This window comes from Vipera ursinii (assembly GCF_947247035.1).
Source record: "Vipera ursinii genome assembly, chromosome: W".
Classification (NCBI taxonomy): domain Eukaryota; kingdom Metazoa; phylum Chordata; class Lepidosauria; order Squamata; family Viperidae; genus Vipera; species Vipera ursinii.
The window spans coordinates 11,460,763-11,532,851 of NC_139522.1; positions in this window are offsets into that span (position 1 = coordinate 11,460,763).

Here is a 72,089-nt window from a genome sequence, read left to right on the forward strand (position 1 = left end):
TTTCTGGTTCGGATATGTCCCTGTGGAGTTGGCCCAGAGCATATCTCGCATATGTTAGGAACAATCCTATATACCATGAAAAGTGGAAATTGGAGATAGAGCTCAAATTCGAAAAAGAAAGACATATTCACATTCCCCGGTTCAGGGAAGCCCAAAAAACATGGGTTTCCTGGATCTGATGTGTCCCTGTGGAGTTGGCCCAGGGCATATCTCACATTTCTTAGGAAAAATCGCGTATACCATCAGTAGTGCAAATTGCAGATAGAGCTGAAATTCGAAAAAGAAAGACATATTCATATTCCCCTGGGTCAGGGAAACCCAAAAAACATGAGTTTTCAGCATCTGATCTGTCCCTGTGGAGTTGCCCCAGAGCATATCTCGCAATTGTTAGGAAAAATTCCTTATACAATGAAAAGTGCAAATTGCAGATTGAACTCAAATTTGAAGAACAAACACATATTTATGTTCCCCCAGGTCTGGGAAGCCCTCCAAAAAGAGTTTTCTGGATCTGGTCTTTCCCTGTGGAGTTGGCCCAGGGCATATCTCGCATTTCTTAGGAAAAATCCCTTATACCATGAAAAGTGCAAATTGCAAATAGAGCTAAAATTCGAAAAAAAAGACATATTCATGTTCCCCCGGGTTAGGGAAACCCAAAAATACATGAGTTTCCTGGATCTGGTCTCTCCCTTTGGAGTTGGCCCAGGGCATATCTCACATTTCTTAGGAAAAATCCCTTGTACCATCAATAGTGCAAATTGCAGATAGAGGTCAAATTTGAAAAACAAAGACATATTCATGTGCACCCTGGTCAGGGAAACAAAAAAAAAACATGGGTTTCTGGGATCTGATCTGTCCCTGTGGAGTTGGCACAGGGCATAACTCACATTTGTTAGGAAAAATCCATGAAAAGTGGAAATTGGAGATAGAGCTCAAATTCGAAAAAGAAAGACATATTCACGTTCCCCTGTTCAGGGAAGCCCAAAAAAATATGAGTTTTCTGGTTCGGATATGTCCCTGTGGAGTTGGCCCAGAGCATATCTCGCATATGTTAGGAACAATCCTATATACCATGAAAAGTGGAAATTGGAGATAGAGCTCAAATTCGAAAAAGAAAGACATATTCACATTCCCCGGTTCAGGGAAGCCCAAAAAACATGGGTTTCCTGGATCTGATGTGTCCCTGTGGAGTTGGCCCAGGGCATATCTCACATTTCTTAGGAAAAATCGCGTATACCATCAGTAGTGCAAATTGCAGATAGAGCTGAAATTCGAAAAAGAAAGACATATTCATATTCCCCTGGGTCAGGGAAACCCAAAAAACATGAGTTTTCAGCATCTGATCTGTCCCTGTGGAGTTGCCCCAGAGCATATCTCGCAATTGTTAGGAAAAATTCCTTATACAATGAAAAGTGCAAATTGCAGATTGAACTCAAATTTGAAGAACAAACACATATTTATGTTCCCCCAGGTCTGGGAAGCCCTCCAAAAAGAGTTTTCTGGATCTGGTCTTTCCCTGTGGAGTTGGCCCAGGGCATATCTCGCATTTCTTAGGAAAAATCCCTTATACCATGAAAAGTGCAAATTGCAAATAGAGCTAAAATTCGAAAAAAAAGACATATTCATGTTCCCCCGGGTTAGGGAAACCCAAAAATACATGAGTTTCCTGGATCTGGTCTCTCCCTTTGGAGTTGGCCCAGGGCATATCTCACATTTCTTAGGAAAAATCCCTTGTACCATCAATAGTGCAAATTGCAGATAGAGGTCAAATTTGAAAAACAAAGACATATTCATGTGCACCCTGGTCAGGGAAACAAAAAAAAAACATGGGTTTCTGGGATCTGATCTGTCCCTGTGGAGTTGGCACAGGGCATAACTCACATTTGTTAGGAAAAATCCATGAAAAGTGGAAATTGGAGATAGAGCTCAAATTCGAAAAAGAAAGACATATTCACGTTCCCCGGTTCAGGGAAGCCCAAAAAAACATGAGTTTTCTGGTTCGGATATGTCCCTTTGGAGTTGGCCCAGAGCATATCTCGCATTTGTTAGGAAAAATCCCTTGTACCAACAATATTGAAAATTGCAGATAGAGGTCAAATTTGAAAAACAAAGACATATTCATGTGCCCCCTGGTCAGGGAAACGAAAAAAAAATGTGAGTTTCTGGGATCTGATCTGTCCCACAGGGTGTAACTCACATTTCTTAGGAAAAATCCATGAAAAGTGGAAATTGCAGATAGAGCTCAAATTCGAAAAACAAGCACATATTCATGTTCCCCTGGGTCAAGGAAGCCAGAAAAACTTGAGTTTTTGGGATCTGATCTTTCCCTTTGGAGTGGGCCCAGGGCATAACTCGCATTTCTTAGGAAAAATCACTTATACCATCAATAGTGCAAATTGCAGATAGAGCTCAAATTCGAAAAAGAAAGACATATTCACGTTCCCCGGTTCAGGGAAGCCCAAAAAACAAAAACCAAAAAAACCATGAGTTTCTGGGATCTGATCTTTCCCTGTGGAGTTGGCACAGGGCATAACTCACATTTGTTAGGAAAAATCCATGAAAAGTGGAAATTGGAGATAGAGCTCAAATTCGAAAAAGAAAGACATATTCACATTCCCCGGTTCAGGGAAGCCCAAAAAACATGAGTTTCCTGGATCTGATCTGTCCCTGTGGAGTTGGCCCAGGGCATATCTCACATTTCTTAGGAAAAATCACTTATACCATCAATAGTGCAAATTGCATATAGTGGTCAAATTCGAAAAACAAAGACATATTCATGTTCCCCCGGGTCTCGGAAACCCAAAAAAACATGAGTTTTTGGGACCTGATCTTTCCCTTTGGAGTTGGCCCAGGGCATAACTTGCATATGTTAGGAAAAATCCCATATACCATGAAAAGTGCAAATTACAGATAGAGCTCAAATTTGAAGAACCAACACATATTTATGTTCCCGCAGGTCACGGAAACCCTCCAAAATAGAGTTTTCTGGATCTGGTCTGTCCCTTTGGAGTTGGCCCAACTCATATCTCGCATTTGTTAGGAAAAATCCATTATACCTTGAAAAGTGCACATAGGAGATAGAGCTCAAATTAAAAAAAAAGACATATTCATATTCCACTGGGTAAGGGAAACCCAAAAAAATGAGTTTCCTGGATCTGATCTGTCTTTTTGGAGTTGGCCCAGGGCATATCTCGCATTTGTTAGGAAAAATCACTTATTCCATCAATAGTGCAAATTGCTGATAGAGCTCAAATTCGAAAAAGAAAGACATATTCATATTCCCCTGGGTCAGGGAAACCCAAAAAACCCAGCATCTGATCTGTCCCTGTGGAGTTGGCCAAGAACATATGTCGCATTTGTTAGGAAAAATTCCTTATACAATCAAAAGTGCAAATTGCAGATTGAACTCAAATTCGAAAAACAAAGACATATTCATGTTCCCCCCGGTTAGGAAAACCCAAAAATACATGAGTTCTCTGGATCTTATCTGTCCCTGTGCAGTTGGCCCAGGACATATCTCGCATTTGTTTGGAAAACTCCATTATACCATGAAAAGTGAACATAGTTAGTTAGTTCAAATTCGAAATTCGAAAAACAAACACATATTCATATTCCCCTACGTCAGGGAAGCCCAAAAAACATGAATATTTAGGATCTGATCTGTCCCTTTCGACTTTGCCCAGGGTATAACTCGCATTTGTTAGGAAAAATCCATTATACCATAAAAATAGGAGACAGAGTTGAAATTCGAAAAACAAAGACAAATTCATGTTCCCCCGGGTCAGGGAAACCCAAAAAAACATGAGTTTCCTGGATCTTATCTGTCCCTGTGGAGTTGGCCAAGGGCATATCTCACATTTCTTAGGAAAAATCACTTATACCATCAATAGTGCAAATTGCAGATAGAGCTCAAATTCGAAAAAGAAAGACATATTCATATTCCCCTGGGTCAGGGAAGCCCAAACAAACATGAATATTTAGGATCTGATCTGTCCCTTTGGAGTTGGCCCAGGGTATAACTCGCATTTGTTAGGAAAAATCCCATATACCAGGAAAAGTGCACATAAGAGATAGAGCTCAAATTCAAAAAACAAAGACATATTCATATTCCCCCGGTTCAGGGAAGCCCAAAAAAACATGAATTCTCCAGATCTGATCTGTTCCTGTGGAGTTAGCTGAGGGCATGTCTCGCATTTGTTAGGAAAAAACATGAGTTTTCGGGACCTGATCTGTACCAAATAGAGCTCAAACTTGAAGAACAAACACATATTCAAAAAACAGAGATATATTCATGTTCCGTCGGGTCAGGGAAACCCAAAAACACATGAGTTTTCTGGATCTTATCTGTCCCTGTGCAGTTGGCCCATGGCATATCTCGCATTTGTTAGGAAAAATCCCATATACTATGAAAAGTGCAAATTGCAGATAGAGCTCAAATTTGAAGAACAAAGACATATTTATGTTCCACCAGTTCAGGGAAGCCCCCCCAAAAATGACTTTTTCGGATCTGATCTCTCCCTGTCGAGTTGGCCCAGGGCATAACTCGCATTTGTTAGGAAAAATCCCTTATACCATCAATCGTGCAAATTGCAGATAGAGCTCAAATTCGAAAAAGAAAGACATATTCATATTCCCCTGGGTCAGGGAAACCCAAAAATACATGAGTTTCCTGGATCTGGTCTCTCCCTTTGGAGTTGGCCCAGGGCATATCTCACATTTCTTAGGAAAAATCCCTTGTACCATCAATAGTGCAAATTGCAGATAGAGGTCAAATTTGAAAAACAAAGACATATTCATGTGCACCCTGGTCAGGGAAACAAAAAAAAAACATGGGTTTCTGGGATCTGATCTGTCCCTGTGGAGTTGGCCAAGGGCATATCTCACATTTCTTAGGAAAAATCACTTATACCATCAATAGTGCAAATTGCAGATAGAGCTCAAATTCAAAAAAGAAAGACATATTCATGCTCCCCTAGGTCGAGGAAAAAAAAAACACATTAGTTTCCTTGATCTGATCTGTTCCTCTGGAGTTGGCCCAGGGCATATCTCACATTTCTTAGGAAAAATCCCTTATACCATCAATATTGCAAATTGCAGATAGAGGTCAAATTCGTAAAAGAAAGACATATTCACGTTCCCCGGTTCAGGGAAGCCCAAAAAACATGAGTTTTATGGTTCGGATATGTCCCTGTGGAGTTGGCCCAGAGCATAACTTGCATATGTTAGGAAAAATCCCATATACCATGAAAAGTGCAAATTACAGATAGAGCTCAAATTTGAAGAAGAAACACATATATATGTTCCCGCAGGTCACGGAACCCCTCCAAAATAGAGTTTTCTGGATCTGGTCTCTCCCTTTGGGGTTGGCCCAACTCATATCTCGCATTTGTTAGGAAAAATCCATTATACCTTGAAAAGTGCACATAGGAGATAGAGCTCAAATTCGAAAAACAAACACATATTCATATTCCCCTACGTCAGGGAAGCCCAAAAAACATGAATATTTAGGATCTGATGTGTCCCTTTCGACTTGGCCCAGGGTATAACTCGCATTTGTTAGGAAAAATCCATTATACCATCAATATTGAAAATTGCAGATAGAGGTCAAATTCGAAAAACAAAGACATATTCATGTTCGGGACATGATCTTTCCCTGTGCAGTTGGCGCATGGCATATCTTTGTTAGGAAAAATCCCATATTTGATGAAAAGTGAAAATTGGAGATAGAGCTCAAATTTAAAAAAAAAGACATATTCCTATTCCCCTGGGTCAGGGAAGCCCAAAAAACATGAGTTTCCTGGATCTTATCTGTCCCTGTGGAGTTGGCCAAGGGCATATCTCACATTTCTTAGGAAAAATCACTTATACCATCAATAGTGCAAATTGCAGATAGAGCTCAAATTCGAAAAAGAAAGACATATTCATATTCCCCTGGGTCAGGGAAACCCAAAAAACATGAGTTTTCGGCATCTGATCTATCCCTGTGGAGTTGGCCTAGAGCATATCTCGCATTTGTTAGGAAAAATCCCTTGTACCAACAATATTGAAAATTGCAGATAGAGGTCAAATTTGAAAAACAAAGACATATTCATGTGCCCCCTGGTCAGGGAAACGAAAAAAAATGTGAGTTTCTGGGATCTGATCTGTCCCACAGGGTGTAACTCACATTTGTTAGGAAAAATCCATGAAAAGTGGAAATTGCAGATAGAGCTCAAATTCGAAAAACAAGCACATATTCATGTTCCCCTGGGTCAAGGAAGCCAGAAAAACTTGAGTTTTTGGGATCTGATCTTTCCCTTTGGAGTGGGCCCAGGGCATAACTCGCATTTCTTAGGAAAAATCACTTATACCATCAATAGTGCAAATTGCAGATAGAGCTCAAATTCGAAAAAGAAAGACATATTCATGTTCCCCGGTTCAGGGAAGCCCAAAAAACAAAAACCAAAAAAACCATGAGTTTCTGGGATCTGATCTTTCCCTGTGGAGTTGGCACAGGGCATAACTCACATTTCTTAGGAAAAATCCATGAAAAGTGGAAATTGGAGATAGAGCTCAAATTCAAAAAAGAAAGACATATTCACATTCCCCGGTTCAGGGAAGCCCAAAAAACATGAGTTTCCTGGATCTGATCTGTCCCTGTGGAGTTGGCCCAGGGCATATCTCACATTTCTTAGGAAAAATCACGTATACCATCAATAGTGCAAATTGCAGATAGAGTTCAAATTCGAAAAAGAAAGACATATTTATATTCTCCTGGGTCAGGGAAACCCAAAAAACATGAGTTTTCAGCATCTGATCTGTCCCTGTGGAGTTGGCCTAGAGCATATCTCGCATTTGTTAGGAAAAATCCCTTGTACCAACAATATTGAAAATTGCAGATAGAGGTCAAATTCGAAAAACAAAGGCATATTCATGTTCCCCCGGGTCTCGGAAACCCAGAAAAACATGCGTTTTTGGGACCTGATCTTTCCCTTTGGAGTTGGCCCAGGGCATAACTTGCATATGTTAGGAAAAATCCCATATACCATGAAAAGTGCAAATTACAGATAGAGCTCAAATTTGAAGAAGAAACACATATTTATGTTCCCGCAGGTCACGGAAACCCTCCAAAATAGAGTTTTCTGGATCTGGTCTGTCCCTTTGGAGTTGGCCCAACTCATATCTCGCATTTGTTAGGAAAAATCCATTATACCTTGAAAAGTGCACATAGGAGATAGAGCTCAAATTTGAAAAACAAACACATATTCATATTCCCCTGGGTCAGGGAAGCCCAAAAAACATGAATATTTAGGATCTGATCTGTCCCTTTGGAGATGGCCCGGGGTATAACTTTATTTTGTTAGGAAAAATTCCCTTATATGATGTAAAGTGAATATTGGAGATAGAGTTCAAATTAAAAAAAAAGACATATTCATATTCCACTGGGTAAGGGAAACCCAAAAAAAATGAGTTTCCTGGATCTGATCTGTCTTTTTGGAGTTGGCCCAGGGCATATCTCACATTTCTTAGGAAAAATCACGTATACCATCAATAGTGCAAATTGCTGATAGAGCTCAAATTCGAAAAAGAAAGACATATTCATATTCCCCTGGGTCAGGGAAACCCAAAAAACCCAGCATCTGATCTGTCCCTGTGGAGTTGTCCAAGAACATATGTCGCATTTGTTAGGAAAAATTCCTAATACAATCAAAAGTGCAAATTGCAGATTGAACTCAAATTCGAAAAACAAAGACATATTCATGTTCCCCCCGGTTAGGGAAACCCAAAAATACATGAGTTTTCTGGATCTTATCTGTCCCTGTGCAGTTGGCCCAGGACATATCTCGCATTTGTTTGGAAAACTCCATTATACCATGAAAAGTGAACATAGTTAGTTAGTTCAAATTCGAAATTCGAAAAACAAACACATATTCATATTCCCCTACGTCAGGGAAGCCCAAAAAACATGAATATTTAGGATCTGATCTGTCCCTTTCGACTTTGCCCAGGGTATAACTCGCATTTGTTAGGAAAAAGCCATTATACCATAAAAATAGGAGACAGAGTTGAAATTCGAAAAACAAAGACAAATTCATGTTCCCCCGGGTCAGGGAAACCCAAAAAAACATGAGTTTCCTGGATCTTATCTGTCCCTGTGGAGTTGGCCAAGGGCATATCTCACATTTCTTAGGAAAAATCACTTATACCATCAATAGTGCAAATTGCAGATAGAGCTCAAATTCGAAAAAGAAAGACATATTCATATTCCCCTGGGTCAGGGAAGCCCAAACAAACATGAATATTTAGGATCTGATCTGTCCCTTTGGAGTTGGCCCAGGGTATAACTCGCATTTGTTAGGAAAAATCCCATATACCAGGAAAAGTGCACATAAGAGATAGAGCTCAAATTCAAAAAACAAAGACATATTCATATTCCCCCGTTTCAGGGAAGCCCAAAAAAACATGAATTCTCCAGATCTGATCTGTCCCTGTGGAGTTAGCTGAGGGCATGTCTCGCATTTGTTAGGAAAAAACATGAGTTTTCGGGACCTGATCTGTACCAAATAGAGCTCAAACTTGAAGAACAAACACATATTCAAAAAACAGAGATATATTCATGTTCCGTCGGGTCAGGGAAACCCAAAAACACATGAGTTTTCTGGATCTTATCTGTCCCTGTGCAGTTGGCCCATGGCATATCTCGCATTTGTTAGGAAAAATCCCATATACTATGAAAAGTGCAAATTGCAGATAGAGCTCAAATTTGAAGAACAAAGACATATTTATGTTCCACCAGTTCAGGGAAGCCCCCCCAAAAATGACTTTTTCGGATCTGATCTCTCCCTGTCGAGTTGGCCCAGGGCATATCTCACATTTCTTAGGAAAAATCCCTTGTACCATCAATAGTGCAAATTGCAGATAGAGGTCAAATTTGAAAAACAAAGACATATTCATGTGCCCCCTGGTCAGGGAAACAAAAAAAACATGGGTTTCTGGGATCTGATCTGTCCCTGTGGAGTTGGCACAGGGCATAACTCATATTTGTTAGGAAAAATCCATGAAAAGTGGAAATTGGAGATAGAGCTCAAATTCGAAAAAGAAAGACATATTCACGTTCCCCTGTTCAGGGAAGCCCAAAAAAATATGAGTTTTCTGGTTCGGATATGTCCCTGTGGAGTTGGCCCAGAGCATATCTCGCATATGTTAGGAACAATCCTATATACCATGAAAAGTGGAAATTGGAGATAGAGCTCAAATTCGAAAAAGAAAGACATATTCACATTCCCCGGTTCAGGGAAGCCCAAAAAACATGGGTTTCCTGGATCTGATGTGTCCCTGTGGAGTTGGCCCAGAGCATATCTCGCATTTGTTAGGAAAAATCCCTTGTACCAACAATATTGAAAATTGCAGATAGAGGTCAAATTTGAAAAACAAAGACATATTCATGTGCCCCCTGGTCAGGGAAACGAAAAAAAAATGTGAGTTTCTGGGATCTGATCTGTCCCACAGGGTGTAACTCACATTTCTTAGGAAAAATCCATGAAAAGTGGAAATTGCAGATAGAGCTCAAATTCGAAAAACAAGCACATATTCATGTTCCCCTGGGTCAAGGAAGCCAGAAAAACTTGAGTTTTTGGGATCTGATCTTTCCCTTTGGAGTGGGCCCAGGGCATAACTCGCATTTCTTATTTGTTAGGAAAAATCCATGAAAAGTGCAAATTGCAGATAGAGCTCAAATTCGAAAAAGAAAGACATATTCACGTTCCCCGGTTCAGGGAAGCCCAAAAAACAAAAACCAAAAAAACCATGAGTTTCTGGGATCTGATCTTTCCCTGTGGAGTTGGCACAGGGCATAACTCACATTTGTTAGGAAAAATCCATGAAAAGTGGAAATTGGAGATAGAGCTCAAATTCGAAAAAGAAAGACATATTCACATTCCCCGGTTCAGGGAAGCCCAGAAAACATGAGTTTCCTGGATCTGATCTGTCCCTGTGGAGTTGGCCCAGGGCATATCTCACATTTCTTAGGAAAAATCACTTATACCATCAATAGTGCAAATTGCAGATAGTGGTCAAATTCGAAAAACAAAGGCATATTCATGTTCCCCCGGGTCTCGGAAACCCAAAAAAACATGAGTTTTTGGGACCTGATCTTTCCCTTTGGAGTTGGCCCAGGGCATATCTCGCATTTGTTAGGAAAAATTCCTTATACAATGAAAAGTGCAAATTGCAGATTGAACTCAAATTTGAAGAACAAACACATATTTATGTTCCCCCAGGTCTGGGAAGCCCTCCAAAAAGAGTTTTCTGGATCTGGTCTTTCCCTGTGGAGTTGGCCCAGGGCATATCTCGCATTTGTTAGGAAAAATCCCTTATACCATGAAAAGTGCAAATTGCAAATAGAGCTAAAATTCGAAAAACAAAGACATATCCATGTTCCCCCAGGTTAGGGAAACCCAAAAATACATGAGTTTCCTGGATCTGGTCTCTCCCTGTGGAGTTGGCCCAGGGCATATCTCACATTTCTTAGGAAAAATCCCTTGTACCATCAATAGTGCAAATTGCAGATAGAGGTCAAATTTGAAAAACAAAGACATATTCATGTGCCCCCTGGTCAGGGAAACAAAAAAAACATGGGTTTCTGGGATCTGATCTGTCCCTGTGGAGTTGGCACAGGGCATAACTCATATTTGTTAGGAAAAATCCATGAAAAGTGGAAATTGGAGATAGAGCTCAAATTCGAAAAAGAAAGACATATTCACGTTCCCCTGTTCAGGGAAGCCCAAAAAAATATGAGTTTTCTGGTTCGGATATGTCCCTGTGGAGTTGGCCCAGAGCATATCTCGCATATGTTAGGAACAATCCTATATACCATGAAAAGTGGAAATTGGAGATAGAGCTCAAATTCGAAAAAGAAAGACATATTCACATTCCCCGGTTCAGGGAAGCCCAAAAAACATGGGTTTCCTGGATCTGATGTGTCCCTGTGGAGTTGGCCCAGAGCATATCTCGCATTTGTTAGGAAAAATCCCTTGTACCAACAATATTGAAAATTGCAGATAGAGGTCAAATTTGAAAAACAAAGACATATTCATGTGCCCCCTGGTCAGGGAAACGAAAAAAAAATGTGAGTTTCTGGGATCTGATCTGTCCCACAGGGTGTAACTCACATTTCTTAGGAAAAATCCATGAAAAGTGGAAATTGCAGATAGAGCTCAAATTCGAAAAACAAGCACATATTCATGTTCCCCTGGGTCAAGGAAGCCAGAAAAACTTGAGTTTTTGGGATCTGATCTTTCCCTTTGGAGTGGGCCCAGGGCATAACTCGCATTTCTTATTTGTTAGGAAAAATCCATGAAAAGTGCAAATTGCAGATAGAGCTCAAATTCGAAAAAGAAAGACATATTCACGTTCCCCGGTTCAGGGAAGCCCAAAAAACAAAAACCAAAAAAACCATGAGTTTCTGGGATCTGATCTTTCCCTGTGGAGTTGGCACAGGGCATAACTCACATTTGTTAGGAAAAATCCATGAAAAGTGGAAATTGGAGATAGAGCTCAAATTCGAAAAAGAAAGACATATTCACATTCCCCGGTTCAGGGAAGCCCAGAAAACATGAGTTTCCTGGATCTGATCTGTCCCTGTGGAGTTGGCCCAGGGCATATCTCACATTTCTTAGGAAAAATCACTTATACCATCAATAGTGCAAATTGCAGATAGTGGTCAAATTCGAAAAACAAAGGCATATTCATGTTCCCCCGGGTCTCGGAAACCCAAAAAAACATGAGTTTTTGGGACCTGATCTTTCCCTTTGGAGTTGGCCCAGGGCATATCTCGCATTTGTTAGGAAAAATTCCTTATACAATGAAAAGTGCAAATTGCAGATTGAACTCAAATTTGAAGAACAAACACATATTTATGTTCCCCCAGGTCTGGGAAGCCCTCCAAAAAGAGTTTTCTGGATCTGGTCTTTCCCTGTGGAGTTGGCCCAGGGCATATCTCGCATTTGTTAGGAAAAATCCCTTATACCATGAAAAGTGCAAATTGCAAATAGAGCTAAAATTCGAAAAACAAAGACATATCCATGTTCCCCCAGGTTAGGGAAACCCAAAAATACATGAGTTTCCTGGATCTGGTCTCTCCCTGTGGAGTTGGCCCAGGGCATATCTCACATTTCTTAGGAAAAATCCCTTGTACCATCAATAGTGCAAATTGCAGATAGAGGTCAAATTTGAAAAACAAAGACATATTCATGTGCCCCCTGGTCAGGGAAACAAAAAAAACATGGGTTTCTGGGATCTGATCTGTCCCTGTGGAGTTGGCACAGGGCATAACTCACATTTGTTAGGAAAAATCCATGAAAAGTGGAAATTGGAGATAGAGCTCAAATTCGAAAAAGAAAGACATATTCACGTTCCCCTGTTCAGGGAAGCCCAAAAAAATATGAGTTTTCTGGTTCGGATATGTCCCTGTGGAGTTGGCCCAGAGCATATCTCGCATATGTTAGGAACAATCCTATATACCATGAAAAGTGGAAATTGGAGATAGAGCTCAAATTCGAAAAAGAAAGACATATTCACATTCCCCGGTTCAGGGAAGCCCAAAAAACATGGGTTTCCTGGATCTGATGTGTCCCTGTGGAGTTGGCCCAGGGCATATCTCACATTTCTTAGGAAAAATCGCGTATACCATCAATAGTGCAAATTGCAGATAGAGCTGAAATTCGAAAAAGAAAGACATATTCATATTCCCCTGGGTCAGGGAAACCCAAAAAACATGAGTTTTCAGCATCTGATCTGTCCCTGTGGAGTTGCCCCAGAGCATATCTCGCAATTGTTAGGAAAAATTCCTTATACAATGAAAAGTGCAAATTGCAGATTGAACTCAAATTTGAAGAACAAACACATATTTATGTTCCCCCAGGTCTGGGAAGCCCTCCAAAAAGAGTTTTCTGGATCTGGTCTTTCCCTGTGGAGTTGGCCCAGGGCATATCTCGCATTTCTTAGGAAAAATCCCTTATACCATGAAAAGTGCAAATTGCAAATAGAGCTAAAATTTGAAAAAAAAGACATATTCATGTTCCCCCGGGTTAGGGAAACCCAAAAATACATGAGTTTCCTGGATCTGGTCTCTCCCTTTGGAGTTGGCCCAGGGCATATCTCACATTTCTTAGGAAAAATCCCTTGTACCATCAATAGTGCAAATTGCAGATAGAGGTCAAATTTGAAAAACAAAGACATATTCATGTGCACCCTGGTCAGGGAAACAAAAAAAAACATGGGTTTCTGGGATCTGATCTGTCCCTGTGGAGTTGGCACAGGGCATAACTCACATTTGTTAGGAAAAATCCATGAAAAGTGGAAATTGGAGATAGAGCTCAAATTCGAAAAAGAAAGACATATTCACGTTCCCCGGTTCAGGGAAGCCCAAAAAAACATGAGTTTTCTGGTTCGGATATGTCCCTTTGGAGTTGGCCCAGAGCATATCTCGCATTTGTTAGGAAAAATCCCTTGTACCAACAATATTGAAAATTGCAGATAGAGGTCAAATTTGAAAAACAAAGACATATTCATGTGCCCCCTGGTCAGGGAAACGAAAAAAAAATGTGAGTTTCTGGGATCTGATCTGTCCCACAGGGTGTAACTCACATTTCTTAGGAAAAATCCATGAAAAGTGGAAATTGCAGATAGAGCTCAAATTCGAAAAACAAGCACATATTCATGTTCCCCTGGGTCAAGGAAGCCAGAAAAACTTGAGTTTTTGGGATCTGATCTTTCCCTTTGGAGTGGGCCCAGGGCATAACTCACATTTCTTAGGAAAAATCCCTTATACCATCAATAGTGCAAATTGCAGATAGAGCTCAAATTCGAAAAAGAAAGACATATTCACGTTCCCCGGTTCAGGGAAGCCCAAAAAACAAAAACCAAAAAAACCATGAGTTTCTGGGATCTGATCTTTCCCTGTGGAGTTGGCACAGGGCATAACTCACATTTGTTAGGAAAAATCCATGAAAAGTGGAAATTGGAGATAGAGCTCAAATTCGAAAAAGAAAGACATATTCACATTCCCCGGTTCAGGGAAGCCCAAAAAACATGAGTTTCCTGGATCTGATCTGTCCCTGTGGAGTTGGCCCAGGGCATATCTCACATTTCTTAGGAAAAATCCCTTATACCATCAATAGTGCAAATTGCATATAGTGGTCAAATTCGAAAAACAAAGACATATTCATGTTCCCCCGGGTCTCGGAAACCCAAAAAAACATGAGTTTTTGGGACCTGATCTTTCCCTTTGGAGTTGGCCCAGGGCATAACTTGCATTTGTTAGGAAAAATCCCATATACCATGAAAAGTGCAAATTACAGATAGAGCTCAAATTTGAAGAACCAACACATATTTATGTTCCCGCAGGTCACGGAAACCCTCCAAAATAGAGTTTTCTGGATCTGGTCTGTCCCTTTGGAGTTGGCCCAACTCATATCTCGCATTTGTTAGGAAAAATCCATTATACCTTGAAAAGTGCACATAGGAGATAGAGCTCAAATTTGAAAAACAAACACATATTCATATTCCCCTGGGTCAGGGAAGCCCAAAAAACATGAATATTTAGGATCTGATCTGTCCCTTTGGAGATGGCCCGGGGTATAACTTTATTTTGTTAGGAAAAATTCCCTTATATGATGTAAAGTGAAAATTGGAGATAGAGCTCAAATTAAAAAAAAAGACATATTCATATTCCACTGGGTAAGGGAAACCCAAAAAAATGAGTTTCCTGGATCTGATCTGTCTTTTTGGAGTTGGCCCAGGGCATATCTCGCATTTGTTAGGAAAAATCACTTATTCCATCAATAGTGCAAATTGCTGATAGAGCTCAAATTCGAAAAAGAAAGACATATTCATATTCCCCTGGGTCAGGGAAACCCAAAAAACCCAGCATCTGATCTGTCCCTGTGGAGTTGGCCAAGAACATATGTCGCATTTGTTAGGAAAAATTCCTTATACAATCAAAAGTGCAAATTGCAGATTGAACTCAAATTCGAAAAACAAAGACATATTCATGTTCCCCCCGGTTAGGAAAACCCAAAAATACATGAGTTCTCTGGATCTTATCTGTCCCTGTGCAGTTGGCCCAGGACATATCTCGCATTTGTTTGGAAAACTCCATTATACCATGAAAAGTGAACATAGTTAGTTAGTTCAAATTCGAAATTCGAAAAACAAACACATATTCATATTCCCCTACGTCAGGGAAGCCCAAAAAACATGAATATTTAGGATCTGATCTGTCCCTTTCGACTTTGCCCAGGGTATTACTCGCATTTGTTAGGAAAAATCCATTATACCATAAAAATAGGAGACAGAGTTGAAATTCGAAAAACAAAGACAAATTCATGTTCCCCCGGGTCAGGGAAACCCAAAAAAACATGAGTTTCCTGGATCTTATCTGTCCCTGTGGAGTTGGCCAAGGGCATATCTCACATTTCTTAGGAAAAATCACTTATACCATCAATAGTGCAAATTGCAGATAGAGCTCAAATTCGAAAAAGAAAGACATATTCATATTCCCCTGGGTCAGGGAAGCCCAAACAAACATGAATATTTAGGATCTGATCTGTCCCTTTGGAGTTGGCCCAGGGTATAACTCGCATTTGTTAGGAAAAATCCCATATACCAGGAAAAGTGCACATAAGAGATAGAGCTCAAATTCAAAAAACAAAGACATATTCATATTCCCCCGGTTCAGGGAAGCCCAAAAAAACATGAATTCTCCAGATCTGATCTGTCCCTGTGGAGTTAGCTGAGGGCATGTCTCGCATTTGTTAGGAAAAAACATGAGTTTTCGGGACCTGATCTGTACCAAATAGAGCTCAAACTTGAAGAACAAACACATATTCAAAAAACAGAGATATATTCATGTTCCGTCGGGTCAGGGAAACCCAAAAACACATGAGTTTTCTGGATCTTATCTGTCCCTGTGCAGTTGGCCCATGGCATATCTCGCATTTGTTAGGAAAAATCCCATATACTATGAAAAGTGCAAATTGCAGATAGAGCTCAAATTTGAAGAACAAAGACATATTTATGTTCCACCAGTTCAGGGAAGCCCCCCCAAAAATGACTTTTTCGGATCTGATCTCTCCCTGTCGAGTTGGCCCAGGGCATAACTCGCATTTGTTAGGAAAAATCCCTTATACCATCAATCGTGCAAATTGCAGATAGAGCTCAAATTCGAAAAAGAAAGACATATTCATATTCCCCTGGGTCAGGGAAACCCAAAAATACATGAGTTTCCTGGATCTGGTCTCTCCCTTTGGAGTTGGCCCAGGGCATATCTCACATTTCTAAGGAAAAATCCCTTGTACCATCAATAGTGCAAATTGCAGATAGAGGTCAAATTTGAAAAACAAAGACATATTCATGTGCACCCTGGTCAGGGAAACAAAAAAAAAACATGGGTTTCTGGGATCTGATCTGTCCCTGTGGAGTTGGCCAAGGGCATATCTCACATTTCTTAGGAAAAATCACTTATACCATCAATAGTGCAAATTGCAGATAGAGCTCAAATTCGAAAAAGAAAGACATATTCATATTCCCCTGGGTCAGGGAAGCCCAAACAAACATGAATATTTAGGATCTGATCTGTCCCTTTGGAGTTGGCCCAGGGTATAACTCGCATTTGTTAGGAAAAATCCCATATACCAGGAAAAGTGCACATAAGAGATAGAGCTCAAATTCAAAAAACAAAGACATATTCATATTCCCCCGGTTCAGGGAAGCCCAAAAAACATGAATTCTCCAGATCTGATCTGTCCCTGTGGAGTTAGCTGAGGGCATGTCTCGCATTTGTTAGGAAAAAACATGAGTTTTCGGGACCTGATCTGTACCAAATAGAGCTCAAACTTGAAGAACAAACACATATTCAAAAAACAGAGATATATTCATGTTCCGTCGGGTCAGGGAAACCCAAAAACACATGAGTTTTCTGGATCTTATCTGTCCCTGTGCATGGCATATCTCGCATTTGTTAGGAAAAATCCCATATACTATGAAAAGTGCAAATTGCAGATAGAGCTCAAATTTGAAGAACAAAGACATATTTATGTTCCACCAGTTCAGGGAAGCCCCCCCAAAAATGACTTTTTCGGATCTGATCTCTCCCTGTCGAGTTGGCCCAGGGCATAACTCGCATTTGTTAGGAAAAATCCCTTATACCATCAATCGTGCAAATTGCAGATAGAGCTCAAATTCGAAAAAGAAAGACATATTCATATTCCCCTGGGTCAGGGAAACCCAAAAAACATGAGTTTTCAGCATCTGATCTGTCCCTGTGGAGTTGGCCCAGAGCATATCTCGCATTTGTTAGGAAAAATTCCTTATACAATGAAAAGTGCAAATTGCAGATTGAACTCAAATTTGAAGAACAAACACATATTTATGTTCCCCCAGGTCTGGGAAGCCCTCCAAAAAGAGTTTTCTGGATCTGGTCTGTCCCTGTGGAGTTGGCCCAGGGCATATCTCGCATTTGTTAGGAAAAATCCCTTATACCATGAAAAGTGCAAATTGCAAATAGAGCTAAAATTCGAAAAACAAAGACATATTCATGTTCCCCCGGGTTAGGGAAACCCAAAAATACATGAGTTTCCTGGATCTGGTCTCTCCCTTTGGAGTTGGCCCAACTCATATCTCGCATTTGTTAGGAAAAATCCATTATAGCTTGAAAAGTGCACATAGGAGATAGAGCTCAAATTCGAAAAACAAACACATATTCATATTCCCCTGGGTCAGGGAAGCCCAAAAAACATGAATATTTAGGATCTGATCTGTCCCTTTGGAGATGGCCCGGGGTATAACTTTATTTTGTTAGGAAAAATTCCCTTATATGATGTAAAGTGAAAATTGGAGATAGAGCTCAAATTCAAAAAAAAAACATATTCATATTCCCCTGGGTAAGGGAAACAACAAAAAAATGAGTTTCCGGGATCTGACCTGTCTTTTTGGAGTTGGCCCAGGGCATATCTCGCATTTGTTAGGAAAAATCACTTATTCCATCAATAGTGCAAATTGCTGATAGAGCTCAAATTCGAAAAAGAAAGACATATTCATATTCCCCTGAGTCAGGGAAACCCAAAAAACCCAGCATCTGATCTGTCCCTGTGGAGTTGGCCCAGAGCATATCTTGCATTTGTTAGGAAAAATTCCTTATACAATCAAAAGTGCAAATTGCACATTGAACTCAAATTTGAAGAACAAACACATATTTATGTTCCCCCGGGTCTGTGAAGCCCTCCAAAAAGAGTTTTCTGGATCTGGTCTGTCCCTGTGGAAAAATCCCATATACCATGAAAAGTGCAAATTACAGATAGAGCTCAAATTTGAAGAAGAAACACATATTTATGTTCCCCCAGGTCAGGGAAACCCTCCAAAAAAAGAGTTTTCTGGATCTGGTCTCTCCCTTTGGAGTTGGCCCAACTGATACCTCGCATTTGTTAGGAAAAATCCATTATACCATAAAAATAGGAGACAGAGAACAAATTCAAAAAACAATGACAAATTCATGTTCCCCCGGGTTAGGGAAACCCCAAAAAACATGAGTTATTGGGATCTGATCTGTCCCTGTGGAGTTGGCCCTCGGCATATCTTGCATTTGTTTGGAAAAATCCCATGTACCATGAAAAGTGCAAATTCCCCCGGGTCAGGGAAGCCCAAAGAACAGGGATCTGATCTGTCCCTGTGGAGTTGGCCAAGGGCATATCTCACATTTCTTAGGAAAAATCACGTATACCATCAATAGTGCAAATTGCAGATAGAGCTCAAATTCGAAAAAGAAAGACATATTCACATTCCCCCGGGTTAGGGAAACCCAAAAATACATGAGTTTCCTGGATCTGGTCTCTCCCTTTGGAGTTGGCCCAGGGCATATCTCACATTTCTTAGGAAAAATCCCTTATACCATCAATATTGCAAATTGCAGATAGAGGTCAAATTCGTAAAAGAAAGACATATTCACGTTCCCCCTGGTCAGGGAAACCAAAAAAACATGAGTTTCTGGGATCTGATCTGTCCCTGTGGAGTTGGCACAGGGCATAACTCACATTTGTTAGGAAAAATCCATGAAAAGTGGAAATTGGAGATAGAGCTCAAATTCGAAAAAGAAAGACATATTCACGTTCCCCGGTTCAGGGAAGCCCAAAAAAACATGAGTTTTCTGGTTCGGATATGTCCCTGTGGAGTTGGCCCAGAGCATATCTCGCATATCTTAGGAAAAATCCTATATACCATGAAAAGTGGAAATTGGAGATAGAGCTCAAATTCGAAAAACAGAGACATATTCATGTTCCCCCGGGTCACGGAAACCCAAAAAAACATGAGTTTTTGGGACCTGATCTTTCCCTGTGCAGTTGGCGCATGGCATATCTTGCATTTGTTAGGAAAAATCCCATATACCATGAAAAGTGAAAATTGAAAATAGAGCTCAAATTCGAAAAACAAGCACATATTCATGTTCCAATAGGTCAGGGAAGCCCAAAAAAGTTGAGTTTTTGGAATCTGATCTGTCTTTTTGGACTTGGCCCCGGGCATATCTCGCATTTGTTAGGAAAAATCGCTTATTCCATCAATAGTGCAAATTGCTGATAGAGCTCAAATTCAAAAAAGAAAGACATATTCATGCTCCCCTAGGTCGAGGAAAAAAAAAACACATTAGTTTCCTTGATCTGATCTGTTCCTCTGGAGTTGGCCCAGGGCATATCTCACATTTCTTAGGAAAAATCCCTTATACCATCAATATTGCAAATTGCAGATAGAGGTCAAATTCGTAAAAGAAAGACATATTCACGTTCCCCGGTTCAGGGAAGCCCAAAAAACATGAGTTTTATGGTTCGGATATGTCCCTGTGGAGTTGGCCCAGAGCATAACTTGCATATGTTAGGAAAAATCCCATATACCATGAAAAGTGCAAATTACAGATAGAGCTCAAATTTGAAGAAGAAACACATATATATGTTCCCGCAGGTCACGGAACCCCTCCAAAACAGAGTTTTCTGGATCTGGTCTCTCCCTTTGGGGTTGGCCCAACTCATATCTCGCATTTGTTAGGAAAAATCCATTATACCTTGAAAAGTGCACATAGGAGATAGAGCTCAAATTCGAAAAACAAACACATATTCATATTCCCCTACGTCAGGGAAGCCCAAAAAACATGAATATTTAGGATCTGATGTGTCCCTTTCGACTTGGCCCAGGGTATAACTCGCATTTGTTAGGAAAAATCCATTATACCATCAATATTGAAAATTGCAGATAGAGGTCAAATTCGAAAAACAAAGACATATTCATGTTCGGGACATGATCTTTCCCTGTGCAGTTGGCGCATGGCATATCTTTGTTAGGAAAAATCCCATATTTGATGAAAAGTGAAAATTGGAGATAGAGCTCAAATTTAAAAAAAAAGACATATTCCTATTCCCCTGGGTCAGGGAAGCCCAAAAAACATGAGTTTCCTGGATCTTATCTGTCCCTGTGGAGTTGGCCAAGGGCATATCTCACATTTCTTAGGAAAAATCACTTATACCATCAATAGTGCAAATTGCACATAGAGCTCAAATTCGAAAAAGAAAGACATATTCATATTCCCCTGGGTCAGGGAAACCCAAAAAACATGAGTTTTCGGCATCTGATCTGTCCCTGTGGAGTTGGCCTAGAGCATATCTCGCATTTGTTAGGAAAAATCCCTTGTACCAACAATATTGAAAATTGCAGATAGAGGTCAAATTTGAAAAACAAAGACATATTCATGTGCCCCCTGGTCAGGGAAACGAAAAAAAATGTGAGTTTCTGGGATCTGATCTGTCCCACAGGGTGCAACTCACATTTGTTAGGAAAAATCCATGAAAAGTGGAAATTGCAGATAGAGCTCAAATTCGAAAAACGAGCACATATTCATGTTCCCCTGGGTCAAGGAAGCCAGAAAAACTTGAGTTTTTGGGATCTGATCTTTCCCTTTGGAGTGGGCCCAGGGCATAACTCGCATTTCTTAGGAAAAATCACTTATACCATCAATAGTGCAAATTGCATATAGAGCTCAAATTCGAAAAAGAAAGATATATTCATGTTCCCCGGTTCAGGGAAGCCCAAAAAACAAAAACCAAAAAAAACCATGAGTTTCTGGGATCTGATCTTTCCCTGTGGAGTTGGCACAGGGCATAACTCACATTTCTTAGGAAAAATCCATGAAAAGTGGAAATTGGAGATAGAGCTCAAATTCAAAAAAGAAAGACATATTCACATTCCCCGGTTCAGGGAAGCCCAAAAAACATGAGTTTCCTGGATCTGATCTGTCCCTGTGGAGTTGGCCCAGGGCATATCTCACATTTCTTAGGAAAAATCACGTATACCATCAATAGTGCAAATTGCAGATAGAGCTCAAATTCGAAAAAGAAAGACATATTCATATTCCCCTGGGTCAGGGAAACCCAAAAAACATGAGTTTTCAGCATCTGATCTGTCCCTGTGGAGTTGGCCCAGAGCATATCTCGCATTTGTTAGGAAAAATTCCTTATACAATGAAAAGTGCAAATTGCAGATTGAACTCAAATTTGAAGAACAAACACATATTTATGTTCCCCCAGGTCTGGGAAGCCCTCCAAAAAGAGTTTTCTGGATCTGGTCTGTCCCTGTGGAGTTGGCCCAGGGCATATCTCGCATTTGTTAGGAAAAATCCCTTATACCATGAAAAGTGCAAATTGCAAATAGAGCTAAAATTCGAAAAACAAAGACATATTCATGTTCCCCCGGGTTAGGGAAAGCCAAAAATACATGAGTTTCCTGGATCTGGTCTCTCCCTTTGGAGTTGGCCCAACTCATATCTCGCATTTGTTAGGAAAAATCCATTATAGCTTGAAAAGTGCACATAGGAGATAGAGCTCAAATTCGAAAAACAAACACATATTCATATTCCCCTGGGTCAGGGAAGCCCAAAAAACATGAATATTTAGGATCTGATCTGTCCCTTTGGAGATGGCCCGGGGTATAACTTTATTTTGTTAGGAAAAATTCCCTTATATGATGTAAAGTGAAAATTGGAGATAGAGCTCAAATTAAAAAAAAAATATTCATATTCCCCTGGGTAAGGGAAACAACAAAAAAAATGAGTTTCCGGGATCTGACCTGTCTTTTTGGAGTTGGCCCAGGGCATATCTCGCATTTGTTAGGAAAAATCACTTATTCCATCAATAGTGCAAATTGCTGATAGAGCTCAAATTCGAAAAAGAAAGACATATTCATATTCCCCTGAGTCAGGGAAACCCAAAAAACCCAGCATCTCATCTGTCCCTGTGGAGTTGGCCCAGAGCATATCTCGCATATGTTAGGAACAATCCTATATACCATGAAAAGTGGAAATTGGAGATAGAGCTCAAATTCGAAAAAGAAAGACATATTCATATTCCCCTGGGTCAGGGAAAACCAAAAAACATGAGTTTTCAGCATCTGATCTGTCCCTGTGGAGTTGCCCCAGAGCATATCTCGCAATTGTTAGGAAAAATTCCTTATACAATGAAAAGTGCAAATTGCAGATTGAACTCAAATTTGAAGAACAAACACATATTTATGTTCCCCCAGGTCTGGGAAGCCCTCCAAAAAGAGTTTTCTGGATCTGGTCTTTCCCTGTGGAGTTGGCCCAGGGCATATCTCGCATTTGTTAGGAAAAATCCCTTATACCATGAAAAGTGCAAATTGCAAATAGAGCTAAAATTCGAAAAAAAAGACATATTCATGTTCCCCCGGGTTAGGGAAACCCAAAAATACATGAGTTTCCTGGATCTGGTCTCTCCCTTTGGAGTTGGCCCAGGGCATATCTCACATTTCTTAGGAAAAATCCCTTGTACCATCAATAGTGCAAATTGCAGATAGAGGTCAAATTTGAAAAACAAAGACATATTCATGTGCACCCTGGTCAGGGAAACAAAAAAAAAACATGGGTTTCTGGGATCTGATCTGTCCCTGTGGAGTTGGCCAAGGGCATATCTCACATTTCTTAGGAAAAATCACTTATACCATCAATAGTGCAAATTGCAGATAGAGCTCAAATTCGAAAAAGAAAGACATATTCATATTCCCCTGGGTCAGGGAAGCCCAAACAAACATGAATATTTAGGATCTGATCTGTCCCTTTGGAGTTGGCCCAGGGTATAACTCGCATGTGTTAGGAAAAATCCCATATACCAGGAAAAGTGCACATAAGAGATAGAGCTCAAATTCAAAAAACAAAGACATATTCATATTCCCCCGGTTCAGGGAAGCCCAAAAAAACATGAATTCTCCAGATCTGATCTGTCCCTGTGGAGTTAGCTGAGGGCATGTCTCGCATTTGTTAGGAAAAAACATGAGTTTTCGGGACCTGATCTGTACCAAATAGAGCTCAAACTTGAAGAACAAACACATATTCAAAAAACAGAGATATATTCATGTTCCGTCGGGTCAGGGAAACCCAAAAACACATGAGTTTTCTGGATCTTATCTGTCCCTGTGCAGTTGGCCCATGGCATATCTCGCATTTGTTAGGAAAAATCCCATATACTATGAAAAGTGCAAATTGCAGATAGAGCTCAAATTTGAAGAACAAAGACATATTTATGTTCCACCAGTTCAGGGAAGCCCCCCAAAAAATGACTTTTTCGGATCTGATCTCTCCCTGTCGAGTTGGCCCAGGGCATAACTCGCATTTGTTAGGAAAAATCCCTTATACCATCAATCGTGCAAATTGCAGATAGAGCTCAAATTCGAAAAAGAAAGACATATTCATATTCCCCTGGGTCAGGGAAACCCAAAAAACATGAGTTTTCAGCATCTGATCTGTCCGTGTGGAGTTGGCCCAGAGCATATCTCGCATTTGTTAGGAAAAATTCCTTATACAATGAAAAGTGCAAATTGCAGATTGAACTCAAATTTGAAGAACAAACACATATTTATGTTCCCCCAGGTCTGGGAAGCCCTCCAAAAAGAGTTTTCTGGATCTGGTCTTTCCCTGTGGAGTTGGCCCAGGGCATATCTCGCATTTGTTAGGAAAAATCCCTTATACCATGAAAAGTGCAAATTGCAAATAGAGCTAAAATTCGAAAAACAAAGACATATTCATGTTCCCCCGGGTTAGGGAAACCCAAAAATACATGAGTTTCCTGGATCTGGTCTCTCCCTTTGGAGTTGGCCCAGGGCATATCTCACATTTCTTAGGAAAAATCCCTTGTACCATCAATAGTGCAAATTGCAGATAGAGGTCAAATTTGAAAAACAAAGACATATTCATGTGCCCCCTGGTCAGGGAAACAAAAAAACATGGGTTTCTGGGATCTGATCTGTCCCTGTGGAGTTGGCACAGGGCATAACTCACATTTGTTAGGAAAAATCCATGAAAAGTGGAAATTGGAGATAGAGCTCAAATTCGAAAAAGAAAGACATATTCACGTTCCCCTGTTCAGGGAAGCCCAAAAAAACATGAGTTTTCTGGTTCGGATATGTCCCTGTGGAGTTGGCCCAGAGCATATCTCGCATATGTTAGGAACAATCCTATATACCATGAAAAGTGGAAATTGGAGATAGAGCTCAAATTCGAAAAAGAAAGACATATTCACATTCCCCGGTTCAGGGAAGTCCAAAAAACATGGGTTTCCTGGATCTGATGTGTCCCTGTGGAGTTGGCCCAGGGCATATCTCACATTTCTTAGGAAAAATCGCGTATACCATCAATAGTGCAAATTGCAGATAGAGCTCAAATTCGAAAAAGAAAGACATATTCATATTCCCCTGGGTCAGGGAAACACAAAAAACATGAGTTTTCAGCATCTGATCTGTCCCTGTGGAGTTGCCCCAGAGCATATCTCGCAATTGTTAGGAAAAATTCCTTATACAATGAAAAGTGCAAATTGCAGATTGAACTCAAATTTGAAGAACAAACACATATTTATGTTCCCCCAGGTCTGGGAAGCCCTCCAAAAAGAGTTTTCTGGATCTGGTCTTTCCCTGTGGAGTTGGCCCAGGGCATATCACGCATTTGTTAGGAAAAATCCCTTATACCATTAAAAATGCAAATTGCAAATAGAGCTAAAATTCGAAAAACAAAGACATATTCATGTTCCCCCGGGTTAGGGAAACCCAAAAACACATTAGTTTCCTGGATCTGTTCTCTCCCTTTGGAGTTGGCCCAGGGCATATCTCACATTTCTCAGGAAAAATCCCTTGTACCATCAATAGTGCAAATTGCAGATAGAGGTCAAATTTGAAAAACAAAGACATATTCATGTGCCCCCTGGTCAGGGAAACGAAAAAAAAAAGTGAGTTTCTGGGATCTGATCTGTCCCACAGGGTGTAACTCACATTTCTTAGGAAAAATCCATGAAAAGTGGAAATTGCAGATAGAGCTCAAATTCGAAAAACAAGCACATATTCATGTTCCCCTGGGTCAAGGAAGCCAGAAAAACTTGAGTTTTTGGGATCTGATCTTTCCCTTTGGAGTGGGCCCAGGGCATAACTCGCATTTCTTAGGAAAAATCACTTATACCATCAATAGTGCAAATTGCAGATAGAGCTCAAATTCGAAAAAGAAAGACATATTCACGTTCCCCGGTTCAGGGAAGCCCAAAAAACAAAAACCAAAAAAACCATGAGTTTCTGGGATCTGATCTTTCCCTGTGGAGTTGGCACAGGGCATAACTCACATTTGTTAGGAAAAATCCATGAAAAGTGGAAATTGGAGATAGAGCTCAAATTCGAAAAAGAAAGACATATTCACATTCCCCGGGTCAGGGAAGCCCAAAAAACATGAGTTTCCTGGATCTGATCTGTCCCTGTGGAGTTGGCCCAGGGCATATCTCACATTGCTTAGGAAAAATCACTTATACCATCAATAGTGCAAATTGCAGATAGTGGTCAAATTCGAAAAACAAAGACATATTCATGTTCCCCCGGGTCTCGGAAACCCAAAAAAACATGAGTTTTTGGGACCTGATCTTTCCCTTTGGAGTTGGCCCAGGGCATAACTTGCATATGTTAGGAAAAATCCCATATACCATGAAAAGTGCAAATTACAGATAGAGCTCAAATTTGAAGAAGAAACACATATTTATGTTCCCGCAGGTCACGGAAACCCTCCAAAATAGAGTTTTCTGGATCTGGTCTGTCCCTTTGGAGTTGGCCCAACTCATATCTCTCATTTGTTAGGAAAAATCCATTATAGCTTGAAAAGTGCACATAGGAGATAGAGCTCAAATTCGAAAAACAAACACATATTCATATTCCCCTGGGTCAGGGAAGCCCAAAAAACATGAATATTTAGGATCTGATCTGTCCCTTTGGAGATGGCCCGGGGTATAACTTTATTTTGTTAGGAAAAATTCCCTTATATGATGTAAAGTGAAAATTGGAGATAGAGTTCAAATTAAAAAAAAGACATATTCATATTCCACTGGGTAAGGGAAACCCAAAAAAAATGAGTTTCCTGGATCTGATCTGTCTTTTTGGAGTTGGCCCAGGGCATATCTCACATTTCTTAGGAAAAATCACGTATACCATCAATAGTGCAAATTGCTGATAGAGCTCAAATTCGAAAAAGAAAGACATATTCATATTCCCCTGGGTCAGGGAAACCCAAAAAACCCAGCATCTGATCTGTCCCTGTGGAGTTGTCCAAGAACATATGTCGCATTTGTTAGGAAAAATTCCTTATACAATCAAAAGTGCAAATTGCAGATTGAACTCAAATTCGAAAAACAAAGACATATTCATGTTCCCCCCGGTTAGGGAAACCCAAAAATACATGAGTTTTCTGGATCTTATCTGTCCCTGTGCAGTTGGCCCAGGACATATCTCGCATTTGTTTGGAAAACTCCATTATACCATGAAAAGTGAACATAGTTAGTTAGTTCAAATTCGAAATTCGAAAAACAAACACATATTCATATTCCCCTACGTCAGGGAAGCCCAAAAAACATGAATATTTAGGATCTGATCTGTCCCTTTCGACTTTGCCCAGGGTATAACTCGCATTTGTTAGGAAAAAGCCATTATACCATAAAAATAGGAGACAGAGTTGAAATTCGAAAAACAAAGACAAATTCATGTTCCCCCGGGTCAGGGAAACCCAAAAAAACATGAGTTTCCTGGATCTTATCTGTCCCTGTGGAGTTGGCCAAGGGCATATCTCACATTTCTTAGGAAAAATCACTTATACCATCAATAGTGCAAATTGCAGATAGAGCTCAAATTCGAAAAAGAAAGACATATTCATATTCCCCTGGGTCAGGGAAGCCCAAAAAAACATGAATATTTAGGATCTGATCTGTCCCTTTGGAGTTGGCCCAGGGTATAACTCGCATTTGTTAGGAAAAATCCCATATACCAGGAAAAGTGCACATAAGAGATAGAGCTCAAATTCAAAAAACAAAGACATATTCATATTCCCCCGGTTCAGGGAAGCCCAAAAAAACATGAATTCTCCAGATCTGATCTGTCCCTGTGGAGTTAGCTGAGGGCATGTCTCGCATTTGTTAGGAAAAAACATGAGTTTTCGGGACCTGATCTGTACCAAATAGAGCTCAAACTTGAAGAACAAACACATATTCAAAAAACAGAGATATATTCATGTTCCGTCGGGTCAGGGAAACCCAAAAACACATGAGTTTTCTGGATCTTATCTGTCCCTGTGCAGTTGGCCCATGGCATATCTCGCATTTGTTAGGAAAAATCCCATATACCATGAAAAGTGCAAATTGCAGATAGAGCTCAAATTTGAAGAACAAAGACATATTTATGTTCCACCAGTTCAGGGAAGCCCCCCAAAAAATGACTTTTTCGGATCTGATCTCTCCCTGTCGAGTTGGCCCAGGGCATAACTCGCATTTGTTAGGAAAAATCCCTTATACCATGAAAAGTGCAAATTGCAAATAGAGCTAAAATTCGAAAAACAAAGACATATTCATGTTCCCCCAGGTTAGGGAAACCCAAAAATACATGAGTTTCCTGGATCTGGTCTCTCCCTGTGGAGTTGGCCCAGGGCATATCTCACATTTCTTAGGAAAAATCCCTTGTACCATCAATAGTGCAAATTGCAGATAGAGGTCAAATTTGAAAAACAAAGACATATTCATGTGCCCCCTGGTCAGGGAAACAAAAAAAACATGGGTTTCTGGGATCTGATCTGTCCCTGTGGAGTTGGCACAGGGCATAACTCACATTTGTTAGGAAAAATCCATGAAAAGTGGAAATTGGAGATAGAGCTCAAATTCGAAAAAGAAAGACATATTCACGTTCCCCTGTTCAGGGAAGCCCAAAAAAACATGAGTTTTCTGGTTCGGATATGTCCCTGTGGAGTTGGCCCAGAGCATATCTCGCATATGTTAGGAACAATCCTATATACCATGAAAAGTGGAAATTGGAGATAGAGCTCAAATTCGAAAACGAAAGACATATTCACATTCCCCGGTTCAGGGAAGCCCAAAAAACATGGGTTTCCTGGATCTGATGTGTCCCTGTGGAGTTGGCCCAGGGCATATCTCACATTTCTTAGGAAAAATCGCGTATACCATCAATAGTGCAAATTGCAGATAGAGCTCAAATTCGAAAAAGAAAGACATATTCATATTCCCCTGGGTCAGGGAAACCCAAAAAACATGAGTTTTCAGCATCTGATCTGTCCCTGTGGAGTTGCCCAAGAGCATATCTCGCAATTGTTAGGAAAAATTCCTTATACAATGAAAATTGCAAATTGCAGATTGAACTCAAATTTGAAGAACAAACACATATTTATGTTCCCCCAGGTCTGGGAAGCCCTCCAAAAAGAGTTTTCTGGATCTGGTCTTTCCCTGTGGAGTTGGCCCAGGGCATATCTCGCATTTCTTAGGAAAAATCCCTTATACCATGAAAAGTGCAAATTGCAAATTGTGCTAAAATTCAAAAAAAAAGACATATTCATGTTCCCCCGGGTTAGGGAAACCCAAAAATACATGAGTTTCCTGGATCTGGTCTCTCCCTTTGGAGTTGGCCCAGGGCATATCTCACATTTCTTAGGAAAAATCCCTTGTACCATCAATAGTGCAAATTGCAGATAGAGGTCAAATTTGAAAAACAAAGACATATTCATGTGCACCCTGGTCAGGGAAACAAAAAAAAAACATGGGTTTCTGGGATCTGATCTGTCCCTGTGGAGTTGGCCAAGGGCATATCTCACATTTCTTAGGAAAAATCACTTATACCATCAATAGTGCAAATTGCAGATAGAGCTCAAATTCGAAAAAGAAAGACATATTCATATTCCCCTGGGTCAGGGAAGCCCAAACAAACATGAATATTTAGGATCTGATCTGTCCCTTTGGAGTTGGCCCAGGGTATAACTCGCATTTGTTAGGAAAAATCCCATATACCAGGAAAAGTGCACATAAGAGAAAGAGCTCAAATTCAAAAAACAAAGACATATTCATATTCCCCCGGTTCAGGGAAGCCCAAAAAAACATGAATTCTCCAGATCTGATCTGTCCCTGTGGAGTTAGCTGAGGGCATGTCTCGCATTTGTTAGGAAAAAACATGAGTTTTCGGGACCTGATCTGTACCAAATAGAGCTCAAACTTGAAGAACAAACACATATTCAAAAAACAGAGATATATTCATGTTCCGTCGGGTCAGGGAAACCCAAAAACACATGAGTTTTCTGGATCTTATCTGTCCCTGTGCAGTTGGCCCATGGCATATCTCGCATTTGTTAGGAAAAATCCCATATACTATGAAAAGTGCAAATTGCAGATAGAGCTCAAATTTGAAGAACAAAGACATATTTATGTTCCACCAGTTCAGGGAAGCCCCCCAAAAAATGACTTTTTCGGATCTGATCTCTCCCTGTCGAGTTGGCCCAGGGCATAACTCGCATTTGTTAGGAAAAATCCCTTATACCATCAATCGTGCAAATTGCAGATAGAGCTCAAATTCGAAAAAGAAAGACATATTCATATTCCCCTGGGTCAGGGAAACCCAAAAAACATGAGTTTTCAGCATCTGATCTGTCCGTGTGGAGTTGGCCCAGAGCATATCTCGCATTTGTTAGGAAAAATTCCTTATACAATGAAAAGTGCAAATTGCAGATTGAACTCAAATTTGAAGAACAAACACATATTTATGTTCCCCCAGGTCTGGGAAGCCCTCCAAAAAGAGTTTTCTGGATCTGGTCTTTCCCTGTGGAGTTGGCCCAGGGCATATCTCGCATTTCTTAGGAAAAATCCCTTATACCATGAAAAGTGCAAATTGCAAATAGAGCTAAAATTCGAAAAACAAAGACATATTCATGTTCCCCCAGGTTAGGGAAACCCAAAAATACATGAGTTTCCTGGATCTGGTCTCTCCCTGTGGAGTTGGCCCAGGGCATATCTCACATTTCTTAGGAAAAATCCCTTGTACCATCAATAGTGCAAATTGCAGATAGAGGTCAAATTTGAAAAACAAAGACATATTCATGTGCCCCCTGGTCAGGGAAACAAAAAAAACATGGGTTTCTGGGATCTGATCTGTCCCTGTGGAGTTGGCACAGGGCATAACTCACATTTGTTAGGAAAAATCCATGAAAAGTGGAAATTGGAGATAGAGCTCAAATTCGAAAAAGAAAGACATATTCACGTTCCCCTGTTCAGGGAAGCCCAAAAAAACATGAGTTTTCTGGTTCGGATATGTCCCTGTGGAGTTGGCCCAGAGCATATCTCGCATATGTTAGGAACAATCCTATATACCATGAAAATTGGAAATTGGAGATAGAGCTCAAATTCGAAAACGAAAGACATATTCACATTCCCCGGTTCAGGGAAGCCCAAAAAACATGGGTTTCCTGGATCTGATGTGTACCTGTGGAGTTGGCCCAGGGCATATCTCACATTTCTTAGGAAAAATCGCGTATACCATCAATAGTGCAAATTGCAGATAGAGCTCAAATTCGAAAAAGAAAGACATATTCATATTCCCCTGGGTCAGGGAAACCCAAAAAACATGAGTTTTCAGCATCTGATCTGTCCCTGTGGAGTTGCCCAAGAGCATATCTCGCAATTGTTAGGAAAAATTCCTTATACAATGAAAATTGCAAATTGCAGATTGAACTCAAATTTGAAGAACAAACACATATTTATGTTCCCCCAGGTCTGGGAAGCCCTCCAAAAAGAGTTTTCTGGATCTGGTCTTTCCCTGTGGAGTTGGCCCAGGGCATATCTCGCATTTCTTAGGAAAAATCCCTTATACCATGAAAAGTGCAAATTGCAAATTGTGCTAAAATTCGAAAAAAAAGACATATTCATGTTCCCCCGGGTTAGGGAAACCCAAAAATACATGAGTTTCCTGGATCTGGTCTCTCCCTTTGGAGTTGGCCCAGGGCATATCTCACATTTCTTAGGAAAAATCCCTTGTACCATCAATAGTGCAAATTGCAGATAGAGGTCAAATTTGAAAAACAAAGACATATTCATGTGCACCCTGGTCAGGGAAACAAAAAAAAAACATGGGTTTCTGGGATCTGATCTGTCCCTGTGGAGTTGGCCAAGGGCATATCTCACATTTCTTAGGAAAAATCACTTATACCATCAATAGTGCAAATTGCAGATAGAGCTCAAATTCGAAAAAGAAAGACATATTCATATTCCCCTGGGTCAGGGAAGCCCAAACAAACATGAATATTTAGGATCTGATCTGTCCCTTTGGAGTTGGCCCAGGGTATAACTCGCATTTGTTAGGAAAAATCCCATATACCAGGAAAAGTGCACATAAGAGATAGAGCTCAAATTCAAAAAACAAAGACATATTCATATTCCACCGGTTCAGGGAAGCCCAAAAAAACATGAATTCTCCAGATCTGATCTGTCCCTGTGGAGTTAGCTGAGGGCATGTCTCGCATTTGTTAGGAAAAAACATGAGTTTTCGGGACCTGATCTGTACCAAATAGAGCTCAAACTTGAAGAACAAACACATATTCAAAAAACAGAGATATATTCATGTTCCGTCGGGTCAGGGAAACCCAAAAACACATGAGTTTTCTGGATCTTATCTGTCCCTGTGCAGTTGGCCCATGGCATATCTCGCATTTGTTAGGAAAAATCCCATATACTATGAAAAGTGCAAATTGCAGATAGAGCTCAAATTTGAAGAACAAAGACATATTTATGTTCCACCAGTTCAGGGAAGCCCCCCAAAAAATGACTTTTTCGGATCTGATCTCTCCCTGTCGAGTTGGCCCAGGGCATAACTCGCATTTTTTAGGAAAAATCCCTTATACCATCAATCGTGCAAATTGCAGATAGAGCTCAAATTCGAAAAAGAAAGACATATTCATATTCCCCTGGGTCAGGGAAACCCAAAAAACATGAGTTTTCAGCATCTGATCTGTCCGTGTGGAGTTGGCCCAGAGCATATCTCGCATTTGTTAGGAAAAATTCCTTATACAATGAAAAGTGCAAATTGCAGATTGAACTCAAATTTGAAGAACAAACACATATTTATGTTCCCCCAGGTCTGGGAAGCCCTCCAAAAAGAGTTTTCTGGATCTGGTCTTTCCCTGTGGAGTTGGCCCAGGGCATATCTCACATTTCTTAGGAAAAATCCCTTGTACCATCAATAGTACAAATTGCAGATAGAGGTCAAGTTTGAAAAACAAAGACATATTCATGTGCCCCCTGGTCAGGGAAACAAAAAAAAATGGGTTTCTGGGATCTGATCTGTCCCTGTGGAGTTGGCACAGGGTATAACTCACATTTGTTAGGAAAAATCCATGAAAAGTGGAAATTGGAGATAGAGCTCAAATTCGAAAAAGAAAGACATATTCACGTTCCCCTGTTCAGGGAAGCCCAAAAAAACATGAGTTTTCTGGTTCGGATATGTCCCTGTGGAGTTGGCCCAGAGCATATCTCGCATATGTTAGGAACAATCCTATATACCATGAAAAGTGGAAATTGGAGATAGAGCTCAAATTCGAAAAAGAAAGACATATTCACATTCCCCGGTTCAGGGAAGCCCAAAAAACATGGGTTTCCTGGATCTGATGTGTCCCTGTGGAGTTGGCCCAGGGCATATCTCACATTTCTTAGGAAAAATCGCGTATACCATCAATAGTGCAAATTGCAGATAGAGCTCAAATTCGAAAAAGAAAGACATATTCATATTCCCCTGGGTCAGGGAAACCCAAAAAACATGAGTTTTCAGCATCTGATCTGTCCCTGTGGAGTTGCCCCAGAGCATATCTCGCAATTGTTAGGAAAAATTCCTTATACAATGAAAAGTGCAAATTTCAGATTGAACTCAAATTTGAAGAACAAACACGTATTTATGTTCCCCCAGGTCTGGGAAGCCCTCCAAAAAGAGTTTTCTGGATCTGGTCTTTCCCTGTGGAGTTGGCCCAGGGCATATCTCGCATTTCTTAGGAAAAATCCCTTATACCATGAAAAGTGCAAATTGCAAATAGAGCTAAAATTCGAAAAAAAGACATATTCATGTTCCCCCGGGAAGCCCAAAAAAACATGAGTTTTCTGGTTCGGATATGTCCCTTTGGAGTTGGCCCAGAGCATATCTCGCATATGTTAGGAACAATCCTATATACCATGAAAAGTGGAAATTGCAGATAGAGCTCAAATTCGAAAAAGAAAGAGATATTCATATTCCCCTGGGTCAGGGAAACCCAAAAAACATGAGTTTTCGGCATCTGATCTATCCCTGTGGAGTTGGCCTAGAGCATATCTCGCATTTGTTAGGAAAAATCCCTTGTACCAACAATATTGAAAATTGCAGATAGAGGTCAAATTTGAAAAACAAAGACATATTCATGTGCCCCCTGGTCAGGGAAACGAAAAAAAAATGTGAGTTTCTGGGATCTGATCTGTCCCACAGGGTGTAACTCACATTTCTTAGGAAAAATCCATGAAAAGTGGAAATTGCAGATAGAGCTCAAATTCGAAAAACAAGCACATATTCATGTTCCCCTGGGTCAAGGAAGCCAGAAAAACTTGAGTTTTTGGGATCTGATCTTTCCCTTTGGAGTGGGCCCAGGGCATAACTCGCATTTCTTAGGAAAAATCACTTATACCATCAATAGTGCAAATTGCAGATAGAGCTCAAATTCGAAAAAGAAAGACATATTCACGTTCCCCGGTTCAGGGAAGCCCAAAAAACAAAAACCAAAAAAACCATGAGTTTCTGGGATCTGATCTTTCCCTGTGGAGTTGGCACAGGGCATAACTCACATTTGTTAGGAAAAATCCATGAAAAGTGGAAATTGGAGATAGAGCTCAAATTCGAAAAAGAAAGACATATTCACATTCCCCGGTTCAGGGAAGCCCAAAAAACATGAGTTTCCCGGATCTGATCTGTCCCTGTGGAGTTGGCCCAGGGCATATCTCACATTGCTTAGGAAAAATCACTTATACCATCAATAGTGCAAATTGCAGATAGTGGTCAAATTCGAAAAACAAAGACATATTCATGTTCCCCCGGGTCTCAGAAACCCAAAAAAACATGAGTTTTTGGGACCTGATCTTTCCCTTTGGAGTTGGCCCAGGGCATAACTTGCATATGTTAGGAAAAATCCCATATACCATTTAAAGTGCAAATTACAGATAGAGCTCAAATTTGAAGAAGAAACACATATTTATGTTCCCGCAGGTCACGGAAACCCTCCAAAATAGAGTTTTCTGGATCTGGTCTGTCCCTTTGGAGTTGGCCCAACTCATATCTCGCATTTGTTAGGAAAAATCCATTATACCTTGAAAAGTGCACATAGGAGATAGAGCTCAAATTTGAAAAACAAACACATATTCATATTCCCCTGGGTCAGGGAAGCCCAAAAAACATGAATATTTAGGATCTGATCTGTCCCTTTGGAGATGGCCCGGGGTATAACTTTATTTTGTTAGGAAAAATTCCCTTATATGATGTAAAGTGAAAATTGGAGATAGAGCTCAAATTAAAAAAAAAGACATATTCATATTCCACTGGGTAAGGGAAAGCGAAAAAAAATGAGTTTCCTGGATCTGATCTGTCTTTTTGGAGTTGGCCCAGGGCATATCTCACATTTCTTAGGAAAATCACGTATACCATCAATAGTGCAAATTGCTGATAGAGCTCAAATTCGAAAAAGAAAGACATATTCATATTCCCCTGGGTCAGGGAAACCCAAAAAACCCAGCATCTGATCTGTCCCTGTGGAGTTGTCCAAGAACATATGTCGCATTTGTTAGGAAAAATTCCTTATACAATCAAAAGTGCAAATTGCAGATTGAACTCAAATTCGAAAAACAAAGACATATTAATGTTCCCCCCGGTTAGGGAAACCCAAAAATACATGAGTTTTCTGGATCTTATCTGTCCCTGTGCAGTTGGCCCAGGACATATCTCGCATTTGTTTGGAAAACTCCATTATACCATGAAAAGTGAACATAGTTAGTTAGTTCAAATTCGAAATTCAAAAAACAAACACATATTCATATTCCCCTATGTCAGGGAAGCCCAAAAAACATGAATATTTAGGATCTGATCTGTCCCTTTGGAGATGGCCCGGGGTATAACTTTATTTTGTTAGGAAAATTTCCCTTATATGATGTAAAGTGAAAATTGGAGATAGAGCTCAAATTCAAAAAAAAACATATTCATATTCCCCTGGGTAAGGGAAACAACAAAAAAATGAGTTTCCGGGATCTGACCTGTCTTTTTGGAGTTGGCCCAGGGCATATCTCGCATTTGTTAGGAAAAATCACTTATTCCATCAATAGTGCAAATTGCTGATAGAGCTCAAATTCGAAAAAGAAAGACATATTCATATTCCCCTGAGTCAGGGAAACCCAAAAAACCCAGCATCTGATCTGTCCCTGTGGAGTTGGCCCAGAGCATATCTCGCATTTGTTAGGAAAAATTCCTTATACAATGAAAAGTGCAAATTGCAGATTGAACTCAAATTTGAAGAACAAACACATATTTATGTTCCCCCAGGTCTGGGAAGCCCTCCAAAGAGAGTTTTCTGGATCTGGTCTGTCCCTGTGGAGTTGGCCCAGGGCATATCTCGCATTTGTTAGGAAAAATCCCTTATACCATGAAAAGTGCAAATTGCAAATAGAGCTAAAATTCGAAAAACAAAGACATATTCATGTTCCCCCGGGTTAGGGAAACCCAAAAATACATGAGTTTCCTGGATCTGGTCTCTCCCTTTGGAGTTGGCCCAACTCATATCTCGCATTTGTTAGGAAAAATCCATTATAGCTTGAAAAGTGCACATAGGAGATAGAGCTCAAATTCGAAAAACAAACACATATTCATATTCCCCTGGGTCAGGGAAGCCCAAAAAACATGAATATTTAGGATCTGATCTGTCCCTTTGGAGATGGCCCGGGGTATAACTTTATTTTGTTAGGAAAATTTCCCTTATATGATGTAAAGTGAAAATTGGAGATAGAGCTCAAATTCAAAAAAAAACATATTCATATTCCCCTGGGTAAGGGAAACAACAAAAAAATGAGTTTCCGGGATCTGACCTGTCTTTTTGGAGTTGGCCCAGGGCATATCTCGCATTTGTTAGGAAAAATCACTTATTCCATCAATAGTGCAAATTGCTGATAGAGCTCAAATTCGAAAAAGAAAGACATATTCATATTCCCCTGAGTCAGGGAAACCCAAAAAACCCAGCATCTGATCTGTCCCTGTGGAGTTGGCCCAGAGCATATCTCGCATTTGTTAGGAAAAATTCCTTATACAATCAAAAGTGCAAATTGCAGATTGAACTCAAATTTGAAGAACAAACACATATTTATGTTCCCCCGGGTCTGTGAAGCCCTCCAAAAAGAGTTTTCTGGATCTGGTCTGTCCCTGTGGAAAAATCCCATATACCATGAAAAGTGCAAATTACAGATAGAGCTCAAATTTGAAGAAGAAACACATATTTATGTTCCCCCAGGTCAGGGAAACCCTCCGAAAAAAGAGTTTTCTGGATCTGGTCTCTCCCTTTGGAGTTGGCCCAACTGATACCTCGCATTTGTTAGGAAAAATCCATTATACCATAAAAATTGGAGACAGAGATCAAATTCGAAAAACAAATACAAATTCATGTTCCCCCGGATTAGGGAAACCCCAAAAAACATGAGTTTTTGGGATCTGATCTGTCCCTGTGGAGTTGGCCCTCGGCATATCTCGCATTTGTTTGGAAAAATCCCATGTACCATGAAAAGTGCAAATTCCCCCGGGTCAGGGAAGCCCAAAGAACATGAGTTTCCTGGATCTGATCTGTCCCTGTGGAGTTGGCCAAGGGCATATCTCACATTTCTTAGGAAAAATCACTTATACCATCAATAGTGCAAATTGCAGATAGAGCTCAAATTCGAAAAAGAAAGACATATTCACGTTCCCCGGTTCAGGGAAGCCCAAAAAACATGAGTTTTATAGTTCGGATATGTCCCTGTGGAGTTGGCCCAGAGCATATCTCGCATATGTTAGGAAAAATCCCATATACCATGAAAAGTGGAAATTGGAGATAGAGCTCAAATTCGAAAAAGAAAGACATATTCACATTTCCTGGTTCAGGGAAGCCCAAAAAACATGGGTTTCCTGGATCTGATGTGTACCTGTGGAGTTGGCCCAGGGCATATCTCACATTTCTTAGGAAAAATCACGTATACCATCAATAGTGCAAATTGCAGATAGAGCTCAAATTCGAAAAAGAAAGACATATTCATATTCCCCTGGGTCAGGGAAACCCAAAAAACATGAGTTTTCGGCATCTGATCTGTCCCTGTGGAGTTGGCCCAGAGCATATCTCGCATTTGTTAGGAAAAATTCCTTATACAATGAAAAGTGCAAATTGCAGATTGAACTCAAATTTGAAGAACAAACACATATTTATCTTCCCCCAGGTCTGGGAAGCCCTCCAAAGAGAGTTTTCTGGATCTGGTCTGTCCCTGTGGAGTTGGCCCAGGGCATATCTCGCATTTGTTAGGAAAAATCCCTTATACCATCAAAAGTGCAAATTGCAAATAGAGCTAAAATTCGAAAAACAAAGACATATTCATGTTCCCCCGGGTTAGGGAAACCCAAAAATACATGAGTTTCCTGGATCTGGTCTCTCCCTTTGGAGTTGGCCCAACTCATATCTCGCATTTGTTAGGAAAAATCCATTATAGCTTGAAAAGTGCACATAGGAGATAGAGCTCAAATTCGAAAAACAAACACATATTCATATTCCCCTGGGTCAGGGAAGCCCAAAAACATGAATATTTAGGATCTGATCTGTCCCTTTGGAGATGGCCCGGGGTATAACTTTATTTTGTTAGGAAAAAATTCCCTTATATGATGTAAAGTGAAAATTGGAGATAGAGCTCAAATTCAAAAAAAAAAAACATATTCATATTCCCCTGGGTAAGGGAAACCCCAAGAAAATGAGTTTCCGGGATCTGACCTGTCTTTTTGGAGTTGGCCCAGGGCATATCTCGCATTTGTTAGGAAAAATCACTTATTCCATCAATAGTGCAAATTGCTGATAGAGCTCAAATTCGAAAAAGAAAGACATATTCATATTCCCCTGGGTCAAGGAAACCCAAAAAACCCAGCATCTGAACTGTCCCTGTGGAGTTGGCCCAGAGCATATCTCGCATTTGTTAGGAAAAATTCCTTATACAATCAAAAGTGCAAATTGCAGATTGAACTCAAATTTAAAGAACAAATACATATTTATGTTCCCCCGGGTCTGGGAAGCCCTCCAAAAAGAGTTTTCTGGATCTGGTCTGTCCCTGTGGAAAAATCCCATATACCATGAAAAGTGCAAATTACAGATAGAGCTCAAATTTGAAGAAGAAACACATATTTATGTTCCCCCAGGTCAGGGAAACCCTCCAAAAAAGAGTTTTCTGGATCTGGTCTCTCCCTTTGGAGTTGGCCCAACTGATACCTCGCATTTGTTAGGAAAAATCCATTATACCATAAAAATAGGAGACAGAGAACAAATTCGAAAAACAAAGACAAATTCATGTTCCCCCGGGTTAGGGAAACCCCAAAAAACATGAGTTTTTGGGATCTGATCTGTCCCTGTGGAGTTGGCCCTCGGCATATCTTGCATTTGTTTGGAAAAATCCCATGTACCATGAAAAGTGCAAATTCCCCCGGGTCAGGGAAGCCCAAAGAACAGGGATCTGATCTGTCCCTGTGGAGTTGGCCAAGGGCATATCTCACATTTCTTAGGAAAAATCACGTATACCATCAATAGTGCAAATTGCAGATAGAGCTCAAATTCGAAAAAGAAAGACATATTCACATTCCCCCGGGTTAGGGAAACCCAAAAATACATGAGTTTCCTGGATCTGGTCTCTCCCTTTGGAGTTGGCCCAGGGCATATCTCACATTTCTTAGGAAAAATCCCTTGTACCATCAATAGTGCAAATTGCAGATAGAGGTCAAATTTGAAAAACAAAGACATATTCATGTGCCCCCTGGTCAGGGAAACCAAAAAAACATGAGTTTCTGGGATCTGATCTGTCCCTGTGGAGTTGGCACAGGGCATAACTCACATTTGTTAGGAAAAATCCATGAAAAGTGGAAATTGGAGATAGAGCTTAAATTCGAAAAAGAAAGACATATTCACGTTCCCCGGTTCAGGGAAGCCCAAAAAAACATGAGTTTTCTGGTTCGGATATGTCCCTGTGGAGTTGGCCCAGAGCATATCTCGCATATCTTAGGAAAAATCCTATATACCATGAAAAGTGGAAATTGGAGATAGAGCTCAAATTCGAAAAACAAAGACATATTCATGTTCCCCCGGGTCACGGAAACCCAAAAAAACATGAGTTTTTGGGACCTGATCTTTCCCTGTGCAGTTGGCGCATGGCATATCTTGCATTTGTTAGGAAAAATCCCATATACCATGAAAAGTGAAAATTGAAAATAGAGCTCAAATTCGAAAAACAAGCACATATTCATGTTCCAATAGGTCAGGGAAGCCCAAAAAAGTTGAGTTTTTGGAATCTGATCTGTCTTTTTGGACTTGGCCCCGGGCATATCTCGCATTTGTTAGGAAAAATCTCTTATTCCATCAATAGTGCAAATTGCTGATAGAGCTCAAATTCAAAAAAGAAAGACATATTCATGCTCCCCTAGGTCGAGGAAAAAAAAAACACATTAGTTTCCTTGATCTGATCTGTTCCTCTGGAGTTGGCCCAGGGCATATCTCACATTTCTTAGGAAAAATCCCTTATACCATCAATATTGCAAATTGCAGATAGAGGTCAAATTCGTAAAAGAAAGACATATTCACGTTCCCCGGTTCAGGGAAGCCCAAAAAACATGAGTTTTATGGTTCGGATATGTCCCTGTGGAGTTGGCCCAGAGCATAACTTGCATATGTTAGGAAAAATCCCATATACCATGAAAAGTGCAAATTACAGATAGAGCTCAAATTTGAAGAAGAAACACATATATATGTTCCCGCAGGTCACGGAACCCCTCCAAAATAGAGTTTTCTGGATCTGGTCTCTCCCTTTGGGGTTGGCCCAACTCATATCTCGCATTTGTTAGGAAAAATCCATTATACCTTGAAAAGTGCACATAGGAGATAGAGCTCAAATTCGAAAAACAAACACATATTCATATTCCCCTATGTCAGGGAAGCCCAAAAAACATGAATATTTAGGATCTGATGTGTCCCTTTCGACTTGGCCCAGGGTATAACTCGCATTTGTTAGGAAAAATCCATTATACCATCAATATTGAAAATTGCAGATAGAGGTCAAATTCGAAAAACAAAGACATATTCATGTTCGGGACCTGATCTTTCCCTGTGCAGTTGGCGCATGGCATATCTTTGTTAGGAAAAATCCCATATTTGATGAAAAGTGAAAATTGGAGATAGAGCTCAAATTTAAAAAAAAAGACATATTCCTATTCCCCTGGGTCAGGGAAGCCCAAAAAACATGAGTTTCCTGGATCTTATCTGTCCCTGTGGAGTTGGCCAAGGGCATATCTCACATTTCTTAGGAAAAATCACTTATACCATCAATAGTGCAAATTGCAGATAGAGCTCAAATTCGAAAAAGAAAGACATATTCATATTCCACTGGGTCAGGGAAACCCAAAAAACATGAGTTTTCGGCATCTGATCTATCCCTGTGGAGTTGGCCTAGAGCATATCTCGCATTTGTTAGGAAAAATCCCTTGTACCAACAATATTGAAAATTGCAGATAGAGGTCAAATTTGAAAAACAAAGACATATTCATGTGCCCCCTGGTCAGGGGAACGAAAAAAAATGTGAGTTTCTGGGATCTGATCTGTCCCACAGGGTGTAACTCACATTTGTTAGGAAAAATCCATGAAAAGTGGAAATTGCAGATAGAGCTCAAATTCGAAAAACAAGCACATATTCATGTTCCCCTGGGTCAAGGAAGCCAGAAAAACTTGAGTTTTTGGGATCTGATCTTTCCCTTTGGAGTGGGCCCAGGGCATAACTCGCATTTCTTAGGAAAAATCACTTATACCATCAATAGTGCAAATTGCAGATAGAGCTCAAATTCGAAAAAGAAAGACATATTCATGTTCCCCGGTTCAGGGAAGCCCAAAAAATCATGAGTTTTCTGGTTCGGATATGTCCCTTTGGAGTTGGCCCAGAGCATATCTCGCATATGTTAGGAACAATCCTATATACCATGAAAAGTGGAAATTGCAGATAGAGCTCAAATTCGAAAAAGAAACACATATTTATGTTCCCGCAGGTCACGGAACCCCTCCAAAATAGAGTTTTCTGGATCTGGTCTCTCCCTTTGGAGTTGGCCCAACTCGTATTTCGCATTTGTTAGGAAAAATCCATTATACCTTGAAAAGTGCATATAGGAGATAGAGCTCAAATTCGAAAAACAAACACATATTCATATTCCCCTACATCAGGGAAGCCCAAAAAACATGAATATTTAGGATCTGATGTGTCCCTTTCGACTTGGCCCAGGGTATAACTCGCATTTGTTAGGAAAAATCCATTATACCATCAATATTGAAAATTGCAGATAGAGGTCAAATTCGAAAAACAAAGACATATTCATGTTCGGGACATGATCTTTCCCTGTGCAGTTGGCGCATGGCATATCTTTGTTAGGAAAAATCCCATATTTGATGAAAAGTGAAAATTGGAGATAGAGCTCAAATTAAAAAAAAAAGACATATTCCTATTCCCCTGGGTCAGGGAAGCCCAAAAAACATGAGTTTCCTGGATCTTATCTGTCCCTGTGGAGTTGGCCAAGGGCATATCTCACATTTCTTAGGAAAAATCACTTATACCATCAATAGTGCAAATTGCAGATAGAGCTCAAATTCAAAAAAGAAAGACATATTCATATTCCCCTGGGTCAGGGAAACCCAAAAAACATGAGTTTTCGGCATCTGATCTATCCCTGTGGAGTTGGCCTAGAGCATATCTCGCATTTGTTAGGAAAAATCCCTTGTACCAACAATATTGAAAATTGCAGATAGAGGTCAAATTTGAAAAACAAAGACATATTCATGTGCCCCCTGGTCAGGGAAACGAAAAAAAATGTGAGTTTCTGGGATCTGATCTGTCCCACAGGGTGTAACTCACATTTGTTAGGAAAAATCCATGAAAAGTGGAAATTGCAGATAGAGCTCAAATTCGAAAAACAAGCACATATTCATGTTCCCCTGGGTCAAGGAAGCCAGAAAAACTTGAGTTTTTGGGATCTGATCTTTCCCTTTGGAGTGGGCCCAGGGCATAACTCGCATTTCTTAGGAAAAATCACTTATACCATCAATAGTGCAAATTGCAGATAGAGCTCAAATTCGAAAAAGAAAGACATATTCATGTTCCCCGGTTCAGGGAAGCCCAAAAAACAAAAACCAAAAAAACCATGAGTTTCTGGGATCTGATCTTTCCCTGTGGAGTTGGCACAGGGCATAACTCACATTTCTTAGGAAAAATCCATGAAAAGTGGAAATTGGAGATAGAGCTCAAATTCAAAAAAGAAAGACATATTCACATTCCCCGGTTCAGGGAAGCCCAAAAAACATGAGTTTCCTGGATCTGATCTGTCCCTGTGGAGTTGGCCCAGGGCATATCTCACATTTCTTAGGAAAAATCACGTATACCATCAATAGTGCAAATTGCAGATAGAGCTCAAATTCGAAAAAGAAAGACATATTCATATTCCCCTGGGTCAGGGAAACCCAAAAAACATGAGTTTTCAGCATCTGCTCTGTCCCTGTGGAGTTGGCCTAGAGCATATCTCGCATTTGTTAGGAAAAATCCCTTGTACCAACAATATTGAAAATTGCAGATAGAGGTCAAATTTGAAAAACAAAGACATATTCATGTGCCCCCTGGTCAGGGAAACGAAAAAAATGTGAGTTTCTGGGATCTGATCTGTCCCACAGGGTGTAACTCACATTTGTTAGGAAAAATCCATGAAAAGTGGAAATTGCAGATAGAGCTCAAATTCGAAAAACAAGCACATATTCATGTTCCCCTGGGTCAAGGAAGCCAGAAAAACTTGAGTTTTTGGGATCTGATCTTTCCCTTTGGAGTGGGCCCAGGGCATAACTCGCATTTCTTAGGAAAAATCACTTATACCATCAATAGTGCAAATTGCAGATAGAGCTCAAATTCGAAAAAGAAAGACATATTCATGTTCCCCGGTTCAGGGAAGCCCAAAAAACAAAAACCAAAAAAAACCATGAGTTTCTGGGATCTGATCTTTCCCTGTGGAGTTGGCACAGGGCATAACTCACATTTCTTAGGAAAAATCCATGAAAAGTGGAAATTGGAGATAGAGCTCAAATTCAAAAAAGAAAGACATATTCACATTCCCCGGTTCAGGGAAGCCCAAAAAACATGAGTTTCCTGGATCTGATCTGTCCCTGTGGAGTTGGCCCAGGGCATATCTCACATTTCTTAGGAAAAATCACGTATACCATCAATAGTGCAAATTGCAGATAGAGCTCAAATTCGAAAAAGAAAGACATATTCATATTCCCCTGGGTCAGGGAAACCCAAAAAACATGAGTTTTCAGCATCTGATCTGTCCCTGTGGAGTTGGCCCAGAGCATATCTCGCATTTGTTAGGAAAAATTCCTTATACAATGAAAAGTGCAAATTGCAGATTGAACTCAAATTTGAAGAACAAACACATATTTATGTTCCCCCAGGTCTGGGAAGCCCTCCAAAAAGAGTTTTCTGGATCTGGTCTGTCCCTGTGGAGTTGGCCCAGGGCATATCTCGCATTTGTTAGGAAAAATCCCTTATACCATGAAAAGTGCAAATTGCAAATAGAGCTAAAATTCGAAAAACAAAGACATATTCATGTTCCCCCGGGTTAGGGAAAGCCAAAAATACATGAGTTTCCTGGATCTGGTCTCTCCCTTTGGAGTTGGCCCAACTCATATCTCGCATTTGTTAGGAAAAATCCATTATAGCTTGAAAAGTGCACATAGGAGATAGAGCTCAAATTCGAAAAACAAACACATATTCATATTCCCCTGGGTCAGGGAAGCCCAAAAAACATGAATATTTAGGATCTGATCTGTCCCTTTGGAGATGGCCCGGGGTATAACTTTATTTTGTTAGGAAAAATTCCCTTATATGATGTAAAGTGAAAATTGGAGATAGAGCTCAAATTCAAAAAAAAAAAATTCATATTCCCCTGGGTAAGGGAAACAACAAAAAAATGAGTTTCCGGGATCTGACCTGTCTTTTTGGAGTTGGCCCAGGGCATATCTCGCATTTGTTAGGAAAAATCACTTATTCCATCAATAGTGCAAATTGCGGATAGAGCTCAAATTCGAAAAAGAAAGACATATTCATATTCCCCTGAGTCAGGGAAACCCAAAAAACCCAGCATCTGATCTGTCCCTGTGGAGTTGGCCCAGAGCATATCTCGCATTTGTTAGGAAAAATTCCTTATACAATCAAAAGTGCAAATTGTAGATTGAACTCAACTTTGAAGAACAAACACATATTTATGTTCCCCCGGGTCTGTGAAGCCCTCCAAAAAGAGTTTTCTGGATCTGGTCTGTCCCTGTGGAAAAATCCCATATACCATGAAAAGTGCAAATTACAGATAGAGCTCAAATTTGAAGAATAAACACATATTTATGTTCCCCCAGGTCAGGGAAACCCTCCAAAAAAAGAGTTTTCTGGATCTGGTCTCTCCCTTTGGATTTGGCCCAACTGATACCTCGCATTTGTTAGGAAAAATCCATTATACCATAAAAATAGGAGACAGAGATCAAATTCGAAAAACAAAGACAAATTCATGTTCCCCCGGATTAGGGAAACCCCAAAAAACATGAGTTTTTGGGATCTGATCTGTCCCTGTGGAGTTGGCCCTCGGCATATCTCGCATTTGTTTGGAAAAATCCCATGTACCATGAAAAGTGCAAATTCCCCCGGGTCAGGGAAGCCCAAAGAACATGAGTTTCCTGGATCTGATCTGTCCCTGTGGAGTTGGCCAAGGGCATATCTCACATTTCTTAGGAAAAATCACTTATACCATCAATAGTGCAAATTGCAGATAGAGCTCAAATTCGAAAAAGAAAGACATATTCACGTTCCCCGGTTCAGGGAAGCCCAAAAAACATGAGTTTTATAGTTCGGATATGTCCCTGTGGAGTTGGCCCAGAGCATATCTCGCATATGTTAGGAAAAATCCCATATACCATGCAAAGTGGAAATTGGAGACAGAGCTCAAATTCGAAAAAGAAAGACATATTCACATTTCCTGGTTCAGGGAAGCCCAAAAAACATGGGTTTCCTGGATCTGATCTTTCCCTTTGGAGTTGGCCCAGGGCATAACTTGCATATGTTAGGAAAAATCACGTATACCATCAATAGTGCAAATTGCAGATAGAGCTCAAATTCGAAAAAGAAAGACATATTCATATTCCCCTGGGTCAGGGAAACCCAAAAAACATGAGTTTTCAGCATCTCATCTGTCCCTGTGGAGTTGGCTCAGAGCATATCTCGCATTTGTTAGGAAAATTTCCTTATACAATGAAAAGTGCAAATTGCAGATTGAACTCAAATTTGAAGAACAAACACATATTTATGTTCCCCCAGGTCTGGGAAGCCCTCCAAAAAGAGTTTTCTGGATCTGGTCTTTCCCTGTGGAGTTGGCCCAGGGCATATCTCGCATTTCTTAGGAAAAATCCCTTATACCATGAAAAGTGCAAATTGCAAATAGAGCTAAAATTCGAAAAACAAAGACATATTCATGTTCCCCCGGGTTAGGGAAACCGAAAAATAGATGAGTTTCCTGGATCTGGTCTCTCCCTTTGGAGTTGGCCCAGGGCATATCTCACATTTCTTAGGAAAAATCCCTTGTACCATCAATAGTGCAAATTGCAGATAGAGGTCAAATTTGAAAAACAAAGACATATTCATGTGCCCCCTGGTCAGGGAAACAAAAAAAAACATGGGTTTCTGGGATCTGATCTGTCCCTGTGGAGTTGGCACAGGGCATAACTCACATTTGTTAGGAAAAATCCATGAAAAGTGGAAATTGGAGATAGAGCTCAAATTCGAAAAAGAAAGACATATTCACGTTCCCCTGTTCAGGGAAGCCCAAAAAAACATGAGTTTTCTGGTTCGGATATGTCCCTGTGGAGTTGGCCCAGAGCATATCTCGCATATGTTATGAACAATCCTATATACCATGAAAAGTGGAAATTGGAGATATAGCTAAAATTCGAAAAAGAAAGACATATTCACATTCCCCGGTTCAGGGAAGCCCAAAAAACATGGGTTTCCTGGATCTGATGTGTCCCTGTGGAGTTGGCCCAGGGCATATCTCACATTTCTTAGGAAAAATCGCGTATACCATCAATAGTGCAAATTGCAGATAGAGCTCAAATTCGAAAAAGAAAGACATATTCATATTCCCCTGGGTCAGGGAAACACAAAAAACATGAGTTTTCAGCATGTGATCTGTCCCTGTGGAGTTGGCCCAGAGTATATCTCGCAATTGTTAGGAAAAATTCCTTATACAATGAAAAGTGCAAATTGCAGATTGAACTCAAATTTGAAGAACAAACACATATTTATGTTCCCCCAGGTCTGGGAAGCCCTCCAAAAAGAGTTTTCTGGATCTGGTCTTTCCCTGTGGAGTTGGCCCAGGGCATATCTCGCATTTGTTAGGAAAAATCCCTTATACCATGAAAAGTGCAAATTGCAAATAGAGCTAAAATTCGAAAAACAAAGACATATTCATGTTCCCCCGGGTTAGGGAAACCCAAAAACACATTAGTTTCCTGGATCTGTTCTCTCCCTTTGGAGTTGGCCCAGGGCATATCTCACATTTCTCAGGAAAAATCCCTTGTACCATCAATAGTGCAAATTGCAGATAGAGGTCAAATTTGAAAAACAAAGACATATTCATGTGCCCCCTGGTCAGGGAAACAAAAAAAAAAAACATGGGTTTCTGGGATCTGATCTGTCCCTGTGGAGTTGGCACAGGGCATAACTCACATTTGTTAGGAAAAATCCATGAAAAGTGGAAATTGGAGATAGAGCTCAAATTTGAAAAAGAAAGACATATTCACGTTCCCCGGTTCAGGGAAGCCCAAAAAAACATGAGTTTTCTGGTTCGGATATGTCCCTTTGGAGTTGGCCCAGAGCATATCTCGCATATGTTATGAACAATCCTATATACCATGAAAAGTGGAAATTGGAGATATAGCTAAAATTCGAAAAAGAAAGACATATTCACATTCCCCGGTTCAGGGAAGCCCAAAAAACATGGGTTTCCTGGATCTGATGTGTCCCTGTGGAGTTGGCCCAGGGCATATCTCACATTTCTTAGGAAAAATCACGTATACCATCAATAGTGCAAATTGCAGATAGAGCTCAAATTCGAAAAAGAAAGACATATTCATATTCCACTGGGTCAAGGAAACCCAAAAAACATGAGTTTTCAGCATCTGATCTGTCCCTGTGGAGTTGGCCCAGAGCATATCTCGCATTTGTTAGGAAAAATTCCTTATACAATGAAAAGTGCAAATTGCAGATTGAACTCAAATTTGAAGAACAAACACATATTTATGTTCCCCAAGGTCTGGGAAGCCCTCCAAAAAGAGTTTTCTGGATCTGGTCTTTCCCTGTGGAGTTGGCCCAGGGCATATCTCGCATTTCTTAGGAAAAATCCCTTATACCATGAAAAGTGCAAATTGCAAATAGAGCTAAAATTCGAAAAACAAAGAGATATTCATGTTCCCCTGGGTTAGGGAAACCCAAAAATACATGAGTTTCCTGGATCTGGTCTCTCCCTTTGGAGTTGGCCCAGGGCATATCTCACATTTCTTAGGAAAAATCCCTTGTACCATCAATAGTGCAAATTGCAGATAGACGTCAAATTTGAAAAACAAAGACATATTCATGTGCACCCTGGTCAGGGAAACAAAAAAAAAAACATGGGTTTCTGGGATCTGATCTGTCCCTGTGGAGTTGGCCCAACTCATATCTCGCATTTGTTAGGAAAAATCCATTATACCTTGAAAAGTGCACATAGGAGATAGAGCTCAAATTCGAAAAACAAACACATATTCATATTCCCCTACGTCAGGGAAGCCCAAAAAACATGAATATTTAGGATCTGATGTGTCCCTTTCGACTTGGCCCAGGGTATAACTCGCATTTGTTAGGAAAAATCCATTATACCATCAATATTGAAAATTGCAGATAGAGGTCAAATTCGAAAAACAAAGACATATTCATGTTCGGGACCTGATCTTTCCCTGTGCAGTTGGCGCATGGCATATCTTTGTTAGGAAAAATCCCATATTTGATGAAAAGTGAAAATTGGAGATAGAGCTCAAATTTAAAAAAAAAGACATATTCCTATTCCCCTGGGTCAGGGAAGCCCAAAAAACATGAGTTTTCTGGTTCGGATATGTCCCTTTGGAGTTGGCCCAGAGCATATCTCGCATATGTTATGAACAATCCTATATACCATGAAAAGTGGAAATTGGAGATATAGCTAAAATTCGAAAAAGAAAGACATATTCACATTCCCCGGTTCAGGGAAGCCCAAAAAACATGGGTTTCCTGGATCTGATGTGTCCCTGTGGAGTTGGCCCAGGGCATATCTCACATTTCTTAGGAAAAATCACGTATACCATCAATAGTGCAAATTGCAGATAGAGCTCAAATTCGAAAAAGAAAGACATATTCATATTCCACTGGGTCAAGGAAACCCAAAAAACATGAGTTTTCAGCATCTGATCTGTCCCTGTGGAGTTGGCCCAGAGCATATCTCGCATTTGTTAGGAAAAATTCCTTATACAATGAAAAGTGCAAATTGCAGATTGAACTCAAATTTGAAGAACAAACACATATTTATGTTCCCCAAGGTCTGGGAAGCCCTCCAAAAAGAGTTTTCTGGATCTGGTCTTTCCCTGTGGAGTTGGCCCAGGGCATATCTCGCATTTCTTAGGAAAAATCCCTTATACCATGAAAAGTGCAAATTGCAAATAGAGCTAAAATTCGAAAAACAAAGAGATATTCATGTTCCCCTGGGTTAGGGAAACCCAAAAATACATGAGTTTCCTGGATCTGGTCTCTCCCTTTGGAGTTGGCCCAGGGCATATCTCACATTTCTTAGGAAAAATCCCTTGTACCATCAATAGTGCAAATTGCAGATAGAGGTCAAATTTGAAAAACAAAGACATATTCATGTGCACCCTGGTCAGGGAAACAAAAAAAAAAACATGGGTTTCTGGGATCTGATCTGTCCCTGTGGAGTTGGCACAGGGCATAACTCACATTTGTTAGGAAAAATCCATGAAAAGTGGAAATTGGAGATAGAGCTCAAATTCGAAAAAGAAAGACATATTCACGTTCCCCGGTTCAGGGAAGCCCAAAAAAACATGAGTTTTCTGTTTCGGATATGTCCCTTTGGAGTTGGCCCAGAGCATATCTCGCATATGTTAGGAACAATCCTATATACCATGAAAAGTGGAAATTGCAGATAGAGCTCAAATTCGAAAAAGAAAGAGATATTCATATTCCCCTGGGTCAGGGAAACCCAAAAAACATGAGTTTTCGGCATCTGATCTATCCCTGTGGAGTTGGCCTAGAGCATATCTCGCATTTGTTAGGAAAAATCCCTTGTACCAACAATATTGAAAATTGCAGATAGAGGTCAAATTTGAAAAACAAAGACATATTCATGTGCCCCCTGGTCAGGGAAGCGAAAAAAAAAAAGTGAGTTTCTGGGATCTGATCTGTCCCACAGGGTGTAACTCACATTTCTTAGGAAAAATCCATGAAAAGTGGAAATTGCAGATAGAGCTCAAATTCGAAAAACAAGCACATATTCATGTTCCCCTGGGTCAAGGAAGCCAGAAAAACTTGAGTTTTTGGGATCTGATCTTTCCCTTTGGAGTGGGCCCAGGGCATAAATCGCATTTCTTAGGAAAAATCACTTATACCATCAATAGTGCAAATTGCAGATAGAGCTCAAATTCGAAAAAGAAAGACATATTCACGTTCCCCGGTTCAGGGAAGCCCAAAAAACAAAAACCAAAAAAACCATGAGTTTCTGGGATCTGATCTTTCCCTGTGGAGTTGGCACAGGGCATAACTCACATTTGTTAGGAAAAATCCATGAAAAGTGGAAATTGGAGATAGAGCTCAAATTCGAAAAAGAAAGACATATTCACATTCCCCGGTTCAGGGAAGCCCAAAAAACATGATTTTCCTGGATCTGATCTGTCCCTGTGGAGTTGGCCCAGGGCATATCTCACATTTCTTAGGAAAAATCACTTATACCATCAATAGTGCAAATTGCAGATAGTGGTCAAATTCGAAAAACAAAGACATATTCATGTTCCCCCGGGTCTCGGAATCCCAAAAAAACATGAGTTTTTGGGACCTGATCTTTCCCTTTGGAGTTGGCCCAGGGCATAACTTGCATATGTTAGGAAAAATCCCATATACCATGAAAAGTGCAAATTACAGATAGAGCTCAAATTTGAAGAAGAAACACATATTTATGTTCCCGCAGGTCACGGAAACCCTCCAAAATAGAGTTTTCTGGATCTGGTCTGTCCCTTTGGAGTTGGCCCAACTCATATCTCGCATTTGTTAGGAAAAATCCATTATACCTTGAAAAGTGCACATAGGAGATAGAGCTCAAATTTGAAAAACAAACACATATTCATATTCCCCTGGGTCAGGGAAGCCCAAAAAACATGAATATTTAGGATCTGATCTGTCCCTTTGGAGATGGCCCGGGGTATAACTTTATTTTGTTAGGAAAAATTCCCTTATATGATGTAAAGTGAAAATTGGAGATAGAGTTCAAATTAAAAAAAAAGACATATTCATATTCCACTGGGTAAGGGAAACCCAAAAAAAATGAGTTTCCTGGATCTGATCTGTCTTTTTGGAGTTGGCCCAGGGCATATCTCACATTTCTTAGGAAAAATCACGTATACCATCAATAGTGCAAATTGCTGATAGAGCTCAAATTCGAAAAAGAAAGACATATTCATATTCCCCTGGGTCAGGGAAACCCAAAAAACCCAGCATCTGATCTGTCCCTGTGGAGTTGTCCAAGAACATATGTCGCATTTGTTAGGAAAAATTCCTTATACAATCAAAAGTGCAAATTGCAGATTGAACTCAAATTCAAAAAACAAAGACATATTCATGTTCCCCCCGGTTAGGGAAACCCAAAAATACATGAGTTTTCTGGATCTTATCTGTCCCTGTGCAGTTGGCCCAGGACATATCTCGCATTTGTTTGGAAAACTCCATTATACCATGAAAAGTGAACATAGTTAGTTAGTTCAAATTCGAAATTCGAAAAACAAACACATATTCATATTCCCCTACGTCAGGGAAGCCCAAAAAACATGAATATTTAGGATCTGATCTGTCCCTTTCGACTTTGCCCAGGGTATATCTCGCATTTGTTAGGAAAAAGCCATTATACCATAAAAATAGGAGACAGAGTTGAAATTCGAAAAACAAAGACAAATTCATGTTCCCCCGGGTCAGGGAAACCCAAAAAAACATGAGTTTCCTGGATCTTATCTGTCCCTGTGGAGTTGGCCAAGGGCATATCTCACATTTCTTAGGAAAAATCACTTATACCATCAATAGTGCAAATTGCAGATAGAGCTCAAATTCGAAAAAGAAAGACATATTCATATTCCCCTGGGTCAGGGAAGCCCAAACAAACATGAATATTTAGGATCTGATCTGTCCCTTTGGAGTTGGCCCAGGGTATAACTCGCATTTGTTAGGAAAAATCCCATATACCAGGAAAAGTGCACATAAGAGATAGAGCTCAAATTCAAAAAACAAAGACATATTCATATTCCCCCGGTTCAGGGAAGCCCAAAAAAACATGAATTCTCCAGATCTGATCTGTCCCTGTGGAGTTAGCTGAGGGCATGTCTCGCATTTGTTAGGAAAAAACATGAGTTTTCGGGACCTGATCTGTACCAAATAGAGCTCAAACTTGAAGAACAAACACATATTCAAAAAACAGAGATATATTCATGTTCCGTCGGGTCAGGGAAACCCAAAAACACATGAGTTTTCTGGATCTTATCTGTCCCTGTGCAGTTGGCCCATGGCATATCTCGCATTTGTTAGGAAAAATCCCATATACTATGAAAAGTGCAAATTGCAGATAGAGCTCAAATTTGAAGAACAAAGACATATTTATGTTCCACCAGTTCAGGGAAGCCCCCCCAAAAATGACTTTTTCGGATCTGATCTCTCCCTGTCGAGTTGGCCCAGGGCATAACTCGCATTTGTTAGGAAAAATCCCTTATACCATCAATCGTGCAAATTGCAGATAGAGCTGAAATTCGTAAAAGAAAGACATATTCATATTCCCCTGGGTCAGGGAAGCCCAAAGAACATGAGTTTCCTGGATCTGATCTGTCCCTGTGGAGTTGGCCAAGGGCATATCTCACATTTCTTAGGAAAAATCACTTATACCATCTATAGTGCAAATTGCAGATAGAGCTCAAATTCGAAAAAGAAAGACATATTCACGTTCCCCGGTTCAGGGAAGCCCAAAAAACATGAGTTTTATAGTTCGGATATGTCCCTGTGGAGTTGGCCCAGAGCATATCTCGCATATGTTAGGAAAAATCCCATATACCATGAAAAGTGGAAATTGGAGATAGAGCTCAAATTCGAAAAAGAAAGACATATTCACATTTCCTGGTTCAGGGAAGCCCAAAAAACATGGGTTTCCTGGATCTCATGTGTACCTGTGGGGTTGGCCCAGGGCATATCTCACATTTCTTAGGAAAAATCACGTATACCATCAATAGTGCAAATTGCAGATAGAGCTCAAATTCGAAAAAGAAAGACATATTCATATTCCCCTGGGTCAGGGAAACCCAAAAAACATGATTTTTCAGCTTCTGATCTGTCCCTGTGGATTTGGCCCAGAGCATATCTCGCATTTGTTAGGAAAAATTCCTTATACAATGAAAAGTGCAAATTGCAGATTGAACTCAAATTTGAAGAACAAACACATATTTATGTTCCCCCAGGTCTGGGAAGCCCTCCAAAGAGAGTTTTCTGGATCTGGTCTGTCCCTGTGGAGTTGGCCCAGGGCATATCTCGCATTTGTTAGGAAAAATCCCTTATACCATGAAAAGTGCAAATTGCAAATAGAGCTAAAATTCAAAAAACAAAGACATATTCATGTTCCCCCGGGTTAGGGAAACCCAAAAATACATGAGTTTCCTGGATCTGGTCTCTCCCTTTGGAGTTGGCCCAACTCATATCTCGCATTTGTTAGGAAAAATCCATTATAGCTTGAAAAGTGCACATAGGAGATAGAGCTCAAATTCGAAAAACAAACACATATTCATATTCCCCTGGGTCAGGGAAGCCCAAAAAACATGAATATTTAGGATCTGATCTGTCCCTTTGGAGATGGCCCGGGGTATAACTTTATTTTGTTAGGAAAAAATTCCCTTTTATGATGTAAAGTGAAAATTGGAGATAGAGCTCAAATTCAAAAAAAAAAACATATTCATATTCCCCTGGGTAAGGGAAACCCCAAGAAAATGAGTTTCCGGGATCTGACCTGTCTTTTTGGAGTTGGCCCAGGGCATATCTCGCATTTGTTAGGAAAAATCCCATATACTATGAAAAGTGCAAATTGCAGATAGAGCTCAAATTTGAAGAACAAAGACATATTTATGTTCCACCAGTTCAGGGAAGCCCCCCCAAAAATGACTTTTTCGGATCTGATCTCTCCCTGTCGAGTTGGCCCAGGGCATAACTCGCATTTGTTAGGAATAATTCCTTATACAATGAAAAGTGCAAATTGCAGATTGAACTCAAATTTGAAGAACAAACACATATTTATGTTCCCCCAGGTCTGGGAAGCCCTCCAAAGAGAGTTTTCTGGATCTGGTCTGTCCCTGTGGAGTTGGCCCAGGGCATATCTCGCATTTGTTAGGAAAAATCCCTTATACCATGAAAAGTGCAAATTGCAAATAGAGCTAAAATTCGAAAAACAAAGACATATTCATGTTCCCCCGGGTTAGGGAAACCCAAAAATACATGAGTTTCCTGGATCTGGTCTCTCCCTTTGGAGTTGGCCCAACTCATATCTCGCATTTGTTAGGAAAAATCCATTATAGCTTGAAAAGTGCACATAGGAGATAGAGCTCAAATTCGAAAAACAAACACATATTCATATTCCCCTGGGTCAGGGAAGCCCAAAAAACATGAATATTTAGGATCTGATCTGTCCCTTTGGAGATGGCCCGGGGTATAACTTTATTTTGTTAGGAAAAAATTCCCTAATATGATGTAAAGTGAAAATTGGAGATAGAGCTCAAATTCAAAAAAAAAAACATATTCATATTCCCCTGGGTAAGGGAAACCCCAAGAAAATGAGTTTCCGGGATCTGACCTGTCTTTTTGGAGTTGGCCCAGGGCATATCTCGCATTTGTTAGGAAAAATCACTTATTCCATCAATAGTGCAAATTGCTGATAGAGCTCAAATTCGAAAAAGAAAGACATATTCATATTCCCCTGGGTCAAGGAAACCCAAAAAACCCAGCATCTGATCTGTCCCTGTGGAGTTGGCCCAGAGCATATCTCGCATTTGTTAGGAAAAATTCCTTATACAATCAAAAGTGCAAATTGGAGATTGAACTCAAATTTAAAGAACAAACACATATTTATGTTCCCCCGGGTCTGGGAAGCCCTCCAAAAAGAGTTTTCTGGATCTGGTCTGTCCCTGTGGAAAAATCCCATATACCATGAAAAGTGCAAATTACAGATAGAGCTCAAATTTGAAGAAGAAACAGGGATCTGATCTGTCCCTGTGGAGTTGGCCCTCGGCATATCTCGCATTTGTTTGGAAAAATCCCATGTACCATGAAAAGTGCAAATTCCCCCGGGTCAGGGAAGCCCAAAGAACAGGGATCTGATCTGTCCCTGTGGAGTTGGCCAAGGGCATATCTCACATTTCTTAGGAAAAATCACGTATACCATCAATAGTGCAAATTGCAGATAGAGCTCAAATTCGAAAAAGAAAGACATATTCACATTCCCCCGGGTTAGGGAAACCCAAAAATACATGAGTTTCCTGGATCTGGTCTCTCCCTTTGGAGTTGGCCCAGGGCATATCTCACATTTCTTAGGAAAAATCCCTTGTACCATCAATAGTGCAAATTGCAGATAGAGGTCAAATTTGAAAAACAAAGACATATTCATGTGCCCCCTGGTCAGGGAAACCAAAAAAACATGAGTTTCTGGGATCTGATCTGTCCCTGTGGAGTTGGCACAGGGCATAACTCACATTTGTTAGGAAAAATCCATGAAAAGTGGAAATTGGAGATAGAGCTCAAATTCGAAAAACAAAGACATATTCATGTTCCCCCGGGTCACGGAAACCCAAAAAAACATGAGTTTTTGGGACCTGATCTTTCCCTGTGCAGTTGGCGCATGGCATATCTTGCATTTGTTAGGAAAAATCCCATATACCATGAAAAGTGAAAATTGAAAATAGAGCTCAAATTCGAAAAACAAGCACATATTCATGTTCCAATAGGTCAGGGAAGCCCAAAAAAGTTGAGTTTTTGGAATCTGATCTGTCTTTTTGGACTTGGCCCCGGGCATATCTCGCATTTGTTAGGAAAAATCCCTTATACCATCAATATTGCAAATTGCAGATAGAGGTCAAATTCGTAAAAGAAAGACATATTCACGTTCCCCGGTTCAGGGAAGCCCAAAAAACATGAGTTTTATGGTTCGGATATGTCCCTGTGGAGTTGGCCCAGAGCATATCTCGCATATGTTAGGAAAAATCCCATATACCATGAAAAGTGCAAATTACAGATAGAGCTCAAATTTGAAGAAGAAACACATATTTATGTTCCCCCAGGTCAGGGAAACCCTCCAAAAAAAGAGTTTTCTGGATCTGGTCTCTCCCTTTGGAGTTGGCCCAACTGATACCTCGCATTTGTTAGGAAAAATGCATTATACCATAAAAATAGGAGACAGAGATCAAATTCGAAAAACAAAGACAAATTCATGTTCCCCCGGGTTAGGGAAACCCCAAAAAACATGAGTTTTTGGGATCTGATCTTTCCCTGTGCAGTTGGCGCATGGCATATCTTGCATTTGTTAGGAAAAATTCCATATACCATGAAAAGTGCAAATTGCAGATAGAGCACAAATTTGTATAACAATCACATATTTATGTTCCCCCGGGTCAGGGAAAAACTGCAAAAAAAGTGTTTCCTGGATCTGGTCTCTCCCTTTGGAGTTGGCCCAGCTCATATCTCGCATTTGTTAGGAAAAATCCATTATACCATAAAAATAGGAGACAGAGTTGAAATTCGAAAAACAAAGACAAATTCATGTTCCCCCGGGTCAGGGAAACCCAAAAAACCATGAGTTTCCTGGATCTGATCTGTCCCTGTGGAGTTGGCCCAGAGCATATCTCGCATATGTTAGGAACAATCCTATATACCATGAAAAGTGGAAATTGGAGATAGAGCTCAAATTCGAAAAAGAAAGACATATTCACATTCCCCGGTTCAGGGAAGCCCAAAAAACATGGGTTTCCTGGATCTGATCTTTCCCTTTGGAGTTGGCCCAGGGCATAACTTGCATATGTTAGGAAAAATCCCATATACCATGAAAAGTGGAAATTGGAGATAGAGCTCAAATTCGAAAAACAAAGACATATTCATGTTCCCCCGGGTCACGGAAACCCAAAAAAACATGAGTTTTTGGGACCTGATCTTTCCCTGTGCAGTTGGCGCATGGCATATCTTGCATTTGTTAGGAAAAATCCCATATACCATGAAAAGTGAAAATTGAAAATAGAGCTCAAATTCGAAAAACAAGCATATATTCATGTTCCAATAGGTCAGGGAAGCCCAAAAAAGTTGAGTTTTTGGGATCTGATCTGTCTTTTTGGACTTGGCCCAGGGCATATCTCGCATTTGTTAGGAAAAATCTCTTATTCCATCAATAGTGCAAATTGCTGATAGAGCTCAAATTCAAAAAAGAAAGACATATTCATGCTCCCCTAGGTCGAGGAAAAAAAAACACATTAGTTTCCTTGATCTGATCTGTCCCTCTGGAGTTGGCCCAGGGCATATCTCACATTTCTTAGGAAAAATCCCTTATACCATCAATATTGCAAATTGCAGATAGAGGTCAAATTCGTAAAAGAAAGACATATTCACGTTCCCCGGTTCAGGGAAGCCCAAAAAACATGAGTTTTATGGTTCAGATATGTCCCTGTGGAGTTGGCCTAGAGCATATCTCGCATATTTTAGGAAAAATCCCATATACCATGAAAAGTGCAAATTACAGATAGATCTCAAATTTGAAGAAGAAACACATATTTATGTTCCCCCAGGTCAGGGAAACACTCCAAAAAAAGAGTTTTCTGGATCTGGTCTCTCCCTTTGGAGTTGGCCCAACTGATACCTCGCATTTGTTAGGAAAAATGCATTATACCATAAAAATAGGAGACAGAGATCAAATTCGAAAAACAAAGACAAATTCATGTTCCCCCAGGTTAGGGAAACCCCAAAAAACATGAGTTTTTGGGATCTGATCTTTCCCTGTGCAGTTGGCGCATGGCATATCTTGCATTTGTTAGGAAAAATTCCATATACCATGAAAAGTGCAAATTGCAGATAGAGCTCAAATTTAAAGAAGAAACACATATTTATGTTCCCCCAGGTCAGGGAAACCCTCCAAAAAAAGAGTTTTCTGGATCTGGTCTCTCCCTTTGGAGTTGGCCCAACTGATACCTCGCATTTGTTAGGAAAAATGCATTATACCATAAAAATAGGAGACAGAGATCAAATTCGAAAAACAAAGACAAATTCATGTTCCCCCAGGTTAGGGAAACCCCAAAAAACATGAGTTTTTGGGATCTGATCTTTCCCTGTGCAGTTGGCGCATGGCATATCTTGCATTTGTTAGGAAAAATTCCATATACCATGAAAAGTGCAAATTGCAGATAGAGCTCAAATTTGTATAACAATCACATATTTATGTTCCCCCGGGTCAGGGAAAAACTGCAAAAAAAGTGTTTCCTGGATCTGGTCTCTCCCTTTGGAGTTGGCCCAGCTCATATCTCGCATTTGTTAGGAAAAATCCATTATACCATAAAAATAGGAGACAGAGTTGAAATTCGAAAAACAAAGACAAATTCATGTTCCCCAGGGTCAGGGAAACCCAAAAAAACATGAGTTTCCTGGATCTGATCGGTCCCTGTGGAGTTGGCCCAGAGCATATCTCGCATATGTTAGGAACAATCCTATATACCATGAAAAGTGGAAATTGGAGATAGAGCTCAAATTCGAAAAAGAAAGACATATTCACATTCCCCGGTTCAGGGAAGCCCAAAAAACATGGGTTTCCTGGATCTGATCTTTCCCTTTGGAGTTGGCCCAGGGCATAACTTGCATATGTTAGGAAAAATCCCATATACCATGAAAAGTGGAAATTGGAGATAGAGCTCAAATTCGAAAAAGAAAGACATATTCACGTTCCCCGGTTCAGGGAAGCCCAAAAAAACATGAGTTTTCTGGTTCGGATATGTCCCTGTGGAGCTGGCCCAGAGCATATCTCGCATATCTTAGGAAAAATCCTATATACCATGAAAAGTGGAAATTGGAGATAGAGCTCAAATTCGAAAAACAAAGACATATTCATGTTCCCCCGGGTCACGGAAACCCAAAAAAACATGAGTTTTTGGGACCTGATCTTTCCCTGTGCAGTTGGCGCATGGCATATCTTGCATTTGTTAGGAAAAATCCCATATACCATGAAAAGTGAAAATTGAAAATAGAGCTCAAATTCGAAAAACAAGCACATATTCATGTTCCAATAGGTCAGGGAAGCCCAAAAAAGTTGAGTTTTTGGGATCTGATCTGTCTTTTTGGACTTGGCCCAGGGCATATCTCGCATTTGTTAGGAAAAATCTCTTATTCCATCAATAGTGGAAATTGCTGATAGAGCTCAAATTCAAAAAAGAAAGACATATTCATGCTCCCCTAGGTCGAGGAAAAAAAAACACATTAGTTTCCTTGATCTGATCTGTCCCTCTGGAGTTGGCCCAGGGCATATCTCACATTTCTTAGGAAAAATCCCTTATACCATCAATATTGCAAATTGCAGATAGAGGTCAAATTCGTAAAAGAAAGACATATTCACGTTCCCCGGTTCAGGGAAGCCCAAAAAACATGAGTTTTATGGTTCGGATATGTCCCTGTGGAGTTGGCCCAGAGCATATCTCGCATATGTTAGGAAAAATCCCATATACCATGAAAAGTTTAAATTACAGATAGAGCTCAAATTTGAAGAAGAAACACATATTTATGTTCCCCCAGGTCAGGGAAACCCTCCAAAAAAAGAGTTTTCTGGATCTGGTCTCTCCCTTTGGAGTTGGCCCAACTGATACCTCGCATTTGTTAGGAAAAATGCATTATACCATAAAAATAGGAGACAGAGATCAAATTCGAAAAACAAAGACAAATTCATGTTCCCCCAGGTTAGGGAAACCCCAAAAAACATGAGTTTTTGGGATCTGATCTGTCCCTGTGGAGTTGGCCCTCGGCATAGCTCTCATTTGTTTGGAAAAATTCCATATACCATGAAAAGTGCAAATTGCAGATAGAGCTCAAATTTGTATAACAATCACATATTTATGTTCCCCCGGGTCAGGGAAAAACTGCAAAAAAGTGTTTCCTGGATCTGGTCTCTCCCTTTGGAGTTGGCCCAGCTCATATCTCGCATTTGTTAGGAAAAATCCATTATACCATAAAAATAGGAGACAGAGTTGAAATTCGAAAAACAAAGACAAATTCATGTTCCCCCGGGTCAGGGAAACCCAAAAAAACATGAGTTTCCTGGATCTGATCTGTCCCTGTGGAGTTGGCCCAGAGCATATCTCGCATATGTTAGGAACAATCCTATATACCATGAAAAGTGGAAATTGGAGATAGAGCTCAAATTCGAAAAAGAAAGACATATTCACGTTCCCCGGTTCAGGGAAGCCCAAAAAACATGAGTTTTATGGTTCGGATATGTCCCTGTGGAGTTGGCCCAGAGCATATCTCGCATATGTTAGGAAAAATCCCATATACCATGAAAAGTGCAAATTACAGATAGAGCTCAAATTTGAAGAAGAAACACATATTTATGTTCCCCCAGGTCAGGGAAACCCTCCAAAAAAAGAGTTTTCTGGATCTGGTCTCTCCCTTTGGAGTTGGCCCAACTGATACCTCGCATTTGTTAGGAAAAATGCATTATACCATAAAAATAGGAGACAGAGATCAAATTCGAAAAACAAAGACAAATTCATGTTCCCCCAGGTTAGGGAAACCCCAAAAAACATGAGTTTTTGGGATCTGATCTTTCCCTGTGCAGTTGGCGCATGTCATATCTTGCATTTGTTAGGAAAAATTCCATATACCATGAAAAGTGCAAATTGCAGATAGAGCTCAAATTTGTATAACAATCACATATTTATGTTCCCCCGGGTCAGGGAAAAACTGCAAAAAAAGTGTTTCCTGGATCTGGTCTCTCCCTTTGGAGTTGGCCCAGCTCATATCTCGCATTTGTTAGGAAAAATCCATTATACCATAAAAATAGGAGACAGAGTTGAAATTCGAAAAACAAAGACAAATTCATGTTCCCCCGGGTCAGGGAAACCCAAAAAAACATGAGTTTCCTGGATCTGATCTGTCCCTGTGGAGTTGGCCCAGAGCATATCTCGCATATGTTAGGAACAATCCTATATACCATGAAAAGTGGAAATTGGAGATAGAGCTCAAATTCGAAAAAGAAAGACATATTCACATTCCCCGGTTCAGGGAAGCCCAAAAAACATGGGTTTCCTGGATCTGATCTTTCCCTTTGGAGTTGGCCCAGGGCATAACTTGCATATGTTAGGAAAAATCCCATATACCATGAAAAGTGGAAATTGGAGATAGAGCTCAAATTCGAAAAAGAAAGACATATTCATGTTCCCCGGTTCAGGGAAGCCCAAAAAAACATGAGTTTTCTGGTTCGGATATGTCCCTGTGGAGTTGGCCCAGAGCATATCTCGCATATCTTAGGAAAAATCCTATATACCATGAAAAGTGGAAATTGGAGATAGAGCTCAAATTCGAAAAACAAAGACATATTCATGTTCCCCCGGGTCACGGAAACCCAAAAAAACATGAGTTTTTGGAACCTGATCTTTCCCTGTGCAGTTGGCGCATGGCATATCTTGCATTTGTTAGGAAAAATCCCATATACCATGAAAAGTGAAAATTGAAAATAGAGCTCAAATTCGAAAAACAAGCACATATTCATGTTCCAATAGGTCAGGGAAGCCCAAAAAAGTTGAGTTTTTGGGATCTGATCTGTCTTTTTGGACTTGGCCCAGGGCATATCTCGCATTTGTTAGGAAAAATCTCTTATTCCATCAATAGTGCAAATTGCTGATAGAGCTCAAATTCAAAAAAGAAAGACATATTCATGCTCCCCTAGGTCGAGGAAAAAAAAACACATTAGTTTCCTTGATCTGATCTGTCCCTCTGGAGTTGGCCCAGGGCATATCTCACATTTCTTAGGAAAAATCCCTTATACCATCAATATTGCAAATTGCAGATAGAGGTCAAATTCGTAAAAGAAAGACATATTCACGTTCCCCGGTTCAGGGAAGCCCAAAAAACATGAGTTTTATAGTTCGGATATGTCCCTGTGGAGTTGGCCCAGAGCATATCTCGCATATGTTAGGAAAAATCCCATATACCATGAAAAGTTTAAATTACAGATAGAGCTCAAATTTGAAGAAGAAACACATATTTATGTTCCCCCAGGTCAGGGAAACCCTCCAAAAAAAGAGTTTTCTGGATCTGGTCTCTCCCTTTGGAGTTGGCCCAACTGATACCTCGCATTTGTTAGGAAAAATGCATTATACCATAAAAATAGGAGACAGAGATCAAATTCGAAAAACAAAGACAAATTCATGTTCCCCCAGGTTAGGGAAACCCCAAAAAACATGAGTTTTTGGGATCTGATCTGTCCCTGTGGAGTTGGCCCTCGGCATAGCTCTCATTTGTTTGGAAAAATTCCATATACCATGAAAAGTGCAAATTGCAGATAGAGCTCAAATTTGTATAACAATCACATATTTATGTTCCCCCGGGTCAGGGAAAAACTGCAAAAAAAGTGTTTCCTGGATCTGGTCTCTCCCTTTGGAGTTGGCCCAGCTCATATCTCGCATTTGTTAGGAAAAATCCATTATACCATAAAAATAGGAGACAGAGTTGAAATTCGAAAAACAAAGACAAATTCATGTTCCCCCGGGTCAGGGAAACCCAAAAAAACATGAGTTTCCTGGATCTGATCTGTCCCTGTGGAGTTGGCCCAGAGCATATCTCGCATATGTTAGGAACAATCCTATATACCATGAAAAGTGGAAATTGGAGATAGAGCTCAAATTCGAAAAAGAAAGACATATTCACATTCCCCGGTTCAGGGAAGCCCAAAAAACTTGTGTTTCCTGGATCTGATCTTTCCCTTTGGAGTTGGCCCAGGGCATAACTTGCATATGTTAGGAAAAATCCCATATACCATGAAAAGTGCAAATTACAGATAGAGCTCAAATTTGAAGAAGAAACACATATATATGTTCCCGCAGGTCACGGAACCCCTCCAAAATAGAGTTTTCTGGATCTGGTCTCTCCCTTTGGAGTTGGCCCAACTCATATCTCGCATTTGTTAGGAAAAATCCATTATACCTTGAAAAGTGCACATAGGAGATAGAGCTCAAATTCGAAAAACAAACACATATTCATATTCCCCTACGTCAGGGAAGCCCAAAAAACATGAATATTTAGGATCTGATGTGTCCCTTTCGACTTGGCCCAGGGTATAACTCGCATTTGTTAGGAAAAATCCATTATACCATCAATATTGAAAATTGCAGATAGAGGTCAAATTCGAAAAACAAAGACATATTCATGTTCGGGACCTGATCTTTCCCTGTGCAGTTGGCGCATGGCATATCTTTGTTAGGAAAAATCCCATATTTGATGAAAAGTGAAAATTGGAGATAGAGCTCAAATTTAAAAAAAAAGACATATTCCTATTCCCCTGGGTCAGGGAAGCCCAAAAAACATGAGTTTTCTGGTTCGGATATGTCCCTTTGGAGTTGGCCCAGAGCATATCTCGCATATGTTATGAACAATCCTATATACCATGAAAAGTGGAAATTGGAGATATAGCTAAAATTCGAAAAAGAAAGACATATTCACATTCCCCGGTTCAGGGAAGCCCAAAAAACATGGGTTTCCTGGATCTGATGTGTCCCTGTGGAGTTGGCCCAGGGCATATCTCACATTTCTTAGGAAAAATCACGTATACCATCAATAGTGCAAATTGCAGATAGAGCTCAAATTCGAAAAAGAAAGACATATTCATATTCCACTGGGTCAAGGAAACCCAAAAAACATGAGTTTTCAGCATCTGATCTGTCCCTGTGGAGTTGGCCCAGAGCATATCTCGCATTTGTTAGGAAAAATTCCTTATACAATGAAAAGTGCAAATTGCAGATTGAACTCAAATTTGAAGAACAAACACATATTTATGTTCCCCAAGGTCTGGGAAGCCCTCCAAAAAGAGTTTTCTGGATCTGGTCTTTCCCTGTGGAGTTGGCCCAGGGCATATCTCGCATTTCTTAGGAAAAATCCCTTATACCATGAAAAGTGCAAATTGCAAATAGAGCTAAAATTCGAAAAACAAAGAGATATTCATGTTCCCCTGGGTTAGGGAAACCCAAAAATACATGAGTTTCCTGGATCTGGTCTCTCCCTTTGGAGTTGGCCCAGGGCATATCTCACATTTCTTAGGAAAAATCCCTTGTACCATCAATAGTGCAAATTGCAGATAGAGGTCAAATTTGAAAAACAAAGACATATTCATGTGCACCCTGGTCAGGGAAACAAAAAAAAAAACATGGGTTTCTGGGATCTGATCTGTCCCTGTGGAGTTGGCACAGGGCATAACTCACATTTGTTAGGAAAAATCCATGAAAAGTGGAAATTGGAGATAGAGCTCAAATTCGAAAAAGAAAGACATATTCACGTTCCCCGGTTCAGGGAAGCCCAAAAAAACATGAGTTTTCTGTTTCGGATATGTCCCTTTGGAGTTGGCCCAGAGCATATCTCGCATATGTTAGGAACAATCCTATATACCATGAAAAGTGGAAATTGCAGATAGAGCTCAAATTCGAAAAAGAAAGAGATATTCATATTCCCCTGGGTCAGGGAAACCCAAAAAACATGAGTTTTCGGCATCTGATCTATCCCTGTGGAGTTGGCCTAGAGCATATCTCGCATTTGTTAGGAAAAATCCCTTGTACCAACAATATTGAAAATTGCAGATAGAGGTCAAATTTGAAAAACAAAGACATATTCATGTGCCCCCTGGTCAGGGAAACGAAAAAAAAAAGTGAGTTTCTGGGATCTGATCTGTCCCACAGGGTGTAACTCACATTTCTTAGGAAAAATCCATGAAAAGTGGAAATTGCAGATAGAGCTCAAATTCGAAAAACAAGCACATATTCATGTTCCCCTGGGTCAAGGAAGCCAGAAAAACTTGAGTTTTTGGGATCTGATCTTTCCCTTTGGAGTGGGCCCAGGGCATAAATCGCATTTCTTAGGAAAAATCACTTATACCATCAATAGTGCAAATTGCAGATAGAGCTCAAATTCGAAAAAGAAAGACATATTCACGTTCCCCGGTTCAGGGAAGCCCAAAAAACAAAAACCAAAAAAACCATGAGTTTCTGGGATCTGATCTTTCCCTGTGGAGTTGGCACAGGGCATAACTCACATTTGTTAGGAAAAATCCATGAAAAGTGGAAATTGGAGATAGAGCTCAAATTCGAAAAAGAAAGACATATTCACATTCCCCGGTTCAGGGAAGCCCAAAAAACATGATTTTCCTGGATCTGATCTGTCCCTGTGGAGTTGGCCCAGGGCATATCTCACATTTCTTAGGAAAAATCACTTATACCATCAATAGTGCAAATTGCAGATAGTGGTCAAATTCGAAAAACAAAGACATATTCATGTTCCCCCGGGTCTCGGAATCCCAAAAAAACATGAGTTTTTGGGACCTGATCTTTCCCTTTGGAGTTGGCCCAGGGCATAACTTGCATATGTTAGGAAAAATCCCATATACCATGAAAAGTGCAAATTACAGATAGAGCTCAAATTTGAAGAAGAAACACATATTTATGTTCCCGCAGGTCACGGAAACCCTCCAAAATAGAGTTTTCTGGATCTGGTCTGTCCCTTTGGAGTTGGCCCAACTCATATCTCGCATTTGTTAGGAAAAATCCATTATACCTTGAAAAGTGCACATAGGAGATAGAGCTCAAATTTGAAAAACAAACACATATTCATATTCCCCTGGGTCAGGGAAGCCCAAAAAACATGAATATTTAGGATCTGATCTGTCCCTTTGGAGATGGCCCGGGGTATAACTTTATTTTGTTAGGAAAAATTCCCTTATATGATGTAAAGTGAAAATTGGAGATAGAGTTCAAATTAAAAAAAAAGACATATTCATATTCCACTGGGTAAGGGAAACCCAAAAAAAATGAGTTTCCTGGATCTGATCTGTCTTTTTGGAGTTGGCCCAGGGCATATCTCACATTTCTTAGGAAAAATCACGTATACCATCAATAGTGCAAATTGCTGATAGAGCTCAAATTCGAAAAAGAAAGACATATTCATATTCCCCTGGGTCAGGGAAACCCAAAAAACCCAGCATCTGATCTGTCCCTGTGGAGTTGTCCAAGAACATATGTCGCATTTGTTAGGAAAAATTCCTTATACAATCAAAAGTGCAAATTGCAGATTGAACTCAAATTCAAAAAACAAAGACATATTCATGTTCCCCCCGGTTAGGGAAACCCAAAAATACATGAGTTTTCTGGATCTTATCTGTCCCTGTGCAGTTGGCCCAGGACATATCTCGCATTTGTTTGGAAAACTCCATTATACCATGAAAAGTGAACATAGTTAGTTAGTTCAAATTCGAAATTCGAAAAACAAACACATATTCATATTCCCCTACGTCAGGGAAGCCCAAAAAACATGAATATTTAGGATCTGATCTGTCCCTTTCGACTTTGCCCAGGGTATATCTCGCATTTGTTAGGAAAAAGCCATTATACCATAAAAATAGGAGACAGAGTTGAAATTCGAAAAACAAAGACAAATTCATGTTCCCCCGGGTCAGGGAAACCCAAAAAAACATGAGTTTCCTGGATCTTATCTGTCCCTGTGGAGTTGGCCAAGGGCATATCTCACATTTCTTAGGAAAAATCACTTATACCATCAATAGTGCAAATTGCAGATAGAGCTCAAATTCGAAAAAGAAAGACATATTCATATTCCCCTGGGTCAGGGAAGCCCAAACAAACATGAATATTTAGGATCTGATCTGTCCCTTTGGAGTTGGCCCAGGGTATAACTCGCATTTGTTAGGAAAAATCCCATATACCAGGAAAAGTGCACATAAGAGATAGAGCTCAAATTCAAAAAACAAAGACATATTCATATTCCCCCGGTTCAGGGAAGCCCAAAAAAACATGAATTCTCCAGATCTGATCTGTCCCTGTGGAGTTAGCTGAGGGCATGTCTCGCATTTGTTAGGAAAAAACATGAGTTTTCGGGACCTGATCTGTACCAAATAGAGCTCAAACTTGAAGAACAAACACATATTCAAAAAACAGAGATATATTCATGTTCCGTCGGGTCAGGGAAACCCAAAAACACATGAGTTTTCTGGATCTTATCTGTCCCTGTGCAGTTGGCCCATGGCATATCTCGCATTTGTTAGGAAAAATCCCATATACTATGAAAAGTGCAAATTGCAGATAGAGCTCAAATTTGAAGAACAAAGACATATTTATGTTCCACCAGTTCAGGGAAGCCCCCCCAAAAATGACTTTTTCGGATCTGATCTCTCCCTGTCGAGTTGGCCCAGGGCATAACTCGCATTTGTTAGGAAAAATCCCTTATACCATCAATCGTGCAAATTGCAGATAGAGCTGAAATTCGTAAAAGAAAGACATATTCATATTCCCCTGGGTCAGGGAAGCCCAAAGAACATGAGTTTCCTGGATCTGATCTGTCCCTGTGGAGTTGGCCAAGGGCATATCTCACATTTCTTAGGAAAAATCACTTATACCATCTATAGTGCAAATTGCAGATAGAGCTCAAATTCGAAAAAGAAAGACATATTCACGTTCCCCGGTTCAGGGAAGCCCAAAAAACATGAGTTTTATAGTTCGGATATGTCCCTGTGGAGTTGGCCCAGAGCATATCTCGCATATGTTAGGAAAAATCCCATATACCATGAAAAGTGGAAATTGGAGATAGAGCTCAAATTCGAAAAAGAAAGACATATTCACATTTCCTGGTTCAGGGAAGCCCAAAAAACATGGGTTTCCTGGATCTCATGTGTACCTGTGGGGTTGGCCCAGGGCATATCTCACATTTCTTAGGAAAAATCACGTATACCATCAATAGTGCAAATTGCAGATAGAGCTCAAATTCGAAAAAGAAAGACATATTCATATTCCCCTGGGTCAGGGAAACCCAAAAAACATGATTTTTCAGCTTCTGATCTGTCCCTGTGGATTTGGCCCAGAGCATATCTCGCATTTGTTAGGAAAAATTCCTTATACAATGAAAAGTGCAAATTGCAGATTGAACTCAAATTTGAAGAACAAACACATATTTATGTTCCCCCAGGTCTGGGAAGCCCTCCAAAGAGAGTTTTCTGGATCTGGTCTGTCCCTGTGGAGTTGGCCCAGGGCATATCTCGCATTTGTTAGGAAAAATCCCTTATACCATGAAAAGTGCAAATTGCAAATAGAGCTAAAATTCAAAAAACAAAGACATATTCATGTTCCCCCGGGTTAGGGAAACCCAAAAATACATGAGTTTCCTGGATCTGGTCTCTCCCTTTGGAGTTGGCCCAACTCATATCTCGCATTTGTTAGGAAAAATCCATTATAGCTTGAAAAGTGCACATAGGAGATAGAGCTCAAATTCGAAAAACAAACACATATTCATATTCCCCTGGGTCAGGGAAGCCCAAAAAACATGAATATTTAGGATCTGATCTGTCCCTTTGGAGATGGCCCGGGGTATAACTTTATTTTGTTAGGAAAAAATTCCCTTTTATGATGTAAAGTGAAAATTGGAGATAGAGCTCAAATTCAAAAAAAAAAACATATTCATATTCCCCTGGGTAAGGGAAACCCCAAGAAAATGAGTTTCCGGGATCTGACCTGTCTTTTTGGAGTTGGCCCAGGGCATATCTCGCATTTGTTAGGAAAAATCCCATATACTATGAAAAGTGCAAATTGCAGATAGAGCTCAAATTTGAAGAACAAAGACATATTTATGTTCCACCAGTTCAGGGAAGCCCCCCCAAAAATGACTTTTTCGGATCTGATCTCTCCCTGTCGAGTTGGCCCAGGGCATAACTCGCATTTGTTAGGAATAATTCCTTATACAATGAAAAGTGCAAATTGCAGATTGAACTCAAATTTGAAGAACAAACACATATTTATGTTCCCCCAGGTCTGGGAAGCCCTCCAAAGAGAGTTTTCTGGATCTGGTCTGTCCCTGTGGAGTTGGCCCAGGGCATATCTCGCATTTGTTAGGAAAAATCCCTTATACCATGAAAAGTGCAAATTGCAAATAGAGCTAAAATTCGAAAAACAAAGACATATTCATGTTCCCCCGGGTTAGGGAAACCCAAAAATACATGAGTTTCCTGGATCTGGTCTCTCCCTTTGGAGTTGGCCCAACTCATATCTCGCATTTGTTAGGAAAAATCCATTATAGCTTGAAAAGTGCACATAGGAGATAGAGCTCAAATTCGAAAAACAAACACATATTCATATTCCCCTGGGTCAGGGAAGCCCAAAAAACATGAATATTTAGGATCTGATCTGTCCCTTTGGAGATGGCCCGGGGTATAACTTTATTTTGTTAGGAAAAAATTCCCTAATATGATGTAAAGTGAAAATTGGAGATAGAGCTCAAATTCAAAAAAAAAAACATATTCATATTCCCCTGGGTAAGGGAAACCCCAAGAAAATGAGTTTCCGGGATCTGACCTGTCTTTTTGGAGTTGGCCCAGGGCATATCTCGCATTTGTTAGGAAAAATCACTTATTCCATCAATAGTGCAAATTGCTGATAGAGCTCAAATTCGAAAAAGAAAGACATATTCATATTCCCCTGGGTCAAGGAAACCCAAAAAACCCAGCATCTGATCTGTCCCTGTGGAGTTGGCCCAGAGCATATCTCGCATTTGTTAGGAAAAATTCCTTATACAATCAAAAGTGCAAATTGGAGATTGAACTCAAATTTAAAGAACAAACACATATTTATGTTCCCCCGGGTCTGGGAAGCCCTCCAAAAAGAGTTTTCTGGATCTGGTCTGTCCCTGTGGAAAAATCCCATATACCATGAAAAGTGCAAATTACAGATAGAGCTCAAATTTGAAGAAGAAACAGGGATCTGATCTGTCCCTGTGGAGTTGGCCCTCGGCATATCTCGCATTTGTTTGGAAAAATCCCATGTACCATGAAAAGTGCAAATTCCCCCGGGTCAGGGAAGCCCAAAGAACAGGGATCTGATCTGTCCCTGTGGAGTTGGCCAAGGGCATATCTCACATTTCTTAGGAAAAATCACGTATACCATCAATAGTGCAAATTGCAGATAGAGCTCAAATTCGAAAAAGAAAGACATATTCACATTCCCCCGGGTTAGGGAAACCGAAAAATACATGAGTTTCCTGGATCTGGTCTCTCCCTTTGGAGTTGGCCCAGGGCATATCTCACATTTCTTAGGAAAAATCCCTTGTACCATCAATAGTGCAAATTGCAGATAGAGGTCAAATTTGAAAAACAAAGACATATTCATGTGCCCCCTGGTCAGGGAAACCAAAAAAACATGAGTTTCTGGGATCTGATCTGTCCCTGTGGAGTTGGCACAGGGCATAACTCACATTTGTTAGGAAAAATCCATGAAAAGTGGAAATTGGAGATAGAGCTCAAATTCGAAAAACAAAGACATATTCATGTTCCCCCGGGTCACGGAAACCCAAAAAAACATGAGTTTTTGGGACCTGATCTTTCCCTGTGCAGTTGGCGCATGGCATATCTTGCATTTGTTAGGAAAAATCCCATATACCATGAAAAGTGAAAATTGAAAATAGAGCTCAAATTCGAAAAACAAGCACATATTCATGTTCCAATAGGTCAGGGAAGCCCAAAAAAGTTGAGTTTTTGGAATCTGATCTGTCTTTTTGGACTTGGCCCCGGGCATATCTCGCATTTGTTAGGAAAAATCCCTTATACCATCAATATTGCAAATTGCAGATAGAGGTCAAATTCGTAAAAGAAAGACATATTCACGTTCCCCGGTTCAGGGAAGCCCAAAAAACATGAGTTTTATGGTTCGGATATGTCCCTGTGGAGTTGGCCCAGAGCATATCTCGCATATGTTAGGAAAAATCCCATATACCATGAAAAGTGCAAATTACAGATAGAGCTCAAATTTGAAGAAGAAACACATATTTATGTTCCCCCAGGTCAGGGAAACCCTCCAAAAAAAGAGTTTTCTGGATCTGGTCTCTCCCTTTGGAGTTGGCCCAACTGATACCTCGCATTTGTTAGGAAAAATGCATTATACCATAAAAATAGGAGACAGAGATCAAATTCGAAAAACAAAGACAAATTCATGTTCCCCCGGGTTAGGGAAACCCCAAAAAACATGAGTTTTTGGGATCTGATCTTTCCCTGTGCAGTTGGCGCATGGCATATCTTGCATTTGTTAGGAAAAATTCCATATACCATGAAAAGTGCAAATTGCAGATAGAGCACAAATTTGTATAACAATCACATATTTATGTTCCCCCGGGTCAGGGAAAAACTGCAAAAAAAGTGTTTCCTGGATCTGGTCTCTCCCTTTGGAGTTGGCCCAGCTCATATCTCGCATTTGTTAGGAAAAATCCATTATACCATAAAAATAGGAGACAGAGTTGAAATTCGAAAAACAAAGACAAATTCATGTTCCCCCGGGTCAGGGAAACCCAAAAAAACATGAGTTTCCTGGATCTGATCTGTCCCTGTGGAGTTGGCCCAGAGCATATCTCGCATATGTTAGGAACAATCCTATATACCATGAAAAGTGGAAATTGGAGATAGAGCTCAAATTCGAAAAAGAAAGACATATTCACATTCCCCGGTTCAGGGAAGCCCAAAAAACATGGGTTTCCTGGATCTGATCTTTCCCTTTGGAGTTGGCCCAGGGCATAACTTGCATATGTTAGGAAAAATCCCATATACCATGAAAAGTGGAAATTGGAGATAGAGCTCAAATTCGAAAAACAAAGACATATTCATGTTCCCCCGGGTCACGGAAACCCAAAAAAACATGAGTTTTTGGGACCTGATCTTTCCCTGTGCAGTTGGCGCATGGCATATCTTGCATTTGTTAGGAAAAATCCCATATACCATGAAAAGTGAAAATTGAA